Raw genomic sequence first — 65,000 nt, 5'->3', positions numbered from 1 at the left:
ACAGGGTCGCAAGAAGCGTGTGGAAAAACCAAGGCGCAAAATAACTGCCCATGAACTGAGAAAAGTCAAGCGTGCAGCTGCCAAGATGCCACTTGCCACCAGTTTGGCCATATTTCAGAGCTGCAACATCACTGGAGAGCCCAAAAGCACAAGGTGTGCAATACTCAGAGACATGGCCAAGGTAAGAAAGGCTGAAAGACGACCACCACTGAACAAGACACACAAGCTGAAACGTCAAGACTGGGCCAAGAAATATCTCAAGACTGGTTTTTCTAAGGTTTTATGGACTGATGAAATGAGAGTGAGTCTTGATGGGCCAGATGGATGGGCCCGTGGCTGGATTGGTAAAGGGCAGAGAGCTCCAGTCCGACTCAGACGCCAGCAAGGTGGAGGTGGAGTACTGGTTTGGGCTGGTATCATCAAAGATGAGCTTGTGGGGCCTTTTCGGGTTGAGGATGGAGTCAAGCTCAACTCCCAGTCCTACTGCCAGTTTCTGGAAGACACCTTCTTCAAGCAGTGGTACAGGAAGAAGTCTGCATCCTTCAAGAAAAACATGATTTCCATGCAGGACAATGCTCCATCACACGCGTCCAAGTACTCCACAGCGTGGCTGCAAGAAAGGGTATAAAAGAAGAAAAACTAATGACATGGCCTCCTTGTTCACCTGATCTGAACCCCATTGAGAACCTGTGGTCCATCATCAAATGTGAGATTTACAAGGAGGGAAAACAGTACACCTCTCTGAACAGTGTCTGGGAGGCTGTGGTTGCTGCTGCACGCAATGTTGATGGTGAACAGATCAAAACACTGACAGAATCCATGGATGGCAGGCTTTTGAGTGTCCTTGCAAAGAAAGGTGGCTATATTGGTCGCTGATTTGTTTTTGTTTTGTTTTTGAATGTCAGAAATGTATATTTGTGAATGTGGAGATGTTATATTGGTTTCACTGGTAAAAATAAATCATTGAAATGGGTATATATTTGTTTTTTGTTAAGTTGCCTAATAATTATGCACAGTAATAGTCACCTGCACACAGATATCCCCCTAAAATAGCTCAAACTAAAAACAAACTAAAAACTACTTCCACAAACATTCAGCTTTGATATTAATGAGTTTTTTGGGTTCATTGAGAACATGGTTGTTGTTCAATAATAACATTATTCCTCAAAAATACAACTTGCCTAATAATTCTGCACTCCCTGTAGAAGCTTCAGAGTTTGCATTTAGGTCCCTCGGCTCTGTTTTTTGGGAACCACGAGCGGCCTTATAAGGACGACAGGGTGGAGGTCTGAGTGCTCACATCCTCCTTCCTCCTCAGGCCAACACTTCACCTGTTTCCACTGACTGATACATTCAGATATGTCTTCCTGCTTCACGTCTTTGCTCAGAGATTTAAAATCGTGAGCGAGAATGCAAAAGGCCCGCGACTACCCCGGGTTCACCGGCGGCCGGGATCAGGTGAGGTGCACTCTGTTGTCATGGAAACCGAGTCCTTTTTGCTGAGACAAAGAGGTTTGTTTCACGTCTGAGGTCAGGCCGCCCTCAGACGCGACGCTCTGACTTTTGCACTCGTCGTTTTTGTTTGAAGCGCTCCCCAGGCAGCTCGGCACTTTCTGAAGAGCGCCTCCTTCACTTCAACAGCAGCCGCTAAGATCTCCTGCCACGGGACTAATTGCCGCACCTCTGCGCAGGCCAGATCCTGCTGTGACCTTTAACCTCGCAATTAGTTGCCTCTAATGTTGAGCTGGAGTTTCCTCTGTGGGCAGCGAGTGGGCATGTGGGCCACATGGCTAAATGTCAGCTGTAAATGCTACACGCGCGTCGCTGATGATGAGGTAAATGTTATCCGCTGATGTGAGCGGGAAGCGGTCTGACGGATGGCGAGAGGGAACCCGGGGAAAAGTCACGTTTGGAGGGAAATCACAGGCAGGGCTTCAAAAATGTCACGAGAACATTTCTACAAACTGTCGAGCGCGTCGCGGACCATCTGCACGAAGCCGTGGCTGCCCTGCGGTCTGATCCGTCTCTCAAGTGAAGCGTCGTTACCGAGGAGCACGACTTTTAATCCTAAACCTTTAATCATCGACAAATGAGCCGTAACCAGGCGTAACTGAGCTGCAGAGGGCTGAGATTAAAAGCAGGGTTTAGCAGATATCTTTATCCACCGGTCGTCCTGCGGTTCCTTCCAAGGAAAATGAAAAATCAAAGATTCAAGGTTTTGTGCGATGAGTGTAAAGGTGTGACTGCATTCAGCAGACAGAGCAGCAGGCAGAGCATTCATCAGCAGCTCATGTGAAGGTTAGAGGTCACCGCACTGTGAGCAACCAGCAGGTGCTAAGTTGTGCTAGCTTACGAAGCTGCAGCCACAGACTGAATGTGTCACGTTCAGCTCCAAATAAAACTTTTCTGTCTACAACCTTCATTTACACGAGTGCTGCGGTTAACCTCGGCTTTGATTGCTGTTGATTTCAGACCAGAACCAGTGGAGCATCAGCACCGACCTCGGTGAACACTGCTTGATGTAAATCATCGCTCCCTGGAACATGTTAGCTAGCGGGTTGTAGGGCAACGCTACAAGAGCGTCTCCCAGCTTGGGCCCGAAAAAAGTTCTGTCAGCTGAGGAAGGCGACGACAGTAAGAAGTCGCTGGAGTTTATGACAGAGGAGGTTTCTGCTGTCAAACTGCAGCAGAAAGCCATCCTGGACCTGGTCGAGGAAGTTAAGGCTCTCCGCATCCAGAACGCCGAGAAGGATCGGCGGCTGGCGTACCTGGAGAACAGAGTGGCGGATTTGGAGCAGTACACCCGGATGAACGATGTCATCATCACGGGGCTTTGCATCAAACCCCGGTCATACGCCCGGGCGGTCGCCGCTGACAATGTAGGAGGAGCAGGAGAGGAAGATGTCAACTCCACGGAGCATCAAGTGGTTACCTTTCTACGGTCCAAAGGAAGTGGATTACAACAACATTGAGGCTTGCCACCCTCTACCCAGTGACAAGTGACAAACCAGCCGTCATCGTGAGATTTGCTGACCGACAAATTTCTAAACTGTACAGTTTGAGTTTACGTCCTAAAATAACCAGGCCTAGCAGGATTACACCACGTTGTGTCACCTTACGCGACAATATTTTCACTGACAACATGGAAAACAACATCGTGAGCGGATTATTAATTAATGACATCAGTGATCACCTACAGTTTTTGCAGTTTATGACAGTAATTATAGAGAAATCAGCATGAAGAACACCTGAGACACAGACGTGTGAGGACAGAAGACACTATGAGTGCACTTAAGAACGATCTGTTAAATCAGCACTGGGACAATGTGTACAAAGAAGCTGATATTGATATTGCATATGGCACATTTTTAAGAATATTCCTGGAGTTGTACGATAAAAACTGTCCAACAATAAAATACAACAGGAAGCACAAATATTCAGACGGAGCATGGATCACTGAGGGTTTACAAAATGCATGTAAAAAGAAAAATACACTCTGTTCCTGAACAAAAGATGCTGAAAATAAATACAGAAAATACAAAAATAAGTTGACCAATATTATACGTGTGTGTAGAAAGGAGCATTATAGTAAAACATTGATCAACAATGAACATAATATGAAGGGAATGTGGGATGTTTTAAACGGTATCATTAAAAAGAATTCTGGACAACAAAGTTATCCACAATACTTTATCGACAATGGAAAACACTGCTGATGTGGTCAACAGCTGTAATCATTATTTTGTAAGTATTGGACCAAACCTGGCAGAACAAAGTCCTGAGTCCCTGCCATCAGTGGACTGTAGTGAAAACCTGATCGATAGGAACCCTCACTCCATCACTCCACATTATTGTCCCCTGATTGCACCGTGTTTGCATTACTGTGCAGAGGTTTACTTGTTCGCTATCATCAGTCTTTATATTACAAAGAAGGGCCGTAAGGATAATCCATCTAACTGCTGACAGAGATCATACAAATCCACTATTCTTAAAATCAACAATTCTAACATTCACAGATCTGGTTCATTTTCTCACTGCACACATTATGTATAAAGCAATAAACGACCTGCTTCCTGACAATATTCTAAAACTGTTTTCTAAAAAGGAACGGGGATACAATTTGAGGGGGAATTAAATTTAACATCCTCGTATCCGTACAACTTTAAAAAGTTTCTGCATCTCTGTGTGTGGAGTGAAGCTGTGCAACAGACTAAGTAAAGATATGAAGCAAAGTCCGAGCACGGCGCAGTTTAAACAGCGGTTTAAGGATGTGGTTTTTGCAGCGTACAGGGAGGAGGCGGAGATCTTGTCCAATATTTTCATGTGTGTGCGGGCAGTGTTGGTCAAGTTACTTGAAAAAAGTAATCAGTAACTAATTACTGATTACTCCCCCAAAAAAGTAATCCCGTTACTTTACTGATTACTTATTTTCAAAAGTAATTAATTACTTAGTTACTTAGTTACTTAGTTACTTTTTAAAAACACGATTTACAACCTGAGTAGGTGATAAAGCGATAGATCTTTCAGCCCAATTCTACTTTTTCTACATAATCCATCATACAAAATGTAATCAAATGGAAAAGTCTCTTTTTTTAACTTGTTTTATTAGTTTTAATCTTTTAACTTTATGCATCAAGCAAAAATTTAATTATATGCAACATTCTCTGACTTGAATAAATTAGTTTAACATTTAAACCTATTTTCTGCACATTCCAGCACATAAAATAAAATATTTTTTGTGTTTTCACTCACTCTTTCAAACAGATGCAAGTAAAACACAGCAGAAAATAAATAAAGTCAAAGACTCAGCGGTCCTTTTGCTCTATTTTCACCTGTAAAGCAGGAGCAAGGTAGGCGGAGGGTTACCCTGGTGTAGGTGTGCTGCGGTCAGTTGATGAATCCGCGCGAGTTTCTCTGTGAGTTTCCCATTACGTCGTAGCTACTCGGTGCTTGCTCGGAAGTTTAGGGGTTTTTTTCGCTGTAAAAAGAAGTTTTCTTCCCACGCACAGCGGACACTAATGTTTTTGTCACTTTTTATGGAATCAAACTCAAAGTAAGGTCAGTACTTCCACACTTTAAACGCTGCACACTCATACTCTCTCCCGCACTCGATATATTATCCATTGTTGATCTGCACACAGCTGTTGTCACCAACGTCGCACTTGCTTACGTCACTGTCATGAGACATTCTCGCAAAAAAAATCACGGTTTTAGTAACGCAGTAACGCAGCGTTCCTACGGGAAAGTAACGGTAATCTAATTACCGATTTTGCAATAGTAATCCCTTACTTTACTCGTTACTTGAAAAAAGTAATCAGATTACAGTAACGCGTTACTTGTAACGCGTTACTGCCCATCTCTGTGTGCGGGTGCACGGGTATGTTGGTGTGGGTGTATATATCTGTAGGTTGTGTATCCTTTGAGGTTACTGGGGTTACTGAAAATGTGTATATGTGTGTATGTGTATTTACGTATGTATGGATAGATAGAAAGACAGATACACATATAATTAATACATTTAAAAAAAATACACGTAACATATAATGTGATTGTAAGGAGGTCTGTTGATTACTAGATAGTGGACAGGGGGTGGGATTAAATAAGCTCGTGCTTCTTCCTGCTGCTTTTTGAACATGAAAGTTATTCGTAGTTGTTTTTGCTCGTTTTCCTTTTGTTTTGCTTTGTTTGTTTGTCTCTTTTTAATTCTATGTTGTTGTACTTTTTCAACGTGTTCAAAATAAAGATTCAATCAATCAACCCGATGTTCACACTGTGTAGCCAAACATACTCAGACATGCAGATTGGAGGAGCCGAGGATCGAACCACCAGCCATTTGTAGATGATGTTCTCTTCGTCCTGTCATATTATTGGTCAGATGATGTAACTGAAATGCTCCACCAACAGGAGAGCTCCAGTTCAGGCTACAGTAGGGTGACCGTATTTGGATTTCCAAAAAAGAGGACACTTGGCCCAGTCATGAAGAACTTTAATAATAGTGTTTACTTAAAGAAAGTTTTAACATATTTAAACGATGCCTTCTCTGTGCGGTTAATGAATGTTGAAACAAAAATGTCATATAGGCTTTTACAAAACCTCTGGAATTAAATAATGGTACAGAAATAAGCCCTCATCTGTATAAGAACAGTTACCAGTGCCGGGACGGTACGAGGGAAATTCCTCAGTTCGTCTGAAAGCTGCAGTTGTGCTTCGGCATCTTTAAGAGATCACCAGGCTGCTGTGCGCTGTCTGTGAGCGCAGAACAACAACTCACAAAGCCGCAGCTCGGGGATGACGTCCATCTCGTAAATCCCCCAGGACGCCCCGGACAGAACGTGAAAAGTGGACATGTCCGGGGAAAAGAGGACGGTCGGTCACCCAAGGCTACAGTTAGCTGAGGTCAAGCTAGCAGACAGCTAGCAGCTGTGTTACTCAGAGAGGCCACACGTTAGCATTATTAGAGGCCACGCCCCTAATAATGCTAACATTAAGCCTTCATTTAAACAGGTGAGCTCACCTGAGTCTCAGTCTGACAGTCTGGGCAGAAACTTGCACTCGGGGAGGTGATTTTGTGGGGCTCCTCCTGGTCTTTAGCCTCCACTAGCTAACCCGTTGTTAGGTTGTCTTGCTGTTGCCTCTTCAGTTCACAGGTGTAAACAGTTCACGACGGTTTCCATAATTTTACTGTTAACTAGCAACTTTATTCACACGTAGGCTCCAGGACCACAGCAGATCCAACCCTCCAGCAGACTCAGCCAAAATAATCTTTATACTTATAAAATTCCTGCACGTAGAAGCATTCAAGGGGACCTTTTTCCCTTTCTTTGCTCCGTTGTCACCACCTCCTAAGCCATTTATCTCCTCGTTAATGTGCTGTACGGGAGTGGACGCTCCCTAACTCGATTGGAAACAAAACTGCAGCATAAGACAGAGATCCTAACTCGTTTATGGCCTCACTGATGTGTGCATAAAGGCAGACGCTTCCTGAGATATCACTGCACTCTTAGATACTCCTAAACTCAGTTTGGCGCAGCTGCAGGGACGAGCGCCGTACAGACCGCCCCTAACTCGGTTAGCGCCGCTGTAACCCAATAACACGCGATGAGGAGGTGGACCGCGTGTACCGTGAGCACCTTCCAACCGGGTTAAGTGTGTGAACAGGGAAATATCATGTATGACTCAGAGCCGTGTGGAACACGTGTGGAACACATGTGCAAATCAGACGTGAGAGCTGGGGCGAGGAAGATGAGGAGCTGAAGCCTGCAGACTCATCAGGACTTCAGTTAGGACAGATTCATGAAAACAATCTTGTCTGACTTATTCAGTGTCCACAACAGTTTGTGCGAAACATGAAGTGTGGAAGCGCTAAAAGCTGCAGTTCCTCTGACGTCCAGCAGGGCTCCGGCACAGTTCCAGACTCCACGATCACACAAACTGACGCCGCCGCGTCTCACTCGTGATCCCTCTGTTCTGGAGAAAACTTGGGACAGCAGTGCCACGGTTCACATCCATGCATCTGGTCTCAGACCTCCAGCTCCCCGCCAACCGTCTCCAGCTCTACTGGGAGGACCCCGAGGTGTTCCCAGGTGAGTGTGGGAATGCAGATCATCATGCTCGCCATCGCTTTCTTTCCCATAACAGAGCAGGAAAGTATCCTCCTCACTTTCACAGCCTCACACTCGGAGGCGCTAATTGTGGCTCCAGTCGGAGGTCACGGGTGGATTTTTACTCATTTCAGGGAGAACGTGGAGGCTCACATAGACTGAGCACCACGAAGTCTCTGCTCCCACCATCACCTCACATTGTTCATCACTCTGCCCCCTCCTCGTCCCCGACTCTGTGACCTGATGTCTCTATCACACCTCCTCCTCCTCCTCAGGCCTGCCAGGCCTGCTGGAGGATTAGGACAGTGTTGTACAGATGTTTCCTCGTCCTCTTCATCATGTGTTGGAGCCCTAACGACTTGTGTGTGCAGCCTTACAGAGGTGCAATACATATTCTCTAATATTATTCCTCCTCCTCTTCCTCGAGTGCTGATGAAGCTGCTGTGCGATTAAAATGTTCCACAGATGTTGCCTCCATCTCTAACACCACCCCTCCTCCTCTGTGAAAATGTGTGAAAATCGAGCAGCCATTCGTTTCCTCTGTCTTGTCTTTTAGTCATGGAGTACAAATGTTGCCTCCTCCTCTTCCTCCTCCTCCTCTTCGCTATGTTAAAGTGCTGATGAGGCTGTTGTGCAATTAAGAGGAGCTCCACAGATGTTCCCCCTGTGATTGATTGCTTCATTTATTGTCTGAGGGCAGAATGTGATAACTCATTAGCACAGTGTGTGTGTGTGTGTGTGTGCGTGCGTGCGTGCGTGCGCGTGCGCGTGCGTGCGTGCGTGCGTGTGTGTGTGTGCGTGCGTGCGTGTGTGTGCGTGTGCGTGTGCGTGTGTGTGTGTGTGGTCCTATATGACCTACGGTGTCCGGCTTCATCTCTCACCGTCTCTGTCAGCTGATTAATGGCGGTTTCCTTCTCTCCGGGGCGACTCGCTGCGTCTTCCTGTTTTCTTTGACTGAACTCAGCTGGTCGTCGCGTCACAGCCAAAGTTTTTATGAGTCTGAGGTCCAACAGGGCTTCAACAGTGTAGGAAGTTAGATTCAAACGAAGTCCCCCGACCGTTAATGTGGAGCAGATTCAGTCCGCAGGAGAAGGATCACGTGGATGCAGCTGAGCAATGATGAGTAATGTATGTAACTGCGTCTGCCTCACAGGTTTGGGCTGAATTTAGAAAAGACAGCAAAGACGAGTTAAAACTGAGAGTCACACAAACAACCATGTAAACAATCAGAAAATAACACATAAAAGGTTCAAGACCACCAATAAAGTTTTCAACAGATCATAAAAATGACAGAACGTCTAAAAAGATCACAAAAGTTACAAAATGACATTAAAACTACCTGGTTAGAGGTTGTTTGGTTTTTTGGTTGCGGCTGTAGAGCAGATCATCTACTGACTGGGACGTTGGTGGTTCATCCCCATCTGCTCCAGTCTGTATGGCAAAGTTGCTCCTGGTGGGTTCACAGGAGTCCAACTGTTCGATTGAACAAAACAGTGAATGTGATGTTGTGTAAAGTGCTCAGGTAGGAAGACGCTGTGATTTAGAGAAAAGCAAAGAGTCTCTGGATAGAAATCGCTTTTGATGCATGTAGAACGACTTTAACTCTGTGCCCTCATTTCTGTCCAGTTTCAGGTCAGAATGAAAAAACTGGGTGTGTGTCAAACATCAGACCCAGAGCCTGTTCTAATGACGTCACGCCATGCCTTCATTGGTGCATCCCGACCTGCCCGAAGGTTTGGTGTTCCCCAACCAGCTCAGAGTTTCAGACTCCACAAACTGCTTAGTTAGGCTTGGTTGGTGAGGACTGCTGGTTAGGTGTTGGCTGCCAGCTCAGTGCATCCTCATTGCAGACTCTCAGCAACATGCACATGAGCTGCAGGCACAACTGCACAGTCAGTGTAGAGGAGTGCAAACCCGTACCTGCTGTTATTCGTCACTTTTTGTCCGAGGACGAGCACCTCCTTACCTGCCAGCACTCCTGTTCCTCCAGTTTCCTCAGCCACTTTAACACCATCTGTCTTCACCGCTCAAACTTTTTGTGCATCCATAAATTTTGTGTTTGTCTGATGTTGCCCAAGTTGCACGAAGAAGAAACCTACACACAGTCCATACACTACATAATCTGAACCCATCTGTCAGCACAACCTGGCGAGTCGGCTAAAAGGAGGTGCTGCTCGCGTGGCTGCTTCTGCTGGGTTTGAATCTGGAAATCATTTTATTCCTAAATCTATGGCTGGAATGTTTGAGTTGAAGTGCTGGCAGCTGCAGAGGGTGCAGTCGTAGTTCTTCTAAGGCAGAAATCCCGCAGCACGAAGTAAACCGGGGAAGCCTGAGCGTCTTGGTTGGTTTCTTTTCGAGGGGACGCAGTGAAGCTTCTCCTTCCTGCCAGCTGGCTGCCTGATTTTTGGACGTCTGCTTTGTTTGCGGCCCAGATTATTTTTTGCTCTCTGCAGTTCTATCAATAGACGTCACGTGACGGGTCGTGCGGCTCACGTGGGGATGCTGGAGAGGAACCGAGATGCTGCAGCGGTCCCGTAGAGCCGGCCCGGCCCGTGTGTTTATGCTCTGCATTCAAAGTGGCGCCCCGAGCTGCAGGCGGCTGGAGCGCTAATATATTTAGCAATGACCCAGTTCTACAGGGTGCTGGCAGGGGCGAGCGCTGGTTCCTGCTGGACCAGGGAGCAGATCAGTGTAATCAGACGGAGCTTCTGTTTCCTCTGCGGTCTGACGCCTAAACGGATCCCAATCATCACGATTTAAGGAGTCGTCTGCAGATTTATCGTCCCGCGGGACTGTCAGACGGATGACGGACTTGACATGGAAGCAGCAGAAGCGGAAACGTCGTCTGGTTTTATTCCACACGTTCTTCTTCCTGTCAGAGTCTGACACGTCACGTCGGAGGAGGCGGCTGTCATGTGTCGGCTGTCTGCTCCGTGCAGGTTTCAGTAATCTGGAGTTTAAAGGAAGAGTCTGACGTTTGGGGCAGAGACTCGTATTCTGTTTGTTCTCGGGCTGGGACCAGCAGCTTCCTGGGCCGGCATTCACAAAGCCTCCCAGCATTAAAAGCAACTTCTAGCCATGAGATTAGAGGCAAAATCTCAAAATTCTGAAGTTCTGTACGAATTCTCTGTGGATGAATGGTTTCTTTACTTTCTCAGGTGCTCCACTGCACTCTAAACAGCCACAGGTAGGAACCCGCAGGACCTTTTACAGCTACAGTTACATGATGAGCAAAGATCACATGTAATCCCAAAGCAGCTTGATCTTTAAAGAGCTCCTGAGGTGAAAATCGCTGAGGTGCGAGGAGGAAGACTTTCTATAGTTCTAAGGTTTTCTCGAGGAGAAGAGAGGATGGCACAAAGCTGTAGAGTTACCTGAGCTTGTAGAGCTGAAACTTTCCCTCCAAACCAAGAAACCGATAACACAGAGTTTACGGAGTCGGACAAAGCTTTCATGATGCTCTAAAGCAGGGGGCGGGGCAACTTCAGGCCTCGAGGGCCGGTGTCCTGCAGGTTTTACATCTCACCCTGGGTCAACTCACCTGAATCACATGATTAGTTCGTTACCAGGCCTCTGGAGAGCTGCAAGCATGCTGAGGAGGTCATTTAGCATTCGAATCAGCTGTGTTGGATCAAGGACACGTCTAAAACCTGCAGGAAACCGGCCCTCCTCTAAGGTGTGGAAAGTGCGACAGACCACAAACTGAGACCGTTCACCCTCACTTTAAAATCTGCACCTTTGAAATGTGTTGGTTGCAGCAGTGCTCCTTCACTACAGCTCCATGAGTTAATCGAACAATCAGTATGACTGTACAGCTCGTTGAAGCCTGAACATGCCCCCGGTGTTGATCCAGGGTTCGTCCATCAGCAGCCTCCTTGGTTTTGATCTCTTTGGAACAAACTTAAAGGCTTCGTCAAGCTGACCCGAGGACTTGTTTTGTTCCTAAAAGTCGCCGTGAACAGTTCGTATGACTCTGCTGTCAGAAACTCTCCACCAACCCACTAATCCACTTCTGCAGCTCGTCCTCGGGACGAAGTGTGGCCAAAGTAAAAGCCGGCGACCCATTTAAACAGCAGCAAACTCAGTTTTAGCCTGGTCTGCTGTGACGAGCGGCCGGACGCGTTTACGTCGGTTGGCCTTTTCTGCCCGACAGCCACGGCTCACAACCTCGATTCAGGTCCCTGCTGATTCCCACATAATAGTCTTCTGGAGTCGGCGTGCTGCTCCGGGGGGACCGGGCCGATATCCGCCCCATTTACACCACCAGCTGAAATCCCAAAGAAGAGCGAGGAGGTTATTTTGGTCCTCCGGCTTCACAGAGGCCGAGCTGCCGGCCTGCTTTGAATTTCACAGATTAAATGTCTGTTTTTACAAAGTCTCAGAGTGATTCTCCGCAGACCGCCATCCTGATTCCATCGCCGCCGTCAGGCCGCTCACATCGTGCCCCTGGTAATAAACATGTTATTCTAGGTCTGAGTGATGCTGCACTGCAGTCCTGTTCTACCTGCAGGTGTGTTTGAATCCACCACACCTCTCTGCTGGTGCAGTGACCTCACAGCAGCCGTGTTATTGGTCACATGATGTCGTTAACGCGGTCCAGAGGCGTTTGCAAACTGCATGTTTGTGGCTGTGGGTGAACAGCATCATCGCTTTCTGTGTATAAATGTAGAATTAGTCTAAAATCAGCACCTCTGAATGAACGTGATCCCTGCTCTCACCTTTCAGGAGCTCCCTGCCTCAGGCGTGACCTCAGGAGGGAAATCAGGAGGGGGCGGGTTCCTGTTTCCAGCGGAGGTTAGGGGTGTCTGACCCGCCCCCTCTGTGCTAACAGTTGTTTTCAGAGCCTTGTCCTCATCCTGAAGCTGAAGCCATCGTCTGTGAGAGAAGGATCTGTGTGACCGCGGCCTCGGCACACGTGTGAATGAGACCGCTGTGGGCGTGGCCTCTCTGGAGCCTGTCACACAGTTCAGCGGTGTGTGTGTCTGTGTGTGTCTGTGTGTGTCTGTGTGTGTGTCTGTGTGTGTGTGTGTGTGTGTCTGTGTGTGTCTGTGTGTGTCTGTGTGTGTGTGTGTCTGTGTGTCTGTGTGTGTGTGTGTGTGTGTGTGTGTGTGTGTGTGTGTCTGTCTGTGTGTGTGTGTGTGTGTGTGTGTCTGTGTCTGTGTGTGTGTGTGTGTGTCTGTGTGTGTGTGTGTGTGTCTGTGTGTGTGTGTGTGTGTGTGTGTGTGTGTGTGTGTGTGTGTGTCTCTGTGTGTCTGTGTCTCTGTGTGTCTGTGTCTCTGTGTGTGTGTGTGTGTGTGAGTGTGTGTGTCTGTGTGTGTGTGTGTCTGTGTGTGTCTCTGTGTGTCTGTGTCTCTGTGTGTGTGTGTGTGTGTGTGTGTGTGTCTGTGTGTGTGTGTGTCTCTGTGTGTCTGTGTCTCTGTGTGTGTGTGTGTCTGTGTCTCTGTGTGTGTGTGTCTGTGTCTCTGTGTGTCTGTGTCTCTGTGTGTGTGTGTGTCTGTGTCTCTCTGTGTCTGTGTGTGTGTGTGTGTGTGTCTGTGTCTCTGTGTGTCTGTGTCTCTGTGTGTCTGTGTCTCTCTGTGTCTGTGTGTGTGTGTGTGTGTGTCTGTGTCTCTGTGTGTCTGTGTCTCTGTGTGTCTGTGTCTCTGTGTGTCTGTGTGTCTGTGTCTCTGTGTGTGTGTGTGTCTGTGTCTCTCTGTGTCTGTGTGTGTGTGTGTGTGTGTGTCTGTGTCTGTGTGTGTGTGTGTGTGTGTGTGTGTGTCTGTGTCTGTGTGTGTGTGTGTGTGTGTGTGTGTGTGTGTCTGTGTGTGTGTGTGTGTGTGTGTGTGTGTCTGTGTCTGTGTCTGTGTGTGTGTGTGTGTGTGTGTGTGTGTCTGTGTCTGTGTGTGTGTGTGTGTGTGTGTGTGTGTGTGTCTGTGTCTCTGTGTGTGTGTGTGTCTGTGTCTCTCTGTGTCTGTGTGTGTGTGTGTGTGTGTGTCTGTGTCTGTGTCTGTGTGTGTGTGTGTGTGTGTGTCTGTGTCTGTGTGTGTGTGTGTGTGTGTGTGTGTGTGTGTCTGTGTCTCTGTGTGTTTCTTTTCTCTGATTTTGTCTTCTTTGTCATTTTGTTCACTTTTTTGTTATTTCGTGTCTTTTGGAGGTTTTTGGTCAGTTTTGGTGAATTTGTGTGATTTTTATTTGTCTTTATATTTTGTGTCTTTTTTTAGGTTTTTGTGTGTTTATATTCATATTTGTTTAGTAATTTTGGTGGTTTTGTTTCTCTCTGTGTTAAATTTATTGTCATTTTTAGTTTTTTCATTTTGTGTCAGTTTTAGAAATGTGCAGAAACCTTTTGTGTTCATTTTTTGTTTCTTTCTCTTTTCTTTGCACTTGCTCTGTTTTGGGTGATTGTGTGTCTCTGCTTTTGTGTCATGTTCTGGATCTTTGTGCGTCTCATTTTGATTTTGTTTTATATCATTTTTCATTCTTTGGGGAAATTTGACCTTTTCGTTATTTTAAGGCCATTTTGTTTCTCATTTTTGTGACTTTATGTTTTTCTTGCACATATTTCATTATTTGGTGTTTATTTTGTTTCTTTTTTGTGCCCCCCACCGACTCTGAAGCAGACTACCTGACGTGTGAGTCCAGCCTGTCTTCTATCATATTATATCACGCTTGTGCTGCAAACACAAACGAGGCCGAGTCGGTGTGAGCTCCTGTTCACGGTGTTCTTTCAGAAAAGATGCAGGCTGAAAGAAACGGCGTCAGACTATTAGAAGCCTGCGGATCCCGCGGGACTCCCTCCATCCTGCAGGCTTCCCTCCATACATGTTTAATGAGCAGCTCGCCTCAAATCGCGCCTGCTCTTGTTTCTTCAGGCAATTACTGCAGCTCAGGGTTTTATTTCCAGGGTTTTTTTCTTGTCTCGTTTCGCTGATTGTCTGGTTTCAGGTTTTTTAATGTTAGACACAGGTGAGCTTCTCTTTGTGTTGTAACATCTGGAGATGAACACATTTGTCTTTTTTAGATATTTAAATTAACGTGAGAGGACTTGAATATTTGGAGCCTTTAAAACTGATCCTGTTTTTTTCATATTGGACTCCTTTTATTGTTTTCTTATAGAAGAAGGAAGATATTGGATTTAACACAAAATCCTGATGAAACATCTCCTCTTTTTCCTGAGCAGGTCTGCAGGTGTTTGGAGCTTCTCCGTGAGGAGGAGTTAAAATATCGCTGAGTGGAAGTGGAGGACCTTTGCTCCATGTTCTGTGAGGATCTGCCCGGTCCTCGCTTCCCTCCCCATCACATCCATATTAATGCAGAAACACGGCACGCATGCGCATCCTATGGCAGCTGTGGCGGGCTCCCGCGACCCTCGTTTCCAGCCAATGACCTACCGCCTCTGCTGTGGTCAGTTTAGTAATGAGTCATGCATTTGTGGGTTGCTGCCATGAAGAACTTGTCAAACAGCTTATTCTGATACTGAGTCTGGTTTGGTGTCGTGTGCTGGGCTGGGTGATCGATCGGGAGCTTCTGCTGCACATTAGAGGAACTGCAGCTTTTGGTTCCTATAAACTGGATTCATCTTTCAGATTTCTCCATCTGTTCATTTAAACCTAATTATTTTTATTTTTACCTTTTTCCACCATTTGCAAATGTCAGAGTCTATACTTGGTTCAAATCTAAGAAAAACTTTTTTATGTAATTTTGCCTCCAAGATAAAAATCTAAATTTTGAAGCTTATTATTATTGTAGTTTTTAATATTTCTTTACTATGCTGGAGTAAAGTAACAGACATCTGAAGAAAGTTAATTCCATTGTTGAATTTGACTTTTTGCGCACTCATAAACAAGAACATTTTCATGTATAATATCCCATATTCATACGTACATTCAAAAACATTAATATTTCTATTTTTACATTTTAATGGAGCTCGTGTCTCCTTTCATTTGAACAACAAACCACAGTTTTGTTTAAATGCATCACGTAGCAGCTGGTAAAATTAGGCAGAATTGGCCCAAAACTGCTGCTGAAAGGGTCCAAATCCTGCAGACACACGAGGGGAAAGAGTGGTGGGAGACATGACCTACATTATTGCACCTGCATGTAATGAACCTGTGATTCTGTTACCTTTGAAATGGTTTCTTCAAAGATGTGGATCATGTCTGCGACAATTTAATTTCTAACTTACACATGTGGCAACAATCCTGGCTTTTATACAGAAATATAACCAGAATACAACCACGTGAAACACGTCAGGAGCTCATCAGCTCAGACTCAGACTGATTGCAACATGTTGGCAATCTGTTTGGAAATTAGTCGGCAATTGTTTATCTAAAAGTCACTGCCAGCAGTCAGAGTTCACTGATTGTTTGGAGACAGGTTGCCTCCCACCAGACGGCCTGTGCAATCGCCTTTCAATCGAACGTGGTCGCCTATTGGTTACGTTTATTGCTCAACTTTTGGATGACCAGGTGGTCACTGCAACTGCTTCCAATCAGCAAATAAATTCAGTCCATCCACCGGGCAACTATTGATATTTCCCAGATGGAAAAAGGTTGCTGATGTTGTCATTCATCAGCAAGAATATTTTACAGTTCTGTCATTAAAGTATCAGAAGATCTGAAGGTCTTATGCTGAATGCTGCTTAAAAAAACAGTTAAACAAAAGGAAATTAATGAGAATATTCCTTTAATTTGTCCGCCTGACGCATGAAAACCAGATTTATTTCATCCTGTGATGTTCATCAGATATTTTAAAGACTTAACGGTCCATATAAAATCAAATCCAGGTCGGTTTGAGGGTTTTGGCAGCATGAATTATCCAAATGATGTCTTCAGCAGGATACACAGTCAACCTTCTTCCTCCTCCCCCCTTCCTCTTCCTCCTGAACCTCTTTGTCTCAGTCAATATAAACTGAGAGCTGAGACATGTGGCAGCTCAGGGACTCTCCTTCATTAATAATGAAAACACTCCAAACCCAGCTCCATCATCTCAAACTCAGCAAACCAGATTAAAACCACAGCACACAATCATTTTCAAACAGTTGTCGTTTTATTTAATACTCTTCATCATTTTAGCAATCTTTTATTTATTTATTCATCTTTTAATATCTCAGTAGGCCTATAATCTGTAAAGTCTGGGATAGATTATCTATAATAGAGTTTTTATTTTCTTAAAATCCTTTTTCATATACATTTTCTCTTCTTAGATGATTTTCGTAAGATTTTTTTTTAAACTCTTTTTGCAACATCCCCATAAACAAACAAAGAGACAAACCAACAAACAGAAGTACACATCTTTTCATCAGAAGGCAGTGGAAACATTGTCGGTGCCTCGGCAAAGAAATAAACTCCCTCCTCAAATTCATTTACTGTATTTATGTAGTTCATGATGCTACTATACTGTTGGGACTCTGCTTTTAATCTAACATACAGACCTAAAATATATCACCGCTAAGATCATCTAGTATGGATCACTGGTATGAAAAGGGGGGATGTGCTTAATGGCAACAGTCATATCACTCTTCAGCCACGGTTTGATTTTTTTAATCATCATTTTTTCGTGATTTCTTTTTTTTTTTTTCAGCTACACTGGCCATGAAGTCGCGTCTTCGTATTGCTCTCAGCTTCTCCTCGCAGTAACCGTTTAGCTCTCAAAGTCATTCATTTCTAACACGTGGTTGTGCTGATATGAAAGATGGCGGATGTCACCCACCAACAGGAACTAAAGTTAATTTCAATGTGTTGCTACTTTCACATCCAAAACAAGTTTCCATCAGTCGGAGTCCTTGGTCTCGTGGGATTTCAGGAAATGAGCACGTCGTAACAACTTTCTCGAGCTATAAACCAGAAAGGTTTTGGCTACAGTGATTTAAGACATTCATCATCATCTCTGTGAGGAAATGTTCTACCTGAAGGGTAATTCATGAAGGAGAAGCTAAAGCTAAACAGTGTTTGGTTTAGCTGCAAATACAAACTGTTAGCTAACCTGATGTAATATGTTTTAGTCACTAACCCATGGCAATCCAATTTACTTGCTAACACAAATACTATCTGCTTTAGCCTCCAACCTGCTAGCTACTCTAATCTCTTTAAATGTCATGTCTTAGCTGAACTACTGCCATACTGCTAAGTTATTACACGTTGATCGACTTTGGGCATAGCCTGCTTCACTGAGTCATGCTAGATTTGGAGGTGTGGACACAATATGGTTACAGCTAGCTTATATTCTCAAACAGAATTTTGGAGTTTTTAATTAAACGGTAGCTCTCTGATCATCGCAGGAAGCACAGTTGATATAAATAAATAAAGTCTGTCTCCAAATACAACCTGGGAAAACAAATGTAAGACATAAGCTATGCATGTCTCTTACATATGACGTACATTTCTGCTGTTATAATATAATTACTTAGTTTAACTGGGCATATCCTAAATCATGTCATTCTTCTAACTGTTAACTGCGGTAAAGTACCTTTACATGATTACAAACAAGTTAGCAAACATTAGCGAGAATAAAGCCCGTTTAATCTAGTGGGGCCAAAACAGTGAGTTAGATTCAGTTTAGGAAATTTCTTTAGTTGTGGGAATCCAAATAGTCCCTTCAAGCTAGCTTACCGCTTGCTAATGTTAGCTAAAGCTGGCTTGTTAGCTAACCAACATAGTAAAGTACTCTAGCGGTCACATCAAAACTCGTAGGGTTGATCTGGATTACAAAGTTTGTTAGCTTATCATGTGTTCATTATTTTATACGTTTACGTTACGAAAACTTTAAACATAGGTGCCAAGTTACAGCTAGCTGGCTAACATTAGCTTGCTTCTTGACTATTGTTTTCTGACCATGGACAGAGTTTAAGTGGTTGCACAATAAATTCCACCATATAAATAAACAAATGCTTAAATAATGGCAATTAATCTTTTATTTCTTTTTTAAAAAGCTAAAATTAAAACATCTAGTATGTTGCATAGTAACTACCTGGCACTATGTGCTGGTGCCCAGGAGGGCTTATTACTTTGAATTTAAGCTTTTTGAGTGCTTTATGCACTTGTAAATAAAAGAGTTTAAAATTAATGCTGTCCATAATATTTATAATGCAATGCTTGGTTAAAGGTCAGCTGTATGTCCTTATTATTCACAATATATAGTCACCTGTCATCAGCTGTTGCTTAAATGTAACTGTGCCATTTTCACTTTTTGTTGTTCTTTGTTGTGATTGTTTCTTAAGGGCTTTTAATTTGAAACTCTTACAGGAAGTGTTGAGTTTATATTACCACCAAAAAGCAGTAACAAAATGAACAATTCTAATAATACAGAAATGAAACATCGAGATAATACAAGTGTCCTTCCAACAGAAGCAAAAACTAACTTGAACCTGACAACGTCTTATAAAACATTTAATGTTTTTGTGCCCATTTCCTGAAATGTTTTGAGAGTCTCTGAACTGATATCATGCACGTTAACAACAGTATAAACTGTTCTTTAAGGGCAAGCAGGCTTGATACTCCACCACATCTCTGCACCTCAGAGTTTGGTCAAGAAAAACAAGCCTACGGTCACACCAGAAACGTGGCATGGCAGCAACCCGGCCAGCTCCACAACCAAATACAACACTATGAATGTAAGAATACTGTTGATTGAGAGCCATGCTGTAGGGGTCAAAGGTCAGTAGTGTCATTGCAGTTTTTCTGCCTGTAAAATGTGTAATTTTGGTAAGCTGTCTTTGCTGCCAGTTATTACGACTGCATTTAGCGCTGGTGTGACCGTGGCCTGAAAACAACAAACAGCCAATACGAGTACAAATATTACACGAAGCATTCAGTCCATCAAATATACCACAGAGTCTACTTGGCGTAATAAAAAAAGAAAAAGGAGAATCTGTCCGTGGTGAAAATGAGGCGTCAGGTCTGAATCGGCTCGAGGCCTTGGCTCGTCTTATTGATTTTGTGGCCTCGCGTTACACATGAATATGTACCATGGGCTACACGGGGACTCTAATATATAGCCTGATACAGTGTCAGCGCCCTGCAGTCACACAGCGCTGTCTAGGCCGAGCCTACTAAACATCAATAATTCATGGTTGACTTTAATACTGTGTAATTCCACGGTTGTAAGCGGACGGGAATCCATCAGATTTTCATCATTGTCATCGTTTCAAAGGCGTGTTGAATATTTCATGTTATCGGCCTCTGGGTCGCGTCTGCGTGTGATTGGATGAACGCTCCGGGAGGACGGCGGCCTGCAGATGTCCCAGGAAGGCGACCTGGGCCGCCGTACGGTGACCTAGCAGTAAAAATCCATTCGGGGAGTATTTTCTTGTGATGAGTTCAAACTTTGAAGTATTTTGGAAGAGCAGCTATCACTCTTGTCCTATTTTCTTTTTTCAGTTGGATTTTTCCTTTTTTTTCTTTTTTTACTTCTTTTCGCTTTGTGCTTCCATGTTTTTCCTCATTTCTGTTAAAACGCCAGCCAAGTCAGTATGGTGGGCAGTGTGGTTAGGACCAAGGCGAGGCCCCTGGCGTTGGCAGATCTGGGGGCTCCGTTGCCGCCGCCACAGAGTTCAAACAAACTCCCGCGGAAATTCAGGTTTCGGGACTCCTTTTTCAGTTTATCCCAGAGGTCCGTCGCTCCCTCCTGGCAGTCCGCCAGCGCCGTCGTGGCACAGGAGTGGAAGTTATCCCAGTAACTGGCAGGAGAAAACACAGCAAGCATTAACGCCACAAGCTTTTGACTGCAGTGGGAGGCTGGTTTTTAAACTGACTGCATCAGCTACACTGAGGAGCAGAGCCAAGAGTGGAAACCATCCCAGAATCTGGCAGCACTGAACTCACAGAGAGGAAAAAGCTTATGAAGATCCAGCCGGTGAACTTCATCTAGTTTTTATATTCCAGTAAAACAAAGCTGGAGCTCGAGAGCTGCAGCCTGCGCCCATTACAGCGCCGCCGTCTCCATCATTACCCAGCAAAACACTTCAATATTGAAGGCAAAACACTGGCTGCCTTTAGCGGCTTCCACACAGGAGCACGCCTACAATAGAAGCTGCTTTACTGATTCTAATGTTTTTACTCCACATACAACTAAAGCTTTGTTTCTTCCAACTGGTCGCAATTTATTTTTTGTTTTTAATGTTCCCAAATCTGCAGCCGCATATTTTTATTCTCCACGAATCCATAATTATCTGTTTGAAAGAGGCGTGGCCACAGCGACATGGGTGGAAACTGCCTGCACACCGCGTCCTCACAGAGTCAGCTGGTCATGCCTCCTGCAAACTAAATTCAAATTCAGGAACTACATGTTTACTTAAAGTGTTAAAGTCCTGCTTGAGTTTGTAGGTTTTCTGCTCCTGCTGCACAAACACACGTGTTCCACACGTGATGCTGTTAGACTGGGCGCCTCCTCGTCCACCTGTAGCAACGATACTGAGTAATACTGATAATGATGCAGTAAACATTGAGACACGTTCAGCATCAAAAGCTGAAAAAGTCCTTTTTATTGTATGTATCTGTTTCTGGATCCAGTCCAAAGAAATCTTTTTAAGATTATAAAGACTTGCATCTCATCCTGAAACCTTATCATGTAAGTTTAGAAGCTGTTTTTAAATGATAAGAATTTATGATCACACATGTTGTGATCCAGCTGAAGGCCCCACTGTGGGAATCTACAGGCCTTTATTTCATGTTATGAGTGTAGAACTTTTACAGTCTAACACTTGGAGACTACAGTCATGCATTAAAGCTTCACAGAATAAAATGTGTGGAGGGCGTCGCAGGTAATGACTCGTCAGCTGTCTCCTTCCTTTACTACAGCCCCCCCTCTGCTCGTCTTCCCCTCTTCACTCTCTTGGTTTGATAAAATATTAATACTCGTGTTTTTCCCTCCTGTGCTCACTTGGCCTGATTTCTCCTCCTCTTCCTCTCTGCTTGTTTTCTTCTTTATTTCTTTGTCCTTCTCTCTCATCTGTCCCATCAGTTTTTTTCCATCCCCCTCCAAGTTAATGTGGCGACACATGCTTCAGCACACACACACACACACACACACACACACACACACACACACACACACACACACACACACACACACAGCATATCTAATCCAATCTTCCAATCTGCTATTATTGATGTTGACCTCTTGAACTGAGCCGTGTCGATGCTACATCTCTGAGCAATTAACGCCTGTGTGTGTGTGTGTGTGTGTGTGTGTGTGTGTGTGTGTGTGTGTGTGTGTGTGTGTGAGGAGGCGTATTAACGCGCACCTCCTGCCACGCCTCAACACCGCTGTGATGGAGCTGTCACTGAATTAAAAAGTCATGTGTGTGCGGGGAGGGGTGGGGGCTCCTTGCTGCAGCGTGCCATCTGGTGCCCACCCGGTTTGGGTGGTGGGATGGATTAAAGGGAAGATGGTGGGTGGTGGGGGTCATCTGGGCTGCACATATGCGCACTCCCCCACTGACTACACCCGTTTCCCCCTCAGGGTTAGCGGTTAAATCACTCTTACTGGTTTCTGTGAGATCAGAGTGGCAGACTCTTCACGGCGTCACAGATGGGGCTCGGCATTAGAGACAGACCAGTTCACACGGCCCCGTAAAACCAAACCACTGCAGCTAAGCTCCAGTTTGTCGGCACACGAGAGCAGATCTCTGTCCTCTGACTCATTACTGTCACATGTAGTTTTGAAAAGGACGGAAACTATAAAATCAATAACTGCAGCGAGGATCGCTCTAACAGCATTTCCTGTGTTATGTGAATGCAGTGTTTTCTCTGCGAGTCTGATCGCAGACTATGAAACGACCTCTCGTCTCATTGTGACCTCTTATGGACTCATTGCTGTTTATACACACTGATTTGACTTTTACATCAGCTTAATATTTTTCACTTTATTGATTAACGGGGTGAAATAATTTGGACCAGAGAGGTTTGTTAGACGTGGATTGATGTCCTTTAGTAGCCTAGCTTAGCACTATAATTATTGTTGCTATGTGATTGCGCATTATTGGACTTTAAATGACATATTTGAACATATTTAATTAAACAAACTCGTTTATTGGAACAAAGATCCAGAGGGAAAAAACAAATACCTTCAACCGTTGTAAGAAAACTGCTTAGAATTTTTTACTTTTTTAAATAAATTGCATCAATGCTATAAGCCCCGCCCCCGCTGATGCGATGTTGTGTTTGTGTGTGTTTGTGTGTGTTTGTGGTAAACGTACGTGCAGATCTGGTGCAGGTTCTGCCTGTCGTCCAGGTCCTGGGGATAGTTGGCCATGTTGTCTCCCAGCTGAATGAGGCAGTCTGAGAAACCCTTGAACACCGAGTCACATTGACCAGCACTGACCAGCACCGTCTGCAACACGGAGACTGCAGGGGAGGAAGAGGAGGACGAAGAGTGGTGAGAAACAATGGAGACGTTTACATCAAAGCAAACTGTGGGAGCTTACAGCACAAAGGTTTTAGATCTGTTGCATCTTGTTCTAAACCTTAAATATCTTTTTTGTCCCAGTTTAAACCTTTTTTCAGCTTTCACAGTGAAACTCCACATTTGTACTGATTTAATTTGGTTCACGGTTAGTTTGAGACTTCGCCTGCTCATGATGGTGGACAAAAATACCTGAAAGACTTTTCTGTTCAGTCTATATGTAGTCTTAAATACAGTGGGTCAACTCTGTGTACCAGAAACTAAAAACATTCACATAGAAACTGTTCTTTTATCAAAGGAACGAGTCCAGATGTTAACAGTCTCCCTCCCAGCTTCGTTCTGCAGCCGACTGAGCAGAAATCAAATCACGTATAAAACACGGAGTCATCAGCAAACGGAGCGAGCCGAACATCCTTTCAGACGAACTCGTTGGTCTTAAGCATGTTTGTCAAAGAGCAGCGTGTTTTCAAAGAGGAGATCATAGAAGACAAACAGATGAAAACATGGCCGCACAGTGCACGAGTGATCAGATCAGCTGAGAGTGAAATCTGAGAATAAAAGAGCAAAATTTCTAATATTATTTTACAGAAGTGGAATCTACAAATGTTCTCACAGGTGTATCAGGGAGCGCTAACAGACTTAAAGCTGTTATAATGTGGAGCTGGAGTCTTAGTTCAGTGCTACGATCACGCAGCTCCAGTTTGTGTTGGTTTTATTCCTTCTGCTCATTAGAAACACATCAGAGCAAACTAACATACATGACAGGGAAACGCCTCTATGAAGCTGCCAAATGTGACACGCCTCCTACACCCATGCAGTCACACACACACCCCTTTACACGACCTCTGTGACTGCGTGCGTGTGGTTCGTTAAGCAGGGGATCGGGCTGATTGATTGGTTTGGGTGCTGCTGTCCGGTTCCGCTCCATCAAACCGTGGGCTAACACGGCGTGACGTGTAGGACGAGACGCGGCTGTTAGAGGACGAGGGGGAGACTGATCACCCACGTAGGATCTACCTGTTTCCACACATGTCCACGATGAGCTAGGGTCACTACAGGATCCTCTTTATGGAGGATCAACAACAGGAAAGAACTTTTTAGTGGCCTGGTTCACTCTGCGCTCTCTCCCAGCAGTTTTCTATCATTATTTTCAGAGTAAAAGCCTTTAAAAGCCCTCTGTTCCCTTCCTGTTAGCATAATAGTGCTTCAATAATGCAGCTTTCAGAGGCAGATGACCAAAACCTGGAGATAAAAGCTTGTTTCCTGTTACCAACACGGAGAAAATGTACCAGCAGTCTGTATTTATGTTATTGCATAATTAAAATCCTTTCATTTGTTTTATATTTACAATCAGGTGGATAAGCATGTGGTTAAACAGGCGGTTTTTCAAAATAAAAGAACAATTTAACAAAGATCTTCATTTAAAGGTTTTTGGCCTTTAAATGGTTTCTGTTTAAATAACAACATTTGTGTTCCTGACGCCTCCTTGTGGTCACAAACACAAACTGCACGTCCTCCTTTTGTGAACTTTCTGTAATCTGAATAAAAGCCAGACAGCGAGCACATTTCACTCGACTAAATTTTACTTTGTGCAACCAGAGAGAAGATTTGGAGGTGCGAACTGGAAGATGCATTTCTGGAGTTTGGTCAAAGCCAGGCTCGCTGATCCTCCAGGCTTCATGCTAAGCTACACTAACTACAGCCTGACCTCAGATCTCTGCTCAACCATCGATCAAACTTTGTCTTTGTGCTCATTTCAGTCTCTGTCGGCCTTCAGTTGTCTCCAGCTGATTACTTCATAATTAGAGAGTGGGTGCTAGCTCGAGTGATAAGATCATAAGATCAAACGTTTTCGTTGCACTAGTCTGAAACAATAAATCCAGTGACGTGTGTCGCAGTGAAGGCGTGCTAGGACAGAAACCACACCTGCCTCTGAAAAATGAAACTCGTGATTGTTTCCATGTTTCTGCGTCTTCGTATTTCTGATTCATTAAATCTGCACAGAGCTACGTTTAACGAGCTGGGTTTGAACGCCGCACATCAGCTGATAGTGAACCTGTGATTTTATTATGTCTTTTATTCTAATCGATGTATAAATATACTCTGATGACACTGACACAGATTAGCATTAATGATGAGCCTTATTTAAATTACTGTTATTGTAACGTACTGACGATTTGACCTGAAATATTTAAAAATCATTTTTATTTAAAAGGTTTTAAATGTTTTCAGAATAAAAATGTATTAATTTGTTTTATTCATTCATTATTAAACAACATTTTGTGTTTAGTTTTAAAATAACCCCAAAATATTAAGATGATCTTTTTTTAATCCAACAGATTAATTCAGCAAACTATTTGTATCCAGTGTGATTCATCTCGTCTGTTCATCTGGAATTTTTATTGATTTCTTTTTTTTTTTTCTGGGATTTATTTCAGAATCTTTTTGAATTTTTGACTTTTTGTAATCAGCTTTAGGAGGATTTATTTTAAGGTTTTTATCTTTTTAATATTATAACATGTTTATTTATTTAATATTCCCATGTGTCCCCATAATATCTCTTCATTTCTTTTTATTTGTTTAAATTAAATGAAATTATTGTCACAGAAATCTCCATAAAATAATGTTTTCATTTAAAATAATACGAAATGTTATTTATTTATCCTCCTCGGACACATTTTCTTATAAAAATGTAATATTATACAGCTGTGTTTAATGAGTGAACAGCATTAAATCATTACTTATGACCAGCAGAGGCACCACAGACCACGTGATCCAGTAGAAAAAGCAGCCGAGCAGCTGTTTGTCAGATGAAGGAAAAAATGTTTTTTATTTTTCAACAATGAAACAAAAAGATCTTTTTTTTAAAGCTGAATTTTCTTTATTGGAGGTCGCAGATTCAATAAGATCCGTGTTTGGCTTTAAAGAGTTTGAGGACGAAACACGAGCGCGTGAGGATGCGCGTGAGGCACCGTTAAAAGAACCCCATTCTGTCCCACTTCCTGTCAGGATGCAGCACGTGACAGCATTTCTTTGATGACCCTGATTCTGGTTTTTCTGCATTTTTTAGATCGAATTCCTGTTTTTTCTTTTTTGAATCTTTGATTTGAGTAAAATCTAAATCGCGTTTTTAAATTCTGCCTCATGTTTAATCTTCAGCGACTTTCTGGAAACATTTTGAACTTAACGTGATTTTTGTCACTGCGGGTTTCACGTTTCTGCTTCCTGTTGCTCCCGAAATTTAATCTGAATAAATAAATGAATGAAAGCGCACCTCCTCCCCTCCTCCCCCTCACTCTCCATTGTCTCTCTCCCGCTGTATGTTGGAGCATTACATCATCTCTAATAGGCTGCATGATATGGCTGCAACAACTAAGTGTATAAAAAAGAAAAACGCGCCCTCCCCAGTCTCGGCTTCACAAAAGCTCAAATTTGAGTTTTTTAACGTTTTTATCGGGAATTTATTTTTAATAAAGAATCAAAGAAATCCAAACGGAGCTTTGCGACAGTTTGGGGGTAAATTTGGGGCTTTTTGCAGCATTTTTCTTGCGCAAAAGTTGCGTTTTTATTTCTGGTTTGCGCCTTAAAAAACCCGCTGCGCGCGTTTGTTTTATTCTTTATATTTTCCCCGTTTTCTTTCTCTTTCTTACACATTTCAGTCGCTTCGACTCATTTTTGTCGCGTGAAATTTCTGTTTTCTCATCTCCAAAGATGCTTTTATTTCTGATCCATTAAAAAAAGAATGCACCCCCCCCCCCCCACGCACACACATGATCTTTATTTATTTATTATTTTATTTTATTATAATTATCTGCTATTTTTTATTACTCCTGTTTGATGGAACCCGCTGTCGTGCACATTAATTAATTTCCCTCTTTTTCGTTCACGCCTCCCATCAAGCACGCGTGCACTCATTCACCACACACACACACACACACACACACACACACACACACACACACACACACACACACACACACTGTTGCCTGCAGTGTGTCATGCCAAAAGCAGCGTGCTGTAGCTTCACGCGGCGGACACACCCACCTCCTTTACACACGAGGCCATTTTCGTGCGTAAAAATGCGCCAAAAACGGAAATTTTAACCCTAAAAATCCACAAAATCTCCACAGTTTCGATTCTGATCTTTACTCTGAATTTGATGCCCACGTGTGAGTTTCACAAACAGCCAAACACGTGAACATGAGCCGTGTTTTCGATGTGCATGTCATAAATTTATTGTTCAACTGATTTTGAGGCTTGTGCTGCAGCGGCGCGCCAAACCTCGGACCAATCAGACTGCAGCATTTCGGAGACGCCGAAAGATTCACGGCGGAAACATGAAAACGGGACGAAGATCAGATTCTCTGTGAGTGAAAGAAGAAGGAGGAGGAGACGTTTCCCTGCAGGGAAAAATCACCTGCGTGGAATCATTCCACGCATTTTGGCCTCGCTCGGTTCTGATGGTCACCGCTGTGCGTGAAGGACGTGAAAGCGCGCGCGTGGATTTTCTCTTGATTCCTCATCTTCCTTCACCTCCTGCTCGGAGCTCTGACTAACATCAGCACCGAGGACTCTGCGTCCTGAATAATTCAGCATCCCTCTGCACACACACACACACACACACACACACACACACACACACACACACACACACACACACTGAGCCATCCTCCACAGCGTCGTTATGCAACAGCAGAAAAACAGAAATCATCTCCGCGTCTCTGCTCGTGGAAATTTTTAATTTCCTTCCTTCCAGTTATTAGACGGATCCCGCGGAAACACCTGATTTATTTTTACGTGAAAGCTGAAATCAAACGTGCTGTTCCTGCGTGCACGAGCCCGGCTGCCCACAAGAAATGTATCGGCTCATTTTATTGTATTATATTATATTTTATTCAATTTAATTTATTTTTATTTCATTTCATTTTTTGCAGCTGCAGGGGTTAAACGCGGGCTCGTGCCGTCTCCATCCTCCGGGTTTCACGCGCACTGCGGATCCGCTCCGACATTTCTGTGATTTTTTTTTTCAGGCCTTTTTCTCTTTTGTGAAGCTTCAAACACTCGAAACTAAAAATCACGAAGGGCCGTAAAAATCAGAGCGAAATAAAACAAAACGTGTTTTTATTTTTCTCACATTTTGAATTAAAAATGATTCAAATCAAATAAAAACGCGTCCAGCGTGGGACACCGAGGAGGGGAGGGGGAGGAGGCGGAGGGAGGGGGGCATTCCCCTTGTTAGCGCACACATGCACGCACACGCGCACGCGCCGAATGTGAAGTGGAGCCCACCGCCGCTCACATGTCTGCGCGGCTTCATCGGGACAAGAAAAGTCCGGACAGCAGCACCGACACGATTCAGAAAAAACACTCCATCTGCCCCACGGACGGCCTCGGCTCTGCGCAGACTCAGAACAACTCAAAGGAGCAGAACATTTCACCCGAAACTCGCGTTTTTCTTTTATTTCTGCAGGCGATGAAATAAAAATGAGAAGTGACTGAAAAGCGGCGACAGAGACACTTTAAAGGTCACAAAAGAAGAAGAAAAATTCTTTCATGATAACAAACGTGAAACAAGCTCCTCATCATCTGCAAACACGTCTAAAAGCGCAGCTTTCATCCTGGAATTTGGTGCAATTACAGAGAAAAACCCGCAAAGCGTGACTTTCTGCGCTCACCTATGTGCAGAGCCAGGAAGAGCGCGAGGCATCTGGAGGACCAGGTAACTCCCATCCTCTGCGTCCGCCTCTCGGCATGAGAGCAGAGACTCGCAAAGTTGGAGAGCAGCTGCGGAGGAGCCGCACATTCCCCGCAAAACAGCCGCAAACAGCTACATCCAGCAGAGTCCTCCGCCTGCTCCCCCGCTTCTTCTCCTCCTCTTTTCTCTTCTTCTTCTGCTCTTTTAGTGTGAAGCTGCTCCCTCCGCGCGGCTCTCCGTCCTCTGTGCGCGCGGCGCTTCCTGCTCGTTTTTACGCGTCCGGAGAGAAAAAAGAAAAGAGAGAGAGAAAGCCCCTCCTCCTCTCCTCCTCCTCTCCTCCCTCATTAATATTATTTATCCTTCTTTTATGATTCTGTGACAAGATTTTTTTTATGCCTTTGAAACGTCTGAAAGGCCTTTTTCCTCCCAATAAAGCGAAAATTATTCACGGGCTCTTTATCCACCGAGATGAACAAGAGCTAAATAAACCATTTTTAATATTTCAGAATAAAAATAAAAATAAATTGTACAGCTTCCCAAAGGCCTTGCACTGTCATGCGCACTGGGTTTAAACCTGAGCAGACTTTAAGCTTCAGCATTAATTCACATAAACACATTAAAACATTTAAATATCGAAATAGGTCCAGTTTATAGCACAAAAATGCTGCATTTAAAAATCATAATATTAAAAAAATAAAAATATAAAATACCTACACCGGCCTTTATAGGAAAATAGTTCCCCTACTGTGTTTGGGTTATTATGGGACATGCGCTCTGATTGGCTGGACACGCCCCCTTCTCTTATTAATAAACTGGATTTATTTTTATTTCTTTAGTTGGACCTTTTGTGTTTGAAGTTAAGCTCCTCCCCTCAAACGCCTGAGGCCGAATCTTCACAGGTGTGTTTCTGTTCAGTTTCCTCCTGGTGGTCATTTCTGGTACTGCACTGAGAATTATTTAATTTGTTATGAAAATAATGTGAATTCTTCTATTAACTATTAATTAATTATTAATTAACTTTTATTTTATATTTATATTATTTTATTATTATTAAACATATATTTAAAGGCCTCAGACAAGAATTTACACTCCAGGTCAAAGTGTGAGCGTCAAAGAGGCCAAAAGGAGCTGAAGTCGTTCACACTGATATCACACATTCATTCATTCTGCCGTCACTTTGATGTTGCAGACGATGAGAATAACACAGCATCATACTCAACATCATAACATTACTGTTGATCACTGATGTTGGGTGGGCCGGTCATATTTACGGAGGGGGCGGGGCATCTTTACAAACGTAATATCTGACCAAAAAAAATACACAACGACCAAAAACATAGAAATGATCACAAAGACACAAAACAATAACAACAGACACAAAATAACAACAAATAGAACAACAGAACATCACCACACGCAGAAACCAGCATCACAAAGACACAAACGATGATTAAACAAACAGCCACAAAATAAAAACTGACGGCCATAAAAGGACCACAAAATCACAGGAAAAGCACCAAAAACAGCCAGAAAACAGCAAACAAATATAAAACTGCACAAAAAAAACACAAATAACCAAAAAGAGCCAAAAAGCATCATCGAGGATCAAAAGACGAACGATCACGAAGCTGCCGCCAAAAGGCCCGAACAGAGGCCGGCGTCCTGAGCGTGGAGCCCTCAGGGGGCGGTCTCAGGAAGCTCAGGTGAACACGTTCGGTCCCTCATCACATGTGACCGACCTGCCGACTGGCTCCGCCCACATCCACATGACACTGAGCAGTTTTGCTTCTCTTCCTGATCTTTTGGCTCTTTTGCATCTTTTTACTGCATTTCTGGCTGTTTTTTGGGTGTTTTTGGCATGTTCTTGTTTTTTTGTAGGATTAAGTTTCTTTGTGTCATTTTGTGCCTCTTTGTGTTCTTGGTGTCTCTTTCTGTCTCTTGTTGGTCATTTCCTGCACTTATTTCAGTCTCTTTATCCTCTTCTTGCTCAGTTTGTGTCTCTTTGTGACAGTTTAAGCTGTGAGTCTCTTGTTTGTTGGTCTTTGTTGTTTCTGCTTGTTTTTCTTTTGGATCTATTTGGTCACTTGTGGCTATTCTTTCCTCTTTAGAGTCGGAGTCATTTTTACGATCATTGTTTTTCTGTTTAAAGCTTTCTCGTTGGGGTCTTCAGCTCATGACAGACCTGATCACTGGTCCTCCATAAACACTGATGATCGCTGTCTTATGTCTACGAGGAAGCTGTAAACAGCCTGTTTCAGGCAGAGGATGAACTGACAGGCTGGACCAGATAAAGAAGGATTATTCTGAGCTGCGAATCAAGCAAAGCTGAGTCCAGGAATGAAACTGATGGATACCAGCAGTAGACGTCCCCTGGCTGACTGTGTGTGTGTGTGTGTGTGTGTGTGTGTGTGTGTGTGTGTGTGTGTGTGTGTGTGTGTGTGTGAATGAAACACACATGGTGGGGATCATATCTCCTCCTCCTGCTGACGTCAGCTGGATGTGAAACCAACTTCGTTGCTGCATTTTAACACAGATGTTTCCCCGAGGCTCTGCAGCACACACACACACACACACACACACACACACACACACACACACACACACACACACACACACACACACACACACACACACACACATCAATTTTTTAAATCAATGTGATCTCCTTTGAGGGATGTCAAATTTGTGTGTGTGTGTGTGTGTGTGTGTTTGACCTTGTTCCTTGACTTTGACTTTGACCTTCAAATGCTGCCGTCCAATCAGCAGCGGGCACAGAGCTGGACTCTGCTTCCTCACCTCCTGCCCCACTTCTGACTCTGTAAGAGTCATCAGCGCCCCCTGCTGGTGACCACAGGAAACCGCATCATACCTCCCAGAACGAACACGTAGTGTTGATTCTTCTTCTTCTCTCTGAACCAGCAGGGGGAGGGGCCTCACCTCCACAGGTAAGCATGATGAGATGTGTTTCAGGTGTTCTGCTGTCTGCGTGTGCTCAGCAGGTGAATCTGGCCCTGTAAGAAAAGGCTGTGGCATCATCGTCATCACCCCCTCTGCCTCCGTTTGTTTTCTCAGTGAGCTGCGCCATCTGCTGGCAGAAACACATAACTGCAAGTCAGAGTTCCAATAAAACGATGCTTTCAGGTGGGCTCGCATATTTATTCAGCTTCGTGATGTAACCCCGCAGAGGAGGTTTTGTCTCTGGCTGGAACTGAACCAGCAACCTTTGAGCTCTTTAAGTAAGTGAAGCCGCTCCCCAGTTCAAAGTAACCAACTCACATGTTCTTCATGTATTTCTGCTTTTATATTTGATGTTTTTTCCTTTTCTTTCACATTTCTTACTTTATATCACACGTTTCTGTTTTTATTTGACACGTTTTAACTTTTCATGTTTTTATCCTGCTGCACAGTCTTTCTTTTTTTTAAATCCTCTCATTTCCTTTTCCTGGACTCTTATGTAACAAGTTTATTCCACATGTGTACAAATACTTCAATATTTTAAATATTGAAGTATTTGTACTTTAATTTATTTTAAATATAAATATTTAAAATAACTTCTTCTATTTGAAATTATTATAAAATATGTATTTATTACTGACGCTGAGGCCTGCGTCGTTCATCACGTCTGCATGTAAAGAGCAGCTTGTTTAGACAGTGAGACACAAAGTGAGAAACCTGACGAGTCATCTCTGACTGCAGCAGATCAGTGATGGTTCCTACTTTTGTTTCATAGTTTTGTTTTTGGCTTTCAGGCCACATATTTGTCACTGCGTCGCTCGTCCAGAGTTACTGTCACCTTTTCATTAATCAGCATTTTTTATTTTACTGTCTCATATTTTTTAGAGCTTATTTCCTGTAATGTTTCAATATTTTTATGTAATAATTTTAATAATAATTTTATCCTTTTTGTCAGCAGCCATAAACTGATTAAAGGTTCACCTGAAGAGTTCAGCTCTAAGTTTTTCACGCTGTTTGTTATTAAGTGGTGCGAGTTCTTCTTCTTTTGTCTGCATCATGTTTGCTTACAGCTGTGAGGTGACCTTTGACCCTTGACGGCCTGCTGCTCGTTAACGGTTTTCTCGGTCATTCTGAGATCCTGTTTCTGATTTTTACTCCTCTAAAGTTAAAATGTTGAAGTCACCCATTAAAAGGATGGAATATTAAAAACGACAAATCTGATTGTTAATCTCAAAAACTTGATTGGTTGGTTCTTTGTTAGTTTATTAGTTAGTTTTGTGTTTGTTTGATTGGTTGTCTGGTCCTTTTTATAATATTCAAATCTGTATAATAATCATTTGCCAAATCTTGTAACTTTTACAACCTTTTCTAAATTTTACTTTTGTCTGTTTGTTTTCTCACACACACACACACACACACACACACACACACACACACACACACACACACACACACACACACACACACATATATATACTAAAGCTAGGTATCTGTGGAAGTTTCTGTGGTGAACATCTGCTGACTGGTGAGTTTCAGCTTGTATCTGTTGACTTTATTGATAATGTAGTCGACATGTCAGAGGAGCTGTGTGACCTCCTGCTCTCACTTCCTCTTTTCCTCCTTCTTCCTCTCTTTCAGACACCAGTCAACCTCAAACAGCTCCTCTAAACAGCATTTATCTTCTTGACAGTTCATTGTCGTCTTCTGTCCTTGTTTTTATCTGCCTTTGTTCTGCTTTCTGCCTGTTTGTCCTTCTGTTTGTCTCTTTTTTCCCTCAGATTTCAGATCTGCTGACAGACAATAAAACCCTGAGCTAGTCGTGATGACTCAGACGGAGGTGAGAGACGGTGACTGTCCTCTGGGAGACAAACGGGCCTCCAATCAAAAATCATGTGTCATCATTTCATCTGGTGACTGATTACACATCACATAAAACGATTATATCTGTAAAGTAATAAATAAAATACTTCAGGTTTATCTGGTGGCCGTAGTTTGTGAGCTACAAGCTACATGACAACAATAAAATGCACTTTTGTTTGCAGTGTATTTGATCCTTTGATGTCCAGTTTTTAATGTTCTTGATTTTTTTGTCTCTTCATCAAAGAATATTTCTTTATTTCTGTTCTTTTCATCCTGTTTCATAGCTTTGTGTCAAACATTTCTGCACCTATTACCTCATAATATTTACAACATTACAAGTTCTGCCGACCCTAAAATATCACAACTGGACTTAGTTTGGAAAGCTTTTTTCTCAGATCAGTGTCACGTTTACGTCTTAAAGTAAATTCGTTCTGGTCCATATAATCAGCACATCATGTCCAGCTTATTGAAGTGATGCTTTCACATCAGTGTGGACCAAAACAAAATCTCTGCTCAGCAACTTTGTGAATCTCAGAGACAACAAACTAAACCAGAGAAGGAGCAGAGGGTCCGAGCCGGTGCTAGCAGGGTGTAGCTGGTGGAGCGAGTGAGGACGATGCCACCACGCTGCTCCACCTACATGCTGTGACATCTTCCACAGCATGTCCTGGTTCTGCAGGAGGTTTCTTCCTGTTAAAAGGGAGTTTTTCCTTCCCACTGTGGCCAAAGTGCTCACAGAGGGTCATATGATTGTTGGGTTTTTCTCTGTGTGTTATTGTACGACCTACTGTACAATATGTTGTTGTTATTTGGTGCTGTATAAACAAAAAGCTTGGTCACATTCGACGGCGGCCTGCTGTAAGGTTTCATCCTGTATCATAACATAAAGATTTTCCTGATTTTCATCGGCCTCCACAAAATCTGAGCTTCTGTGTTTATGAACATCTGCAGACATCCGAACTGAATCTGCCTGACAGGTTTTAAAAATGATGTTTTTGGGAGCTTATTTTATTTTAAACAGGAGGTTTAAACTCAGAGTTAATCATATCTGAGCTTTTCTGCTTATTCTAGTGTCAGGCACCAAACAGGAAGTGGCTGATTAGACCAATCAGGAGCAGCGTGTCATGTCAGGGCGACCTGATCAGAGTCAGAGGAAACAGATTTATGGAAGCTGCATGACTTTCTGTTTTTAACATTAGAGCATAAACGTCTGCAGCACGGTGGGAACGGCTGCAACATGAGTGCAGAGCAGGGTTTGTTGGTTAAGGTGCTGAAACCAGCTGATGGCTGGTCAGCAGTGTTCAGCAGCATCACACTGACTGTTGCACATTACACACAACAAATTTTAAAACAGGCGGATTTTTTAAAACAAACATTTAAAACAGCAAGAAATAAAGACACAAACTCAAAGCCGGCACAGTTCACGTCTGAGCCACACAGCGACCAACAAAAGTCACCAATGTGAACATAAACCTCTGTCCTCATGGTGCAGTGTATTACATTATGTTGAGGGTCACTCCCTGCAGACAGTAACTCGCTACATTACGTTTGTCACATAATTAACAGTTAACAGTATAAACCTGAGGCACACGCGATCTTTGTGTTAGTGTTTGTACAACTACACAGAGAAAAGATGAAAACCTGCCCGAAGAGACTTTAAAGCGAGTCTACTTCAGAAATGGAGGCTGCTCGTCACTGCGTTTGAAGCTCAGTCTGGGCTAGCTTTGCCTTAGCATGCTAGCCCAGACTGTAGCCCAGGGGCCGACGTGAAAGTGCAGATGACCGAAGAACCTCCAGAACCCAAGTACTGACATCATTGTACCTGTACTATGGTCACTGCAGCAGATCTTACTTTCACATAAATACAGCCTCAGATTATTGCACCGTGTGTTTATCATTTAACAAACACTGCAGCCTGTGAAAACCATCCTTACTGCTTCAACAGGAATGAAGTATCACCCAAGTGCTGGTGTTCGAATGCACTTGATCATCATCAGTGTGAGCATCTCAGTAAAAGCAGATGTTTTCACAGTGTGTATGTGTGGAGCTTTCAGGTCTGTCATCCTAACCTGAGAAAGATCTTTTATTTGGAAAACATTAAAGACGGCGTCAGTCCTCCCAGGAGCGAACATCAGACTGTGGAACGCTCAGAGAAGCCCCAAACAACCCAAACGGTCCCAGTCAGCATGTTAAAGGTTAAAGTTCATGACAGCACAATTAGAAGCTTCTTCTCTCTAACAAGAACATGGCAGCATGGCTTAGGTTTGCAAAGCTGCATCTGAACGAAATAAGAACAACGTCCTTCAAACGAGACCAAACGCGGCACAAACACCTCAAACAGCTTCAGCACGCTGGAGGGAGGATGATCTGAGCGCACACCAGCTCGTCTGTGTCCCACAGCTGAAGCTCGGACCAGTCAGCAGCACGAAGGTCCGAGCGCAGCAGCACGAACGCTGCAAACCTCAACAAGGTGAAGCAACGCCGTGAAGACTCGACCAGAAAACAAAGAAAAAATTGAACTAGAATTTTATTGATTTCATATACTTTAACCATAGGATTCAATCACGTTAGCAGTTTTGTTTCTGTTGGGTTTAAGATGGTTAATTCAGTTTGTGCTGCAACTAAAATCTGAGAATTTCTAATGGAAGTTTTGAATGGAGCCAGAGGTCAGCGTGACCTCCGCCCACTGTGGGTGCTACGACATGATCGGGTGGGTCAAGGCCACCTACTGGGTCATGAGCTGTTCAGTGCGAGTCCTCAGAAGTGACGGGAAACCCAGTGTGTGTGAGTGAAAAGAGGAAGTGTGTGTGGCTATAAAGTGATGCTGAAGTCGACTCGATCAGCACCTGATCAGAGACGCAGCAGGACGAGCTCCTCTTCATCAGAGCGGTGAGTGAAGCTCGAGCAGAGGTTGTACCTGCTCCCGCTGCACTGACTTATTTACTTACAGTGTAAATAATAATTATTCATATTTTACATTGGAAATCATTCTTACATTATATTGTTATTATTAGTTTTTCTATTTACATTGTAAATAATTGTCGTCTTTCATTTTAAGTAACAGAAAGATACATAAGAATATATTAAACAATACGATGCTATAAACGCCGTGTTTATTTCTTTCCTGCACTTTTGCTCTCTTTTTCTTTGACCAATCACCCCAGTGTAACCTTTGACCTTTGACAACCATGACTGGTCCAACCGCTGAAACCCAGAAGGGGCGCTACGCCAAGCCGGTAGCCTCACAACAAAATTAACAGTTCATTTTGAATTTAACCGAAAACGAGTGATTGCCTGACTTTTTTTCCTCCAGCTGCCGACCTCCAACCTGTCATATTCAGATGTTGTTCCAGAATTTGAACCTTTTGAAGGCGTTGCTGAATCTGAGGTCACGCCCAGAGCGTTTGCACCTGGTGGAGGTGAGACCCGCTTGCGTCACCTGTCTTACAGCGCACCTGCTCATTTCCAGCCCTGTTGTTTTATGTTAGCACCTCCTTTATCGTGTGGCGGGCCTTGCATTGTCTTGTTGTTGAGTACTCTGCAACACTCTGAAGCGAGGAGCTGTCATGGCTGCCAGTCGATGACCAGCGTCCTCTGCTTTGTCCCCGCCCCCTCAGTGTTGCTGGAGGCACTGAAAATCAACATGTGTCAGGACGTCAACAAGCCGAAGCACTACACCACCGACTACTACATGCAGAACCTGGTGGTGCGCCGTGGTCAGGAGTTCGTCATGCAGGTGACCTTCAACCGCCCGCTGGCTCCGGAGGACGACTTCCACATCGAGTTTACGATTGGTGAGTTTGAACTCTGGGCTTCGATACTCTTCATGTGCCGTAGAGCTTTTAAGGCCTCAAACTTCGTCTGTCCAGTGCTCTCAGATGTTTTTAAGGACACGCTGCACACCACGCTGAGATATGCAATGTTTTCACTGGAAGTCACCTCGTTGGTGCAAAAATACTATTTAACATCAAACTCTGTTATCGTTGGTATTTTTCATAGAGTAAAATAACGAAATTGAAACAAATGTTTGCAAGAGGCTACTGATGCAGTTTAAAATTCCCTTAATTTTTAAACATTTGGTGTCTTTTTACGCTTGCATGATTCGTATGCTTGTTGTGAGACCCCCCTGCCATATTTCAGAGAATCCTCAAAGACCAGTGTGGCTTTGGTTTTGGTATTGTTGGGATTATAGTTTGCCTTAAACTGTATGATGGCAGCTTATCCGTCCTTTTCCAGTTTGGTGAACAGTGAACTGTTTAAGGTTTCCTCCCCACCTGCTCTACCTACCTGAGCATTAACAGCGATCAGGAACTTGTAACCCGGACACCTGCAGATCAGTCCAATCGAGGGATTTTGTTCACACACAGTTTTTAGTATCTCAGGTCATTTTTTCTCATTTTGTTCCTCTGCCTGGTCTGAGTGTTGCTAATTAACATTTTCCTCTAAACTGACACATGTGTGTGTGTGTCGGGGGGGGGGGGGGGGGGTGCTCCCTCATTAAGCAATTAGCTGATGAAGAGACGCTCGTTAACAGTCGCCCACTGAGCAATCAGACGGCCGTCAGTTCATTAAGCAGCTTCACATTCGTTTGGCTGCTTAATTAGTACACAGCTCTCCCCACGGCCCGGCCATTAGGAAACACTCCATGTTAAACACACAACTGCAGAGCTGACAGATGTTCACACACATCTGGCCTCAAATACACGAACTGAAGTCTTTAAAATATAAAAATGTAACCTGTTTGACCAGGATTTTATGTATTTTTATGTGTTTATTTTTATTGATGTAAGGTAGAAATAACCAACTCCTAAAAATGTGTTTTTAATAATGGATTGCATTTATATAGCGCTTTTCGGGACGCCTCAAAGCGCTTTACAATTCCACTATTCATTCACTCTCACATTCACACACTGGTGGAGGCAGCTACGGTTGTAGCCACAGCTGCCCTGGGGCAGACTGACAGAAGCCAGGCTGCCATATCGCGCCATCGGCCCCTCTGGCCAACACCAGTAGGTGGTAGGTGAAGTGTCTCGCCCAAGGACACAACGACCGAGACTGTCTGAGCCGGGACTCGAACCGGCAACCTTCCGATTACAAGACGAACTCCCAACTCTTGAGCCACGATCGCCCCAACGTTGTAACGTAAAAACATCCCATTGCATTTTTCTTATTACAATGAGAAATGATGCCACGCCTCTCTTTGGAAATGATTTTTTCACCTGGATAAATAAAGAATTAAAAAATAACTCTTCCATCAGGCTCCGATCCTTCGCCCAATAAGGGCTCCCTGGTGATGGTGACCTTCGGTAACCGTGGCAGCAGTTCGTGGTCAGGCCGGATTCTGCAATCTCAGGGTACATCTGTGATGTTCGGCATCACACCAGATGCCGCCGCCATTGTGGGGAAGTTTCAGGTGTACGTGGCCATCTCCACTGGCATGGGCATGCAGCGCTCAAAGAGGGACCCCACCACTGACCTGTACCTGCTCTTCAACGCCTGGTGTCCAGGTACCATTTCCTCTGCGCTTACTGCCCCCTGCTGGTAGAGTAAAAGTAAAATCATGATCAGAATCAGTGCAGCTTCATCTGCACCTCAGTCTGCCAAAGATAAATGACATACATTTTTCATTGCATAATTTTTCATACATCTCATAGTTACACGAAAGTGACCCTTTATAATAATATCAAAGGTGTGAAATATCTGTCATAGCTCTTCCAGAGTTTGTCAGACGTCCATCATACCTCTGACAAATGTGTCAACGTTTTCAACCAATTGATTCACCTCATCAGGCAAAAACATATCTCAGATCCCACTGTTCGCACTGATGACCTTGTTTACATTTATAATTTATCGTCAAGCCTGTCACGATGATCACTGATCCATTACTTGAGAAAGCAAACTCTCCCTCTGCTTTAAAATGCCCTTTAGTTAAACCACAAATATACTGATTACAGACAAATATCCAACCTCCCGTAATATTTGTACAAATGTAGTGGTTTCTTAAAGAAAGATGGAAACAGTGGTAAGTACAGTCTGGTTATAGAACATTTTAGAGACTGAATGAGGCCTTCAATACGACAGATCATAAAATCCACATTCACCAGCAGGAACAGTGGGTTGTTGATCATCTGTGGAGATTGGGGATCAGTGAGGTTTCTGTGGAGTTCCACAAAGCAGGCGTCTTGATCTGGTACATTTCTTCTTATCCATGCCGCTGCTCAGAAACCTTATAAGACAGCTCAGCATTTGTTACCATAGTTATGCAGATGACACACCGTTGTATTTTTCTGTGGATCTAGATGATAATGAACTCTAGGTCTCTGTGTTTGACTGACATTTACAAATGGATATCACGATGCCTTTGTAGCCAAATGAAAGTTCTTACAGCAAAGCGTTTCTGTTTGCAGACGATCACGTGTTTCTTCCTAATGAAGCAGAAAGACAGGAGTACGTCCTGAATGATGAAGGGGTGATCTACCAGGGTTCATCTAGCTCTGTGGTAGACCGTCCATGGACATTTGGGCAGGTAAGTACAAATACTTGATCACATAAAAACAATAAAGTAATTTATTGATTAATTTATCAGCTTATAATTAATTAAAATGCACTCTTTGCAGTTTGAGCGCGGCATTTTGGACGCCTGTATCTTCGTCCTGGATGCGTCTCAGATGCCAATCTACGACCGGGGCAACGTTGTCAAGCTGGTCAGGGTGGGATCTGCCATGGTGAGAATACAGAGCCTGAGTACTGATTAACTGTGTCACCACAGTCATAGCAATGGGAAAACGACCTCAAGTTAGCTATTTGCACTTTTTCAAAGATCAAAATGCAGTTTCACCCTATCTTCTAGATTTAAGGTGCACTTACAGGACAAATAAGTCAATGTTTGACCAAACACTAAAAGAAATAGGGTGAAATATTCAATCTAATGTCTTGATTTTAAGACTTTGTCGTTGCCTTGATGCAAGCAGGTTCTGGGTTTCAACGGGGTTTTGTTTTCCCCTTGCCTGGTGGGTTTTCTCTGGGTCCCCTGCTCCAGTCTCATACCAGTACATTAAGCTCTTAAACTGCACAAGGTCAAGAAGAACAAATGGGTTTAGGCAGGTCAGGTGGGATTTTCACCACATGCTAAACAAGCATATTGTTACCTTTCAAATCAGGTCGGTTCCTTTTGTTTTGGCCCAACATAAACAGAACTGAACCTAAAGAAGTCACTGGTGAACGTGATAGATTGTACAAGACCGGCTGCTGTAGGGTACAACCGCTCAATGAAAGGTGCAGCAGCAGGACCTTGTGGGGTACCACACCAGAGATGAGAGGTTGAATTCCTTAAAAAAGAGAAGTCAGTTATTTTTTGCTGACCTTTGACCTGCCCGCTCCTGCAGATGAACTCTCAGGATGATAACGGTGTGATGGTTGGGAACTGGAGCAATGACTATTCCATGGGCAAACCCCCGACGTCTTGGACTGGCAGCACCAAAATCCTGCTGCAATACGCCAACACCGGAGTCCCGGTCTGTTTCGCTCAGTGCTGGGTGTACGCTGGAGTCTTCAACACCTGTAAGCATGTGCTCTGTTTACTTCATCCCGCCTCACCTCCTCAGAATCAGCTGACTTTTAACTGCAGTAACTTCAGCATAAAATGTTACCTTCATTCTGTGAGTACTTTCAGACTTACAGGCCCTCAAACTACATAGGGTTAGGAACATATTGGGTACTTTTTACTTACTTTTCCAGTAATTTTATAAGCTTCATAACTTCATAGGTTCAGGAGCTTTCAAACGTTACATTTCAGGGCTGAAAAACACATTTAAATACTATTAAAAAATGCAAGCAAATCAATTTTACAATTGCTCCAAGAAAACGATTTTTAAAAGAAAGACAATAAACATTAGAGGAACACTCAGTAATTTTTTAATGTAATTTAATAAGAAAATGATTCTTAGAGGAAGCTAAATATGCATTCTTATGAACTGATAAGCAATATTTTAAAAATATATAGGAACAAGTTACTCCATCATATTTAAATAGAGGAGCCGAGGAGAACATCTCCCTTCTGACTTTACATATATATAGTGTGCCAAAGGCAGAGGAGAGGTGAAGTTGTTCACATCATTTGAGAGTCCCGTTTATCAAAGAAGCAAAATTGCAAATGACGAGAACAACGCCACCGACATCGCAATGAAATTTCATTCATTTCTTCGACTGAAGTCAGGGCTCTAAAAACAAAAACATGCATAAACATGCTCATTTATTCCTGATATTATCACAATTATCACAAAATTGAACATGTGACCCTCCCGTCTCCAGATAGCTGACAAGTGCCGGCTAAACAACTACAGCTAGCTATAAGCTAAAATTATGCTAGCTAGCGTTAGGCTCAAGCATCCTAACAATCACACTTTCCTTCGATAAACAGTTTGATAACATTAACAGTTTTTATGAGAGTTTATTCACTAAGTATTGGAGTCCAACAAATTTGCATCCACTTCAAACAAAGTTTAATTAAAGTTTGACTAACAGGAGCTAACAGAGGCTAACAGAGGCTAACAGTGCCAAAAATGGTGGCGCTTACCAACATCTCACCTCACTATTGTTGTCATCTGTCAGTGAGATTCAGTGACTGAGGTTAATACTGGACCTACAGCCTTCCACAGATTGGGAAAAACTCCAGGGCGGATCCAGTTCAAACAATAGTAGAAACACTCTGGGGAACAGTCTAATTGTGATGTTTTTGGTTGCTCCTGGCTGACTAAAACATGTTTGTCCTATAGCAGCAACTGTTGCTTGGATTACACACTTCTTTTGTGAGGAGTAAGAAAACCAAACTCAGCGTACCGATATGCAGCAGTGAAAATTTTTACACGCTCTACCTTTTAAATGTTTTCATCATATGAGATGGGCAGCTGTTTGCCCATCTCAGAAAAGTTATTTGGAAGGTTTTCTTTAAACCTAAATATTGACAGAAGGCTCCTCCTCTTGCTATGATTCCTCCCCGAAATTTCACCTGGATCTCTCCTGTACTTGAAGTTGTGAGGAATCAGAAATGTTGGACAAAAGTAAGAATTTCAACCAACCCCTGTGTGTAACTCAGAAAATATTCATAGAATGAAGGTTAAACTGTATGGCTTTATTAAAAAATTACAAAAGTATTGGTACGAAAAAGAAAAAAAAACATCTGTTGATATGAGGGGTCGGTCTGCAACTTTTTCACATTCACATTTAATATCCCTGCTGTTTAGCCATCCATCAAAAAGATCTAAAACAATGACAACAGCAACAAAAACTCTCAGAGAGACCCAACATGACTACAGTGACCACATAACACCTTCATAAAAAGACTCAAACTAAGTGAACTGTCATGCATGTGTAATTACACATGCTGATGATGATTTATTTTCATAAGTGTTTGGCTCATTACATTTTAGAGTTTACTTGTACTGATCTACTGTACAAAGATATTGATTATGCAACCATTTTATTAGTCTGCACCACAGATCAAATTAGGCTGTGGCTCATTCAAGGCACTGATTGAAATTCTGCAGGAACAAAAACCTGAATAAACAATGTAGCTTTTATATATTTCACATCCTTGCAGTCCTCAGATGCCTTGGCATCCCAGCAAGGGTCATCACCAACTACAATTCAGCTCATGACAACACGGGCAACCTGAAGACTGACCTCCTCTTCAATGCTGATGGCACCCCAGACAGACGCAACACCAGGGACTCCATCTGGTACTGTATCATAATTACAATGTTCCTGTGAGCTTGGTTTGGGAAAGACTTCAGTGCTGGACACCTTTTCCCATGTGTTTGAACTCGAGACCAGCGTTGGGAGTGCACTAGCTACACTGCCTCTCTCTGCAGGAACTACCACTGCTGGAACGAGGTGATGATTAAGCGTCCTGATTTGCCGCCCGGGCTGGAAGGATGGCAGGTGGTTGACTCCACGCCTCAGGAGACCAGTGACGGTGAGACAAACAGATGAGCGCACAGATTAAGAAACAACAGTTAAACAGAGCGCTAACAGGTCTGTGCTTGTTCGTAGGCTTTTTCCGCTGTGGTCCAGCACCGGTCATTGCCATTAAGGAGGGTCACGTGTGTTACCCGTTTGACTGCGGCTTTGTGTTCGCTGAGGTTAGCGAAGCATAAAAACCAATGGGACAATATCTGATCAGCACAGAGTTTCACAATATCTTGAAATCGTTTCCTCCAGGTGAACAGTGACGTGGTCTTCCTGAAGAGAGATAAGTACGGGAATCTGACTCCCTTCAGAGTGGACAAGACGTACGTTGGAGAGAAAATTTTAACCAAAGCTGTGGGCTCACAACAACAGAACAACATCACAAACACCTACAAGTACCCTGAAGGTAACAATCACAGGGCATCAAACCCAACAAGCAAACACAATTATAAATAAACTTTTCAGTTTATTAATAAACTGAATCAGCTTTGATGTTTGTGCTTTTTTATTACAGGAAGTGCAGAAGATGAGGCGACCATGGCCCGGGCGGAGGGGTTCGGCTGTGAGAGGGATCACAGTGATGTGCCTGAGGATGACCTGTCTGTCACCGTCATCGTGGAGCCGGTAACACACCTGTCTGCTACCTTCACATTCAAATTGTGCACTTGTAGAGCACAGTTCACTTTATTAGGAACACCCCGCTAATATTGGGTGGGACCCTGTTTGCCCTCAGAGCCTCTAATTATTCATGCAAGGTGCTGGAAAGGTGGCCCATCACACAGTTGCAGCACATCTGATACATCCCAAAATTGCTCCGTTACACATCTGTTTACTGTGGAGACCATTTAAGTACGATGACAGTGCATGCCACGTGAACGAGGAGCCTTTCTACCAAGGAAGGATCTCCACATTCTGCTTTACTTTGTCTTGTTTAGTCTTAAATAAATCCTTTCAGCCTGAGCCAAAATCGAGGCATTTAAAAGCATAGAAGTCCTGAGGAGACCCAGAACGCATGTGGCTCACTTGGCTCTCTCTTCATCTGCAGTGTGTTATAGGTCAGGATGTGCAGCTGGTAGCGACCTTCAAGAACCAGGGTAAAGTCCTCAGAAACGTGACGGCTCACCTGGACTGTGACATCATCTTCTACACTGGAGTTGTGGCCAGTCACTTCAAAGACATCACCTTCGATGTGACTGTGCTGCCCTACCAGAGTGAGCTCCACCAGAATCTTGTTGTTTTAAAGTCTGAAGATTTGGTGATGAAGGTTTTAGCATTTCTCTCTGTTTTACAGGTTATAGTGTGCCGTTTAAGATCCCAGCTTATGAGTACCAGACCCAGCTGAGCTCTCAGACCTGCCTGCGCTTCATTGTGAGCGGACAGTCTGATAACCTGCATGTGCTTGACTTAAAGGTGCTGGAGCTGCAGACCCCGGACCTCAAAGTGACGGTAAGGCTCACAAAGGCCTAATACATGGCGAGGTTTCTTTCATCAGTCAATTATTTAGAACTGTTAAATATCTCCAACAAAGCGACCAGAAAGTTGGCTTTAAAAGGGGGAGGAGCTAAAAGGATGTACTGAAGGGCTGCAGCGAGGCCCGTGATAAGACAAAGAAGCATTATTTTGAACTGTGATGCATGTAAAGCTGCTCTAGTAGAGTCCAGGAATGAGAATGTGGATCTGGAAATTAGCAGAAGGGGTCCGCTTATATTTGTATGTTTTTCTGTGACAGACTGTGCTGGACACACTTTGTACAGTGACTGTAACTTTGGACTCTTCCTCTAGTTGAACGGGGAGCCTCTGCTGAACCAGGAGATGGGTGTCAAAGTTGAGTTCACCAACAACTTCGGCTTTCCTCTGCGTGGCGTCAATCTATCCCTCGAGGGAGCTGGGCTCATAGGTCCAAAGTCTAAATACTACAGGTAAACACGCCTCGGATGCTGTGTGCACTGACGGCGGGATGTTCTGTGTGTTGAACACTTTACTCTGTGTGATTTTCAGAGAGATTCCTCCTCAGGCTACCATCACCTGGCAGGAGACATTCATCCCTTGGCTGCCTGGACTGCGTCGGATCACGGCGTTGATGGACTGCCAGGAAGTCCGTCAGGTAACCAGCACAACCTGACCTGTAGATTCTCGCCATTAAAACCAGAACGGCTCCAGTTTCCTCCACCCGCCCTCTTACTTCCTTGAAATTGTTAAGTGTGGTTACAGGTTGGTGTCCTCAGAATATCCTCTCAGAGCCTCCAGAGGGCGCCGAGACGCAGTGTTTTATTTTGGTTCAACACATAAAAGACTGATTTGGACCATCAAACACAAGCACTCTGCTACTGCGTGCTGATTGGTCGGATAAGCACTTGAGACGACAGATGTTAGTTAAACCATGCCACTGGGATTTTATTTACCATAATTCTTTCATTTTTTATTTAGCAATTAATCTTATTAGGCATCTGAACGCAGTTTATTTGTTTTTTATTTAAAATATTATCAACAAACTATAATTATAAGCAGGATTCAAACAGCTACAGTAAAACTACAGACTACAAACTTATAAACAGCCGCTCAAAGTAAAACAATGCAAAAAACTCAATCTTAGATGTTAGAATCATAGTGAACTCATATTATTTAGCATTTTGTTAGGTTTTGATTATATTTAAGATAAGATAAGATAAGATAGAACTTTATTAATCCCTCGGGTGGGTTCCTCTGGGACATTCGGTTTCCAAAAAAGCACAGCACCGACAGAAGTTACAGTTACAGAATGTTATATATATATATACACACACACACACACACACATATAAATACAGAGACAATATAAATAAAATATACGAAGGGGATAAATAGAATAAATAGGAATAAAAAGAAAAATACAAGTGAATTGCACATTTCAAGTATTGAGTCTTTCATTATTTTTTGGATATCCTGCCTCGTGGTGTTTGATATCATGGAAGTGTGAAAGCTTGTAACGACTGTTTTCATGACGAGCTGATCTGTTTGTCTTTACTCAGGTGTCTGGATTTGTTGAGGTCAACATCCCTTACCCTGCAAAGTAATCACCATTTCCACCAATCAGCACCACTTCTGGATGAGTGGGCGGAGCCAAGAAAGAGCACAAGTTACCGCTTTAATGATCGCGTTTACAAATCAGTTTTGAAGTACAAATGTAACTTTTTTTAATTCCACAGATTTCACAGAGGTTTATGCAACTTTTTAAGATCAGAGTTTTTCCACTTCTCTGATATTGAAGCAGCTTTATTTCTTACCATCTATAACTCCGCCTCCTCTGGATGGCTAGAATAAACTACACTTTATGAAAATAACATAACAAATAAGAATCGGAGTTTTCAGTCGCACTTCATTTGGCATATTTGAGAACAGATTTTACAAATCAATGAAACGTAAAATATCTAAAAATATTTTAGATTCAGAAAATATCCATTAAAAGAGATTTATTACATAAAACCTACAAAATGGAGTTCAATATGAGCTTCATGGTTAAACGAGATGTTTGGACCTCATTTCATTACCTTCATAATGTGTTTGAAGTTTGTGTCATTTTCTGTCAGTGGACATTTAAACTTCATCAGAAAAATCCCCGAGTTTGTAAAATTAGTCGCCGATTGTTCACAAATGATTTTCTGTCTTGTTATGAACTTTTTGAACAAACAAAACAAGTTTGAAGCTTCAATAATATTTAAAGGAAGAATAAGGTTTTGAGCTTTATCATTAATGACACAAATGAAAAACCAAACTCACTGCAGTGCCCAGTCACCACTAAAATGATCGTTTTCAGGTGATGAATTTCTCCCAAACTTTGACAAACTGAGCTGGACCAGTGATTTGACTCTTTGCTTTGTGCTTTGAATGCCTTTTAATGCGGATGCTGAATACTAACAATAAAAGCACATTCAAACCCATTCAAGTTGTCCATTAAGATCTTTGTTCACTGGAAATAAACTGAAATGAGACCACAGGAAAGGAACCGCTCGTTTAACTTTAGCAGCTTTTTCTGGTTTCATGACTTCGCTCACGTGTGTGTCCTCTCACACAGCAAACACTTAATCATTGTCCTATCTGTGCTGTGAAAATATAATCCAGTTTCTTTACAGACTCTGCTGTTTATTCTTAGCAAAAGCAGCAAGTTTTAGGTAGAAGATGTTAGATAAAGATCTGCGTGGCCTCTGAGAAACCATCAGATCTGTCAGGTCATGTCTCCAGATAAACATTAAACACTTAACACAGACAGGAAATCTGCCCTTTGGACAAACACTGGCCTCATTATAGCTGCTGCTCTTGTTTGTTATGTAACTACAGGTGTGTAGTACAGCAGACACACCACTAGAAGGAGCTGTTGGCTCTTCGTTTGGCCCCCTGGTCCACAAACCAGCACATGCCGTTCACCTGTATCATTCAGTGGCCTCTTTCTGTAAGAAAAAAAGGAAACAATATTTCTTCATCCTTGCATCCGTGTTGTTGTTATAAGGACGTTTTCTAGCAGCTGCTTTGAGCTTTGTTATACTGACAAAATGAGAAGTGGTTCGATGGCGTGTTATTGATCTGCGTGGGTTTATAAAGAACTTCTGCTGAACTTCCAGAAACCCGCTGCAAATGAAGACGTCCACTGCTGCTGTGTCAGCTCACATCAGCCTCATCAGTGATAAGACATACAGACTGTCCCTGTGATGTTCTGCTGTATTTTCTGTATGTCATGTGTGTAACAGCTCAGAGAGCAGTGTATACGCTGCATATCAGCATGATGATAACAAAGCTCACGTGAAGTGTCAGCAAAATACTGACAGTGCAAATCATCCCTGTGTCCTGTGCAGAAGTGCTTAAACCTGCATTTGCCACCAGATGGCAAAAGCTGTGGTTATAGAAGCACTTCTGACCTGGAAGAAGCCTACATCTTCACCTCTGTGAACGGTTTCCTGCTCAGTGTGTGCACTCACTAACTCATTTTGGGTCACACTAAATAAAAACTTAAATCTAGTTTATACATTTTGGGTATGCCACGTGTCAAAAAGAGGATTACCTGTGGTATAAACCACCAGGTATCGTCGCAGCAGTTATGTCCTTCTTTCCTAACCTCTGTGGGTCTTACAGCTAGCTGGGGATGATATAGGTACCTTCGCTGGTGTGATTAGGCAAAGGATCAATACGGGGTCCACGACCCTCGTAGGGACACTCCCAGTAGAGCTTAAAAGTGTGGGACTCTCCACCAATCGCTCTTAAAACTAAAGAGAAGCTTCTTGGATGAGAGGCGAAACGTCTTCAAGAAAAGTAAAGAAATCCAGACACGTTTCTTTCCAAACTTCTGAGACAGCCATCAGTTGCTAAAGAAAAGAAATGTGTCCCAAATGGTTGGCAGTGGTCCCTGAAGCATGCAGAAAAGCTTTGGTTGGTACCAGATTAACAAAGCTGCCTGTAGTTTTTCATGTTTGTCTGCAAATACTCGCTAACTTTTAGCTGAGCAGTATTAGAAGTGGAAAACGTGTGAAACAAAGGGAAAATAAAGGAGGTTTGCCTTCAAATTAAAATTGGAATCATTTTGGATGCAGCCCTCAGGCATAACTTTCACTTCCCTTACTGTCAGAGGGTGACGGGACAGTGTTTGTAGAAAGGTCTGGCAATTCCATTCAAGCAGGGACTGCAGCAGTAGGCTAGCTACTAAAGTAAAAACAAGGAAGTTTTTGTCAGCCACTCGAGGAATACTCTTCTTTTCCCAGTGCAACCAGCAGTAGTCTGATTGTTTCACACCAGTCTTCAGGCCTGTGTGGAGGTTATCAGGTGATCCTACTTTGACACCATGATTTTCACGTATCCAAAATTGTGAATGCTTTAACATCTGGCGATTAGTGGCAGTGTGTCTGAAAACACTTCAATACAATTAGTTTTGTATCATTACCTTATTTACTAATGGATAAATCAATATATTTGGACATTAAATTAAAGTTAGCGTCCTTAAAGTCACCACGGCTGGTGAGGAAATTATGCTAGCCAACTAGCATTTTGAATAGCAATTAAAGTAGCAACCAAAATACAGTTAACCAGGTAGCTGTAAATTAGCTATGCTGCATGAATCTGTTACTCGTTTAATTTCGTTCTGCTTGGTGCACTTCATAAAACGAACCTTTACCTTTGGCTAATTTTAGCTAAAGGCAACTTTAGTTGGTGAAACATTACTTGGCATCTAACATAACAGCTAGCTGGCTAAACAGATGGGCTTTGTGAAACAAATGTAACCTTCTTCTGACAAACATTACCTAATGTTAGCCTAGTTACAAATTGCTTGACACCAAACGTAGCAGCTAGACAGTAAATTTTAGCTTGCTTGCTAAGTTAATGTTCTAATGTCATATAAACATGACTGTGTGTATATAGAGTTTCACTCTGCGGCCACATAACAGAAATCACTAATCAAGATGAAGACGGTGGCACGGTGGTTAGCACTGTTGCCGCACAGCAAGAAGGTCCTGAGTTCAATTCCACCACCAGGCCGGGGTCTTTCTGTGTGGAGTTTGCATGTTCTCCCCGTGTTTGCGTGGGTTCCCTCCGGGTACTCCGGCTTCCTCCCACCGTCCAAAGACATGCAGCTTGTGGGGATAGGTTAATTGGATAATCCAAATTGCCACTAGGTGTGAATGAATGTGAGTGCGAATGGTTGTCTGTCCCTGTGTGTTGGCCCTGCGACAGACTGGCGACCTGTCCAGGGTGTACTCCGCCCCTCGCCCTATGACAGCTGGGATAGGCTCCAGCGCCCCCCGCGACCCTGAAAAGGATAAGTGGAAGTGGATGGATGGATGGAAGATGAAGACATGTTCATGGCTATAAGAAGTTTGCAGAAAATCTTTATCAGTTTTAAATCAGCTATAAATGAATTGTGTAACCATGGTGTGTGTGTGTGTGTGTGTGTGTGAGAAGACTTTTCATCACTAGTTAAGTTCAAGACATCATTTAAGTTTAGAGAGCCACAAATGAATGCGTGTCCTCTGATTATTGATCTGAGATGGTTTTTTAATCTAACATGACGACATGCGATATGCTGTATCTCATGTAGTGATATAAACACAAGTGAGTTCTGGTGTTTGTGGAGGACCTGAAAATCTTTACACATCACACATTACTCCTGAAAACGTTTGTTTGTTTGTTTTAGCTTCAGTGCTAGTGATGAATGTAGGCCATTGTACTTTTAAGTCATGTAAACACAGGTCGTGACACACCCTACCCCCAACTCTGACAGCAACAGGTGAGCAGTCGTCATAGTAACTGTATCTAAAGTATCAGCATCACAAAACTGGTTGGTCCAGATCAGGCTGACACACAAACACACACGTTGGTTCATCTATACTTTAGAGGACTTGACACTGTCACAGTTACATTTCCCAACCTGAAGCCAAAACTGACTTTGAAATTTAACCCTTTAGCTTCTCTCTAGTGTTCTTCTCTCTTTTACCGAATTTCCCAGAGGAACCCACCCGAGGGATTAATAAAGTTTTATCTAATCTCTCTAATCTAGTGTGCAGGCCAGTGTAAAGTTTTTACACTGTCGTACAATGAATGATTTTATCTAAAATGAGAGGTTAAAGGAGACTGAAGAAAGTATTATTAATACAGAAGAACCAAGTATTATAGTCCCTCTTGTGCCCACGCAAGGCTTCAAAAGCGAATCAATCTGTATAGACTCTCCTGTTTAAATGTCTACATTTAATGCAGAAATGATCATATTTACACCCTTTAATAGTCATTTATGCTAACTAAGTAATCACCTCATGCTAACTATCACTGCAAGCTATCACCTCATGCTAAACTGAATTTCCCAGAGGAACCCAAGTTTCATCTAATCTAATCTCTAATCTATCACTGCAAACTATCACCTCATGCTAACTAACTTAGCATGAGGTGTTGTCCAGGTTTCAAACGTGCATGCTGACATTGCTGAAAATGCCAGGCTAATGCTAACACAAAATGGTGTTTGAGCAGTCAGTTGGTGTTTACAGCTAGTTTTCCCATTCACAGCAACAGTTAGTACAGACTTTAACTTTCCTTTCATGGTCTAGTAAGTTTAACATTAAAAGTGCTTCCAGTGTTGGTCCACTAAGTAATTCTCTGGGATGGTTGGCTTTGTCCATCCCAGTTTTGGTGTAATTAATCTGTTTCCCTGCAGTTCTTAGCACCTATCTATGTTGCTAACCAAGCTAGTTGTCATTAGCTGTGGTGCTCTTGCTTCTCTAACTGTAAAGTACAAAACAGTGATGGCTAATTGCTAAACTTGAAGTTTAAAATGGATTTGTTGAGCTAACAGTAGCCACCAATGTTCCCTCTAAGCTGCGCAATTGCGCACTGTTGGCATGGTCTCTGCGCAGAGAAAATCTGCGTTGCGCACACAAAAAAAATTCTAACCTGAATTGAGATTAAAGTAAATATGTGCCGACACCGCTGTTTTAGCGAGCAAAGCAGCGTGGCCGATGTGGAGTGAAGCCACGTTAATGACAACGTGTACAACCATTGGAGATGTGAGCAGGACAGACGGAAGAATTAATGGAAATAGTGTGGACTTTATATCAGTTTTTAAATTGTGTTGATCGGCCACGTAAAACCAGAGTTATGATAAAAAAATATGCAATATTTGGTTTTCTTCCTGAATACTGTCGTTGTTTATATTTACTGCGGGAAGAAACGGTAAAAACTGTGTTTTATAAGGAAAACGCTCGAAAGCCTGTGAGCAGAGACGAAGCCAAAACACTCCCCACCCTTTCCCATTGATCGAAAATGTACCATGTCAACCAATCAAAACATGGCATTTAGTTGTTAAGTAACGGATTTTGGAGTTCAAGTTATTTTTACTTCCAATAGTGTTAACATACTACACAGGTCATGAACAAGATTTTTTTAAAGATTTTCATTGTAAGTGGGCTAAAGCAGCTCATTAAACTTAGTCTAACAGAAATGTAAATGCTGTAATTTGATTATTTTAATAAACATGTAACTTGGATGATTCAACGCTGGCGTGACCACAGTGCACACGTCTAATGTCGCTCACAGTGTCCAAGGGTTCGCTCAGGGAGTTTGTGTGTTCGCTCAGACACATGAAACATTAGAGGGAACATTGGTAGCCACATCCTTGTTTTACATACTGTTGCTAGCTTAGATCCAAATGTGATCACTTCAGGATTAAATAATCATCATGGTGAAATCAGCCTCTCAGGCTTACATAGACTGATTGCACAGAGGCCCAAACAGGCCACAGTGGTGAGTTAAGAGTTATAGAGCAACAGCAGCTTGTAATCCTGGGTTTGCAGCTTTTAAGGTGCTAATAGCTACATTTGCATGACACAGACTGTAGATTGGGTCATTGAGCCGCTTGTTTCACATGTAAACAAACTGTTGGTGCCGGCATCCTGCAGAAAACTCAGGTAACATGAGAGCTCAGGACAAAAGCAGAATCAATGGGTGAATATTTATATGTATTTCCATATTTATAAAGTATATTTGGGTGTGTTTTGTGTTTGTGTGGGTGGCTGCTGTGCTTTCACAGGTGATGTGATGCTTTTAAGAGAAATGAGTTTGTCAGTCTGCCGGAGATGCACGCAGTAGACTCTCTGCGGCAGAGCAGGGCAGGCCTCGAGCTGCAAGGCAAACAACTGTTACCTACAAATCATCCGTCACTATTGGAAACCGGTTTTTCACCCCCTCCTCCCTCCTCGCTCCCTGCTTTCTCCCCTCCACACCTCCTCCCTCTCTTCCTCTCCGACTGCAGACCACATGTCTGAGCTTCATGTTGTTGGAGTTTCTTTGCGTCTGCAGTCGTTTCTCTGCTGCGAAGTGAGCGTGTGCGACATGTGTTTGTTGCGCAGCCGGTTGGGAAACAGTGTGAGACGGAGCAGCATGTGCTTGTCATCCCCCCACACTGCCAACAGGTGTTGGCTTCATGTGACTGCCAGCCTGCCTGTCCGGACAACGCTCCAATGAAGAAAGAGGAGGAGGAGGAGGAGGAAGAGGAGTGTGTAAAGTTTCATCAACAACAACTGTGTCAGCTCGCAGTGGCTGTGCAGCTCAGATCTCCTCTCTCCGGCTGCTCGGTCGAGCAGGGATGCCTCTCCTCCTCCTCCTCTCGCGCTCCTGGATGAATGGATGAATCCAGCCTTTTGTTGGCGATGGTTCGTTCCTTGGCAACAGCTCCATGGTTACAGTCCAATAAATAACATCACAGTCCTCGTCTGCGTCCCTGCATTTCAGGCCGGGATGCAGAAGCAGAGTTCAACTTTGTTCTTCTTTTATTTTCATCCTACAAAAAACAGTTAAAGAACAAAAGTGATTCAATGTTTCTCTTATTTGATGAAACCTGAGGGGAAATTTAACTCATTCAGAAGCTTTGATATTTTTACAAAGTTGGCAGCAAATCTGGATAAACATGATGCAAATTAAAGCAGAGATGAAGACAGCGAGCCGAAGCACCGTAGGATCCTGACCGGGTTCATCAGCAGCTACGCAGTTAAAGTTTAACTTCCAGGGGAACAAAAGCTCTTTACAATCAATTTTTGGCCCAAAATGTTTTCACTGGTGGTTCTTCACATACCGTTTTTATTCAATAGACAGTGTGCTTAAAGTTAAAATGACAACTACAAGATAATGTTGGTCTTCCACTGAAGGGAAGCAATGGTTCCCCTGTTCAGTATCCCACTTTAACATGTTAGCTTACAAACATCTGTTAATCAGCACTAAATGCATAACAACAGAGGCAGTCGGCGGTTCAGGTTCTTCTGTTAATACAGTTTGTTAAATGTCTGATATTAATGTTAAATGTAGTCAAATTAGCTTTAAATAAAAGCTTTGTTTTTGCTAGCGTAATCAAAGTGTGGCTCCTTTGGGTGGGTCCAGTTTCATCTGGTTCAGTATCTGCTTGTGCTAAAAAAAAACAACCCACTAAACTATCTCGTAACTATCACATGAATAATGGCTGCATCTATCTAACCAGGCTAGCTTAATGTGCTGTATCTTTAACATGTGCAGAGATACAACTCTCAAACACAAAATTAAATAAAATCATTTAACAGCTAGCCCATGTTAACTTCCTTTACAAGATAAACTGCCCCAGCTGTATCAGTTAGCATGCTCACTTGGTATTTGACTTTAGCATGTTAGCTAGCAAACGTTTAATCAACAATACTAAAAACAGTAGAAAGGAGACATTGACTGACTGATAAATAAAAACAAGGTGACTCTGAGGCTCACCCAGCTGTTTTTTCACTTGACAAAGTTGCATCCCGACTATCAAATGATCGCACCCTGCTAACTAAGCTAGCTAGTTGTTGCTTACATTAGCTTAGTCTGCTGAATCTGTTTTTGTTCATCTACCGATAATAAAAACTTCTGTGTTTAGAAATAACCCTGCGATCACACTTTAAACTAAGTGAAAATACAATTATGAAAAAACCAGTTTGTCTGCCAGTAAATCTGGTAAAATGGCCCCAGGTGTAATTATTATCCTGCTAACAATCTCTCTCTCTTTGATAATCAGGCCCAGGGCTAAACACTCAGAAAGTTGAAGGCATGTGGGAAGCTCATTTTAAACCAAAATGATAAAGTTTATTATGAAAATCTGTGCATAGTTCAATGTGTGTGTGTGTGTGTGTGTGTGTGTGTGTGTGTGTGTGTGTGTGTGTGTGTGTGTGTGTGTGTGCATGAGAGGAATGGGTTTGTGTATGTCAGCAGATTAATTTGAATTGAAAAGTGCCCAGTTGAGGTGAAAAGCAGTGATTGGATTAGTGATGTAATGTCATTATCTGCTTTCAAGGCTCTGTGTGTGTGTGTGTGGGGGGGGGGGGGGGGGCATACAGCTGTACACACAGTCACATCACATGGACTCGACTTCCTCTCTGTCCTGATAAGGTAAACTTGTCATTTGTCTTCAGGGAGTAATGTGAGTGAACGTGTCCTGTGAAGTGATGCGAGTGCTGTGAGCCCTTAATGAAATGAAGCAGAGGCTCCTGCTGCTCCTGTGCTTGTTTCAGCTGTCAACACAGCACTGACCTCTTTCTGCTTCTCTATCAGACACATCGCACTCGAGCACCGTCAGTCACATAACAACAGAACCACATGCAGGATTACATGAGGCACTGACGGTGGTGCATGTACCGGTGGCAGCTCCTGCTCAGGAGGTAGAGCAGGTCACCTGCTAACTGGAAGGTCAGTAGTTCGATCCCCTGACGTATCCTTAGGCGAAATACTGAATCCGAGTTGCCCCCATTCTGTGAGTGTGTGAAGGACCCTTGCAGTAAGAGAGCTCAGTCTGCTTTGAAAGTCTTGGTTGCAGCAGAAAACCAAGCTTTTCAAGTTTGGCGACCACTCGCTGAGCAGTTTGCAGACACGTGGATGTGTGTCTCCCTACAGTCAGACATTTCTTCCACCTTTAAGATGATCTAAACAGCTGATTTCATTAAAAACCATACAGCTGCCATTCCTCTGTCTCAGTGACGGATGAAAACGTGTTGATTTCCTCGTGTTTCCTCTTCACACGAGTAAAGCTGATGCACTTCCTGCGCATTCCCTCTGAACAAACTAGCACTTGTTGATAATTGTGTGCAGAGATGAGGCTGTGCTCTCTCTTTGTGTCTGTGTGATAAATAGAAAACAGCAGCAGCAGCGGACCGAACTCGGACTAAATTTAAACCCTCATGGTTAAATTTAGTGCGAGCAGCTCGACTTCTTGCTCGCTCTCTCGCTGCATTCCTGCCAGCCCTCCATCTCTAGATACAGACAGACCCCTCCTCCTCCTCCTCCCATCATCCCCTGCAGGAGAGAGGAGCACACAGCCATCTCTCCTCCCATCACACCCCTCCTCCTTTTTCTCCCCTGCAGCCGAGCAAGAAGAGCCTCTCTGACGGTATCGGGCTAGTTCAGCCTGCTACCGATGATGATGACAGACAAGACTTTGGGTGTTTCCCTACTCTCGTTTCTGGGTGAATCACTTTATCAGGAATAAGTGATTCATGTGAAAATGTGAGTTCAAAAAGAAGTTCGAGGACTTTTTCCTGTGTGCACTCTCCTGTGGACGAGCGAGTGGACCTGGAGCCCAGAAGGGGGAAGGGTGGGCAGCTCTGTGCAGTGAGGAGAAAAACTCCTGCTGAAAGGAAAAGCCATGCTCGTTTCCTCTGGGAATCTGGTTCAGGTGATGAATCAGCATCTGCTGAGGTCCAGGAGATTCTGTCCAACTTAAACCTGTTGGTGTTGATGTTTGAGAGGAGGCTCTAAAACTGCCCCCTGATGTCCTGAGAGGGAAACTAAATGAGCCCAGCCTACCAGCAAAACCAGAAATATCAAAAAGCTTTTCAATTTCTACTTTTCTCTGATGACCTTTATTCTAACGCAGCATTTATGGGGTTTTCTTTTAAAACAAAAGAAGGTTCTTGGATCCATTCTTAGTGTTCGGTCTTCTATTAATTACTGTAAATAAAAAAATGGGACAAGCTGGATGTTAGCAAAATAAGAGCTAGCCCCATAGCACAGGTAAACTCTTGTTTGCTTTCCTTAGAAAATGATACTCATTACACTTATTGTCCCGCTGCCCCACCTCCAGTGCCATCATGTCACAACAGTTTAAGGGCCACTGCTTTAATCCATCAGCCCCACCCAACATACCCCAGAGGAGGTACATTGTTTTCTGAGGTCCTTAACAGTGGAGTGATTTGCACAAGGGTCAGTGCCGCCTTGAAAATGCGGAGCAAGTTTCTGTAGTGGAGAGTTTCAGCCTCGTAAAGTTCAGGCTCTGTGATGGTTTGACTCTGAGTGTCGGAGATCGCTCGTGTTTTATGACCTTTAGCTTGGCATGAAGCGCGATGCTCCACACATTGTATGTATCGAACGTAATGTCAACCACTGATTTTGGAGGCTACGTTTTGAAGCCTCAGAGTTTGTGACGGTGCCATAGACGGTGTAAATCGTGGACATAACCAATGTGGAAGTGCCTAAAAACCCGCATTCTGTCAGAGAGCCTCCAGATAGCCATAGCTGTAGTTTCAAGAAGCTTTCCAGTACTTTACAAGTTTATGGAAATACACTGTTTTTTTGCTGAGCCACTCACTTTGTGTTATATTGAATAAATCACTAAGCCTGTTTCATAAATCTAAATCATACCATGTTTTCAAATGGATGATTGTCTTTTTCCACGAAACTGCAAGCTCATTGGCTGATGAATTGTCAATCATAAGTCATTAACCTAATCTTCCTCATCACATCTGGAATTTTCCTACCAAGATGGCTCAAGCCTTCAAAATGGGACTTTATGAAGTCAGTGGGTGACACTATAACTATTTTTATATTTTACAATGGCTCTAGTTGGTATATTGTTTTCTTGGAGCCAGAATGAGCATATTTGGAAAAATAATGGACTGTGAGTCATTAGCTAATGCTAGCTAGCTTTGTTAGCTAGCTTTAGCCATAAAGTGCATGTTTATATTACGCTGACACAGATACCCGCAAATAACATTTCCATTCATGTGCATTACTTTTATTAGGAAGCAAAGAAGCTATGGTTCATTAGCTACATTTGTTAAGTTATATTACATAAATCTCTCACTAATGGTCCATTAGCTCGAAAATCTCAAGCTAACCTACTAGCCGCATCAGCCCCAGTAGTTTGGATTAATTAAGGTAAGATATGTTGCCATAAGATAAGTTTTATTTATTCCATCTTCAAAAAATAAGTTTGTTTACATGGTTAGATTTAAAGCTAAAGACTACAAAAATCCTTATGGCATGTAGCTCATAAGGTAGAACGCATATAACAGAACTATCGTAATAGTCAAAGTAAACACAAATTTAAAGAATTTGGTTTCAGGTGTATAGTTTTGCTGTTCTGCATAGCTTGTTATTGGTCCATGTTAGCAGACAAGCTAGTGTTAGCTAGCAGTAATAAGAAACTTTGGCCCTTTTTCAGCATTTGTATAACTAGCTTTATTCTGGCTAATGTTAGCATATCTGTTACACCGGACAGCTTGCTAACCCATGTAGCAGCTAGCAAGCTTAAGTTAAGTTAAGTTTGAGTCCTCACGAAACAGTAAGCTTCTAGGATTAAAAAGTGCTACTATGATATTCTCTACAGGGATTTTGATTATGAGCCATGAAGTTGTAACTATCCAAAGTAGATTCAAGATGAGCTACGACACTCTGAACTTCACATCTGTATGAAATTGAGCTTATTTGAACAAAACATGTTTTACTGTGAAAAACAAGTACTCTACCCATAATCCTAAATCACTCTTGCCATGAAAACTTTTAAACCCCTGAACTTCTGTTTGCTTTGTGACCGTGAAACTTTAGAAGCAGCCCAGGCAATGATTACAGCCAAGAATAAAGCACCGTGCTATAATGATAGCTAGCAGTGCTATCACTAGCTGTGTCCCCAAACGTAGGCCACATCCTTCGGAGGACCCGGACTTCGTGGTCTAGGTGGGCCGGGTCCTTCGAAGACCGAGAAAGCTGGAAGTAAACGGCTGTGAAATGTGACGGTCTAGCCTTCAGATTAGCGTCACCGCTGTCTTAGTAGAGTTTAATAAACTCAGCCGTCTGCTCCTTGCTATCTAAATTATAACAGGACCTGCCGTAAACTCTCGACCGTCTCACACTTCTGTTTAATCAGTTTTCTATTTGACGTTTATTCAGCTGTGTGAAAGCCCCGGAGGAACCCACCCGATGGATTAATAAAGTTTTATTTAATCTAATCTAATCTAATAACTTTGATCTCAGCCAAATCGATTTACTCTGGAACAAATAAAACACCGAAAAAAGCCAAACAATTACATTTTTAAGTTATCCGAGTGACCTATATATCATGTTTAACCTGAGTAACAAAAGACAGCGGGGGTCTGAAAACGATGAAGCCGGGAGTCCGCTGCTCTCGCTGGCTCGAGTGACCATTGAACCCCCCGGCTAGCTATTGAGCGGGTGGGTAACAGACGTCTCCGAAAACGTCGAAGCACTTTTGCAAATATGTGATGTCTTGATAAACTGAGCAGATATTTGAAGTTTACACAGCTACTTTCTTGCCTGAAAATATGTTAAAAGTTTATTTTGTGACCCAGAAAGATTAATAAGAGTAATAATAAAAATAAGCATCTGCCGCCATTGTTGGAAACCAGAATTGGCTGGGCCGCGCTATGAATTCTGGGATATGGTGGGCCACGAAGGACACACCCGACCCATCCTTTGAATTCGGGGAAATGAAGGACGCATTTGAAGGAGTCGACGAATTGGGACAGCCTTCGTCGCCTGGCTGTGACGTAATCAGCCTTCAAATGCGGCCTCCGAAGGATGCAGCCGACGTTTTGGGACACAGCTAATATGACACATTACTGAAGTTACATGACATTTTTTCAGTAACAGTAATGTAACATGTAACTGTACTACATTCAGGTCTCCTCATTTTCTTAAATCACCATGGTGATGGCTTTAAAGTATCTTTGGGCTGGTTTACATCTTTTTTCTTTATGTTGTGAGTGTTGTGTTGACAGTTACACGTCTTATGTGTGTCCTCATTAGGACAGGGGTCTGTGTGAGCGAGCCTCAGGTTTATAAGGTAGCTGTAGCAATGCATTTCAGGCCATGTTACAGAGTCACACCAAAGTAACGAGTAGTGGAAAGGGTTACTTTCTCCAGGAAGTCATTAAGTAACATTATGCACTACTTTTAAAAAGTAATATGTCAGCCCAATACTGGTAACTAGCCTACAAACAACATACACAACAAATAATGAAGAGGATTAAAAGTGCCAAGGTGAACGTGAGAGTTGCACTGCATTGTGGGGGGAGTAGTTCATGTACACAGACTTGTAACTTTGCCTCTTTTTGTTACTCTTTTTTGATCCAAATCTAATTTTTTGTGTTCATGATTCACCTTGTGGCTAGTTGGCTTCATTTTAGGGTTACACTTCGGATGTCAGGACTTTTTGAAGGATTTCACTTCCAGAGCCTCCCTGTTGAGCTCTGTACCCTCAGCGTTTATTCCTGTTTTGGGCTGCCTGATGCTTATTTCGCTCCAGGTTATTCATGTGTGAGGATGTAGTGGGGTCTCGAGGCACTTGGGAGCTCACATAAACGTCACATGCTTTAGATTTTCATGGAAAGTTGACACACAGCATCCACAGAGAAATCAGATTTAAGTTTACAATCCTTAAAAAATAGAAAAAAGAAGCACTGAACTCATAATCAGTACGACTCAGTAGATTGGAGTTCTTTGAAATGAACTTTAATGTGAAGTGAAAATGTTTTAGTTTGTAATTTCACATAATCCTGTCCAGGTTTGTCCAAACTAAAACATGTACATGTTAAACTTTACCCAATGGTGAAAATAAAACGTGGGATTATTTGAGCTTGAGCTAATCACCCACTATCGCGGGTCACATGACTGCTGCTGCATGGCCCTGGATGGAGCACAGAGGTACCTGCACGTGATTTAGTACGACTTTGACGTCTTTATGTGAACTTTTGAGTTTCTCCCCCACGCGCTTTTCTTCGCTTCATCCCCGAAAACAAAGTGACTACTTCAGCAACACCTCCCTGGAAACGGTAGCACAGTCTTCCACAGCCACCTCCCCAGCTTCTGGCTGACCCTATGCATCCTCCCTCTTTGAAATCGCGTGCAGAGCTCTCGCGATAGATGAAGCAGCTGCGCGTGTAGCGTGTGTGGGTTTAAGTGGACGGTTTCTTATCTTTTTAGCCCCCGAAACTCCGCGCAAACGATAAAGGAGCGGCGTGAAAGCGGGTTTCTTTGAGAGAATCTGAAGCGAGGCAGGAAACGCAGGGACTTTCTGACTGTGAGAGGACACGCTGGGTGAAAATGTCAATACTTTGGGAACGAAAGTTGCCTAAAAGTGAATATTTTTGCGCATTAAAGCAGAAATCTGCGGCGCACGCGAGTTAAATTGCGCGCCGCGAGGCCTCTGCGGACTTTTGAAGTTTATATTTTTGGTTTCGGAGCTCTCAGGTGGGATCGTTTCCTGCTCCATCACGGCTGGAATAAGTAATCCAGTAACGGCTGTCCGTGTGTCTGTGCGTACTGACTGAGATGCTTGGTGGCCACGTCCCCTTGGAAACTGGAGACAACACGTGATGAGCTTTACTTATCAGGTTTAGCGAGAGAGTGTGCGCGAGAGCTACCGAGAGAGGGAGGAAGAGGAGGAGGGAGCTGGGAGTTAAAGGAGTTTAAAGTATAAAACATCTCCAGAGCGACATTTTCCTCAACACCAGTCGACTTTTTTCTTTCCTCCTCGGGAGGGAAGAGAGGAAGACAAGCAGCAGCAGCACGGGAGGAGGAGGTGGAGGAGGGGAGGGGAGGGGAGAAAAGGAGGAGGAGGAGAAGCCGGAGTAAAGTTTGTCCAAGTTTGCTCATCCATTCGGAATACGCCATTTTGAGTTCTCTCCTCTGCGGAGCAACTTTGCTGCCTCTCGCACCCTTTCTTTTTTTTTCATCACCTTCATCATCCCCGATCACCGCCGTTCATCTACCATCATCATCATCAGCCCCCCCATCCATCACCACCACCACCATCATCCTCGCCACGATGTCTCGGCGCAAGCAGCCCAACCCCAACAAAGTGAAGCGTAAGTGTCCTTTTCGTCTCCATCGCTGAGTTTTGGTGCTGTGCGAGTGTCTGCGCAGGCTCCCCGCGCTGTTTGCGCCTCTCGGGGAGAACTTTGCGCCTGTTTGTGCTGCCAGGGGTGAAGTTTGAGCGGAGATGTGGAGACGGTAAGGGTGGCGTTACTACTTTTCTCTCCTCTCTGGGCTGCTTCCTAGTTTGATGCGCATCCAAGCGGTGGAATTCAGCCGTGTGTGTGTCTCTTCCTCATTCAGCAACTTGTTGTTTTTCGACTTTTGGTGCAACTTTATCGCCCCGTGTGCACGTTTAGGGCAGTTATTCGGCGGTTTTTGCCTCGCGGGGAGGGTGTTAGGAGGTGGGGGGGAGGTCAAAGTCTGCAGCTCGCAGCCGGAGTCGAGCATCCATATCTCGGATGCACTTTGGTCGAAGCCTCGGGGCTAGTGGCCATGTGTAAAACTAAGCGCTCAAGCGAACGGCAACCGACGGAGTACTTCCTCAGAGAGACTTCTTCAAAGTAAAACAACCTGTTGCACACGGAGAACCGTAGGGGTTACCTCGCGTTTTGTGTTAGAAAGCGCTCTGACCTGAAAGCGATTCAGACTTCATCTTTGAGGCTAATAGTTTTAACTGAGTTTGCTGATGCTTCTCTTTGTAAATGATGGTTTCTCACCGTGCCGTGTGGCTCTACGTGCTCTTTACGTGCTTGTGGAGGTCTGATAGGTGCAAATACATCTAAAGCAGGTTAAATGGTAAAGTTGTTCATTTTATTGTGAAAATCCCATCACATTGCTTCTATATTTAACTCTTTTATGTGCGAAAGAAGTCACAAAAGCCTCCTTTATTTAGTATAATGTACACACATCCGCAAACGTGTGGATGTGGGTTTAAATCTGTAGGCTCAATAAAAGAAAATATAGCTTTTATTTTGGTGGCTCGACTTCCGCTAATGGCAGCGAGCTCGACGCCAGCGCGATGACCTTGCCCAGACATATTTAGGCAGAAAGGGACCCCCGTTCATTCACGAACCGGCCCAACACGGCGGCGAGGCGGCCGAACCCGCCGTCCCGCTCCGCCTGCGCCAGTTTTTGCGGTAGTTGGGCGACTTTTCGCCGCGTTCCCGACACTTTTCCACAGTCTGTGGTTACGCGCAGCAGCAGCATCGACGTGACGCCTGTTGCATCCACCTTCTCCTCCTCCTCCTCCCCCGTCCTCGAGCTCCGTCTTTTCTGTCTTTCGACATCGTCCTCGGTTCTAACTTCCATTTTAAACGGTAACCACCGGGCGCCCCCCCCCCGGTTTCAACCGCCCCCAGCCCCAAACCGTCGACTTGGAGAACTTTTTCGCGGCGCTGTTAGCCGTTAGCCTCGTCGTCGTGTTTTTTTTTTCCTTTTTTCCGCGTTGGTACACGACGGAGGATGCTGGCCGGGCTGTTAAATAACTCCCATAACGCGGTTTACTGTGTCAAAGAGGCGCTGTTATCGGTGTCCGGGTCAATGATTGATGGCCGCGGAGTTCGAGGAGGGAGAGGAGATGGACCGATGGCGTTTTTCTCGGTCTCAGGCTGGATTGGTTAGATAATGGTTGCTAGGGATTTTCTCTCTCTCTCCATGTTGGCCCAGTGTCTCTCTACCTCTGCACCTCCCTGCTGAGGAACTTTAACCTCACTGTAAGAGCAGTCTGTCATTGTTTAAAGCACGGAGGCCATCGCGGCTCTCAGATACAACACACTTTTATACACAATAAATGGACTTTTACTCTACATTAAGTACAGCGACTCTGTGGTGACTTTATGGCGTTAACTGTAACTTTTACTCCCTTTAAATAGTTTTGGCTTGTATGTTTTGGAGCACAGTCCAACAGTAGTTATTTGTGTCCACAGTTCATTAAAAGTTGAATAAAGTCGCTTTAAAGTGGGTTTATATTCATGTGAGTGGGCTTGTTTTTGGTACTTTAGTTTCTGGAGAATAAATCCTTTTAATTTTCCTTCTGTTTAACGTTTTCTCCAATTACACTGAACAAAATGGACCCATTTTATGGTTCAGTGTTGGGTGTAAATTGTTAAGTTATAGAAGAAAAAGTTGATTTGAGCTCATTTTGTTGGCGTTTGTGTGTATCTGCTAGTGTTTAGCTCAGCCTATGACTGCTGTCGGCACAGTGTGGCTAAGATGGCTAACTTTCAGTGCTTTTTACAAAGTTTCGTAAGAATACAAAACGTGCTTTTACTCTAATTACTTAAACAGTACAGACTTTTTGGCAATGTGTCGTAACTTGTGAGTGATTAATAAGAAATACGTCCTCCTTTAGTTCAGCATCCTCAGGGGAATTTGGGTGGTGTCCCACTTTACTTGAACCTATTTATTGACTTTTGTTAGTATGTTTTGGCTTTAACATAATCCCATCATCGGTAATTAAGGCCATGATTCACTTAAAGTGGGTTTATGGGTGCTCCTGTGGGGTTTTCTGTAAGTTTAGCTATTTTTTTTCTTCCATAGTCTTTCTCAGCTGCAGTTTTTTTTATTTTTTAAACAAATCCATCTTAAGTTGAGGAACAGCGAGTCTTTGGTGACCTTATCACTTCCTGGAGGACTTTCAAGCTAACTTTTAGTCCCCCCTCCCTTCATGTGGTCTGGATTGACCGGTAGCTTGTTTGGCTAATGTTAGCGATCTCCACGCAGGTATCACTGCTTCATTTTGTCACTTTTCTTCAAACATTTTGCTGTCTAACGCACTCCTGTAACGTCTGTTTGTTGCTGCAGCTCAGCTCCGCTTACACAGACGCACTTTAAAGTGGATTTATGGGTTTCATTAGTGACTTTGGCTTCTTTCAATGGCAGTTAGCGATGCTCTGTTTCCATATTTGTCAAGCAGTAACTATTACTGAGTTTTGGCAAGATGATTGTGACTTTACTTCTATAATTACAATCTTTAGTGCTCTGGTAGCTCTCTAAAA

At 43.3% G+C, this 65,000-nt stretch overlaps 3 protein-coding genes and 1 long non-coding RNA gene across 8 annotated transcripts in view; 3 read left to right on the top strand and 1 right to left on the bottom strand.

Annotated features, from left to right (window-relative positions):
- Positions 1 to 16,609: 16,609 nt before the first annotated feature.
- On the bottom strand, positions 16,610 to 28,945 carry nrn1a (neuritin 1a). Its single transcript, XM_026180568.2, has 3 exons — positions 28,658 to 28,945; positions 22,777 to 22,924; positions 16,610 to 20,256 (listed from the first exon to the last, which is right to left on the bottom strand). The coding sequence occupies exons 1-3, from the start codon at positions 28,710 to 28,712 to the stop codon at positions 20,028 to 20,030; spliced, it is 432 nt and encodes a 143-aa protein (XP_026036353.1). The 5' UTR covers positions 28,713 to 28,945; the 3' UTR covers positions 16,610 to 20,027.
- LOC145431002 (uncharacterized) lies at positions 22,821 to 26,098 on the top strand. The gene is made up of 2 exons (XR_013911372.1): positions 22,821 to 22,955; positions 24,582 to 26,098. It is a non-coding gene; the product is annotated as an uncharacterized LOC145431002 (long non-coding RNA).
- Positions 28,946 to 36,680: 7,735 nt separating the features above from the next.
- On the top strand, positions 36,681 to 47,407 carry LOC113029569 (coagulation factor XIII A chain). Its single transcript, XM_026180509.2, has 17 exons — positions 36,681 to 36,728; positions 36,806 to 36,911; positions 37,110 to 37,286; positions 38,751 to 38,999; positions 39,900 to 40,018; positions 40,110 to 40,217; positions 40,878 to 41,052; positions 43,091 to 43,229; positions 43,362 to 43,465; positions 43,543 to 43,631; positions 43,711 to 43,864; positions 43,973 to 44,082; positions 44,504 to 44,669; positions 44,750 to 44,904; positions 45,241 to 45,377; positions 45,457 to 45,562; positions 46,467 to 47,407. Exons 1-17 carry the CDS (start codon positions 36,681 to 36,683, stop codon positions 46,509 to 46,511), a joined length of 2,187 nt encoding a protein of 728 aa, XP_026036294.1. The 3' UTR covers positions 46,512 to 47,407.
- Positions 47,408 to 61,103: 13,696 nt separating this feature from the next.
- Positions 61,104 to 65,000, top strand: part of rreb1a (ras responsive element binding protein 1a) — a 49,959-nt gene continuing 46,062 nt past the window's right edge. For 2 of the 5 annotated variants that reach the window (XM_080306253.1, XM_026180448.2), the window contains exon 1: positions 61,397 to 62,054. In XM_080306253.1, the coding sequence (XP_080162379.1) occupies positions 62,015 to 62,054 (40 nt within the window). In that variant the 5' untranslated portion in view covers positions 61,397 to 62,014. Of the gene's footprint in view, positions 62,200 to 65,000 lie in introns of all 5 variants that reach the window. The other 3 variants (XM_026180449.2, XM_080306254.1, XM_080306255.1) reach the window with 3 other exon arrangements.

The sequence above is a fragment of the Astatotilapia calliptera genome, chromosome 9, assembly GCF_964374335.1.
Source record: "Astatotilapia calliptera chromosome 9, fAstCal68.1, whole genome shotgun sequence".
Classification (NCBI taxonomy): domain Eukaryota; kingdom Metazoa; phylum Chordata; class Actinopteri; order Cichliformes; family Cichlidae; genus Astatotilapia; species Astatotilapia calliptera.
This window is presented reverse-complemented; position numbering and strand designations above follow the sequence as displayed.

What these genes read in the sequence shown, in the direction of transcription:
- LOC113029569 (XM_026180509.2), top strand. Translation starts at nt 36,681, where the DNA reads ATGACTGGTCCAACCGCTGAAACCCAGAAGGGGCGCTACGCCAAGCCG. An exon ending in TCACCGTCATCGTGGAGCCG is followed by an intron (nt 44,083 to 44,503) that starts GTAACACACCTG and finishes CTTCATCTGCAG; the next exon opens with TGTGTTATAGGTCAGGATGT. An exon ending in ACTGCCAGGAAGTCCGTCAG is followed by an intron (nt 45,563 to 46,466) that starts GTAACCAGCACA and finishes GTCTTTACTCAG; the next exon opens with GTGTCTGGATTTGTTGAGGT.
- nrn1a (XM_026180568.2), bottom strand. Translation starts at nt 28,712, where the DNA reads ATGGGAGTTACCTGGTCCTCCAGATGCCTCGCGCTCTTCCTGGCTCTG. An exon ending in CTTCCTGGCTCTGCACATAG is followed by an intron (nt 22,925 to 28,657) that starts GTGAGCGCAGAA and finishes CCTCCCCTGCAG; the next exon opens with TCTCCGTGTTGCAGACGGTG. An exon ending in AACCTGCACCAGATCTGCAC is followed by an intron (nt 20,257 to 22,776) that starts GTACGTTTACCA and finishes TTCTCCTGCCAG; the next exon opens with TTACTGGGATAACTTCCACT.